Source organism: Taudactylus pleione, unplaced genomic scaffold (genome assembly GCF_031769625.1).
Source record: "Taudactylus pleione unplaced genomic scaffold, aTauple2 ptg001493l, whole genome shotgun sequence".
NCBI lineage: Eukaryota > Metazoa > Chordata > Amphibia > Anura > Myobatrachidae > Taudactylus > Taudactylus pleione.
In genome coordinates, this window is record NW_028285891.1 from 68,169 (window position 1) to 140,257 (window position 72,089).

A 72,089-nucleotide genomic window follows, 5' to 3' on the forward strand; every position below is an offset into this window, starting at 1 on the left:
TGACATCAGCAGTACTACTGTTCTAGATACAACTACTGACACCAGCAGTGCTACTGTTCTAGATACAACCACTGACACCAGCAGTGCTATTTTTCTAAATGTTACTAATTACACCAGCAGTACTATCATTCTAGATACAACTACAGACACCAGCAGTGCTATTGTTCTAGGTACAACTACTGACAACAGCAGTGCTACTGTTCTAGATACAACTACTGACACCAGCAGTGCTACTGTTCTAGGTACAACTACTGACATCAGCAGTGCTACTGTTCTACATACAACTACTGCCACCAGCAGTGTTACTGTTCTAGATACAACTACCTAAACCAGCAGTGCTACTGTTCTAAATGTTACTAATGACATCAGCAGTACTACTGTTCTAGATACAACTACTGAAACCAGCAGTGCTACTGTTCTAGATACAACTACCTATACCAGCAGTGCTACTGTTCTAAATGTTACTAATGACATCAGCAGTACTACTGTTCTAGATACAACTACTGAAACCAGCAGTGCTACTGTTCTAGATACAACTACTGAAACCAGCAGTGCTACTGTTCTAGATACAACTACTGACACCACCAGTGCTGTTGTTCTAAATGTTACTAATGACACCAGCAGTAATATCATTCTAGATACAACTACTGACACCAGCAGTGCTACTGTTCTAGGTACAACTACTGACACCAGCAGTGCTACTGTTCTACATATGACTACTGAAACCAGCAGTGCTTCTGTTCTAGATACAACTACTGACACCAGCAATGCTGCTGTTCTAGATACAACTACTGACTCCAGAAGTGCTACTGTTCTACATACGACTACTGAAACCAGCAGTGCTATTGTTCTAGATAGAACTACTGCCACCAGCAGTGCTACTGTTCTAGATACAACTACTGACACCAGCAATGCTACTGTTCTAGGTACAACTACTGACACCAGCAGTGCTACTGTTCTGCATACAACTACTGACACCAGCAGTGCTACTATTCTATATACAACTACTGCCACCAGCAGTGTTACTGTTCTAGATACAACTACCTACACCAGCAGTGCTACTGTTCTAAATGTTACTAATGACATCAGCAGTACTACTGTTCTAGATACAACTACTGAAACCAGCAGTGCTACTGTTCTAGATACAACCACAGACACCAGCAGTGCTATTCAAAATGTTACAAATGACACCAGCAGTACTATCATTCTAGATACAACTACTGACACCAGCAGTGCTATTGTTCTAGGTACACCTACTGACACCACCAGTGCTGTTGTTCTAAATGTTACTAATGACACCAGCAGTAATATCATTCTAGATACAACTACTGACACCAGCAGTGCTACTGTTCTAGATACAACTACTGACACCACCAGTGCTGTTGTTCTAAATGTTACTAATGACACCAGCAGTAATATCATTCTAGATACAACTACTGACACCAGCAGTGCTACTGTTCTAGGTACAACTACTGACACCAGCAGTGCTACTGTTCTACATATGACTACTGAAACCAGCAGTGCTTCTGTTCTAGATACAACTACTGACACCAGCAATGCTGCTGTTCTAGATACAACTACTGACTCCAGAAGTGCTACTGTTCTACATACGACTACTGAAACCAGCAGTGCTATTGTTCTAGATAGAACTACTGCCACCAGCAGTGCTACTGTTCTAGATACAACTACTGACACCAGCAATGCTACTGTTCTAGGTACAACTACTGACACCAGCAGTGCTACTGTTCTGCATACAACTACTGACACCAGCAGTGCTACTATTCTATATACAACTACTGCCACCAGCAGTGTTACTGTTCTAGATACAACTACCTACACCAGCAGTGCTACTGTTCTAAATGTTACTAATGACATCAGCAGTACTACTGTTCTAGATACAACTACTGAAACCAGCAGTGCTACTGTTCTAGATACAACCACAGACACCAGCAGTGCTATTCAAAATGTTACAAATGACACCAGCAGTACTATCATTCTAGATACAACTACTGACACCAGCAGTGCTATTGTTCTAGGTACACCTACTGACATCAGCAGTGCTACTCTTCTACATACAACTGCTAACACCAGCAGTGCTACTGTTCTATATACAACTACTGACACCAGCAGTGCTACTGTTCTATATACAACTACTGACACCAGCAGTGCTATTGTTCTACATACAACTACTGACACCAATACGATTACTCCAGCAACTGGGACAAGCGCTACCAATGACATCAGCACTAGTTTCGCTATCGATAGTCATGTAACGACTTCATTATCACCGGAGACCAACATGGTTACTGATATAATTTTTTCATTAGGAACTTCTGCTAGTAGCACACCTGGATACACTGTCATATATATGACTGAAACCCCTGTTATTAGTACAACTGAACCCAATACTTTTACTGTATCCAATGCCATTTTTTCTACACCTCCTGTACCTACCAGTTTATTATCTTATACTACAACGAGCACAACCACCAGCCCTGTAACGGAGACCGAAATCACCACTTTTTCAGTGACAAATGCAAAGACAAGCCCAGCTGCAAGTACTGTAGTAAGTACTACACCCACCTCAAGTGGTCACCTCGAAACGAATACTATGACAACCATACCTACTCCAGCAGCAGTTACTACAACACAAACAACTACAAGTACTACACCAACCTCAAGTGGCCACCTCGAAACTTATACTACGACAACCATACCTACTCCAGCAGCAATTACTACAACACAAACAACTACAAATACTATACCAACCTCAAGTGGTCACCTCGAAATTAATACTACAACAACCATACCTACTCCAGCTGCAGTTACTACAACACAAACAACTACAAGTACTACACCCACCTCAAGTGGTCACCTCGAAACTAATACTACGACAACCATACCTACTCCAGCAGCAGTTGCTACAACACAAACAACTACAAGTACTACACCAACCTCAAGTGGTCACCTCGAAACTAATACTACGACAACCATACCTACTCCAGCAGCAGTTACTACAACACAAACAACTACAAGTACTACACCCACCTCAAGTGGCCACCTCGGAACTAATACTACAACAACCATACCTACTCCAGCAGCAGTTACTACAACACAAACAACTACAAATACTATACCCACCTCAAGTGGCCACCTCGGAACTAATACTACGACAACCATACCTACTCCAGCAGCAGTTACTACAACACAAACAACTACAAGTACTATACCAACCTCAAGTGGTCACCTCGGAACTAATACTACGACAACCATACCTACTCCAGCAACAGTTGCTACAACACAAACAACTACAAGTACTACACCAACCTCAAGTGGTCACGTCGAAACTAATACTACGACAACCATACCTACTCCAGCAGCAGTTACTACAACACAAAGAACTACAAGTACTACACCAACCTCAAGTGGCCTCCTCGGAACTAATACTACGACAACCATACCTACTCCAGCAGCAGTTACTACAACACAAACAACTACAAATACTATACCAACCTCAAGTGGTCACCTCGAAACTAATACTACGACAACCATACCTACTCCAGCTGCAGTTACTACAACACAAACAACTACAATTACTACACCCACCTCAAGTGGTCACCTCGAAACTAATACTACGGCAACCATACCTACTCCAGCAGCAGTTACTACAACACAAACAACTACAAATACTACACCAACCTCAAGTGGTCACCCCGAAACTAATACTACAACAACCATACCTACTCCAGCTGCAGTTACTACAACACAAACAAATACAAGTACTACACCCACCTCAAGTGGTCACCTCGAAACTAATACTACGACAACCATACCTACTCCAGCAGCAGTTACTACAACACAAACAACTACAAATACTATACCAACCTCAAGTGGTCACCTCGAAACTAATACTACGACAACCATACCTACTCCAGCAGCAGTTGCTACAACACAAACAACTACAAGTACTACACCCACCTCAAGTGGTCACCTCGAAACTAACACTACGGCAACCATACCCACTCCAGCAGCAGTTACTACAACACAAACAACTACAAGTACTACACCCACCTCAAGTGGCCACCTCGGAACTAATACTACGACAACCATACCTACTCCAGCAGCAGTTACTACAGCACAAACAACTACAAGTACTACACCAACCTCAAGTGGTCACCTCGAAACTAATACTACGACAACCATACCTACTCCAGCAACAGTTACTACAACACAAACAACTACAAATACTACACCAACCTCAAGTGGCCACCTCGAAACTAACACTACAAAGAGCACAACTATAATTGGCGCAAACAGCTCTACAACTAGCGCAACTAAAGTCATTGTATCCAGTAGTCAGCCTACGTCTACAGGTTCTGGGAAAACTACAACAGTTGGTAAGTTTTGTGTATTCTACTGGCTGTTACATTAGTAAAATAATAATCAGCAGTATTGGGAATTAGTTTTATAGAGTTTAGTTTCAGTAAACCAAATGGTTTATTTATGATAAAGAGAAAAGCGCTATGTAACAACCCCCTTGGCTGGCTATAGCCCTTACCGGTCACCTCCGGCAATATCTTTTACATGCAAAACATGGAGGGGACGTCCTGTTATCTCATTATCTCAGGAGTCTGGCAACAAGAAAACAATCTTTATTTAATGAAATATGGCCCTCATTCAGAGGCGGTCGCTCGGGAGCGATCGGTCGCACCCAAAGTGATCGAGAATATGCAAAACGAGCGCTCAATCGCAACGCACATCGTAAGCGCGGAAACACCCACAACAATGAAAGCACACCTCCTATCTCTATGGCCTAATTCAGAGTCGGTCGCAGGCGGCAACCTACGTCAGCACGATTAACACCTGTTACATTGTTAATTGCCTACAGACATCGGTTGAGGCAGATACCATCGCCTGCATTCGCTATGCTTAGGGTAGACCCTGGGTTACCTTTAGCACTGCGAGCAGTAGCGTCGTTATTGCAACGAGGTGACGTGTGTGTGTGATGACTCGCTCAGTAATATATGCACGCCCTTAAAATGCCCTTTTTTAAGGTCAGCCACGCCTGCGTTCACACCACCACACCCCCGTTCACAAGCACCTTCCCCTGTAACCACCCACAAACGCCACGAAATGTCAATCACAGCTACGACCTCGTAGTGACTAATGAGCAAGAGGATTGTGGTCGGAAAGACAGGCTTGCGCACGCGCACTGCCATGTGGACGCATGCGCAGTTGAAAAGACATCGCTCGCTACGTCCAATCGCTCCGTGCGACCGCCTCTGAATGAGGTCCTAAATCTTTTCCACTTGAATTAATGACATTGGGTTTGTGTACTACTCTGATGTTAGAAGATCGGCGCATGCACTGGATCAGTACTGCGCATGCGCCTGGTCTTCTACTGCGAGATCTCTCGCAGTTCCCCAAATCCGCAGCCTGATTGACAGGCTGCGGTCATTTTTGGTGCGGGGAACGCACCGTTTTTCTGGGAGTGGCAATGCAAGGGCCTGCGTCTTCCGATGCAAACTTCCTGGCCTCGGCATCGGAGCTGCGAGGGGCAATCTGAGTAACCTCGGGGTCACTCAGATGGCCGATGGTCTCGCAGTAGATCCGATGCTGAGTCTTAGGACGCAGCAGTTGGATCTGCAATGCTGCCAGGCGCCTCCTGCTGCATTCGCACATTAGTTGCGCAGTAAGTCTGAATCAAGCCCATAGTGCGTCATGTTTTTTGCTTTTCACCTATATTTGAAATTTTCTGAATTTAAAAAGTGTCACTGGAAGGTCAAGCCTGGGCTCCCAGTGCGCGGCGCATGCTGCCAGCCCAACATCGGGAGGGAGCATGGGGGGCAGAATTCGATCATCACGCGCCAGGCTCTGGTGAAGCTTTAATGGTAAATTGCTGCAGTAGAGAAATTTACAGTGACGGAATTAGTATGAAATACCGCTGGCCGCATGGCTGGCGGTTCGATTCCCATCAGCGGCAGCCCGACAAGAGCAGAGTCTCGAGCAGCGGAAGCCCGACAGCGTTGGAAATTCCGATTGTCCTCAGGTAAGTATATACTAACCTCCCTAACCCTAATCCTCCTTAGGGGTGCCTAACCCTAACTTCCCCCCCAAGTGCCTAACCCTAATCCCCCCTCTAAGTGCCTAACCCTAACCACCCCCTTCCCCGCTGCCTAAATCTAAGTCCCCCGGGGGGGTGCCTAACCCTAAGTCCCCCCCGGGGGTGCCTAACCCTAACCCTCCTTCCCCCTAGCCTAAACCTAACCCTCCCGGGGGGGTGCCTAACCCTAAGTCCCCCCAGGGAGCCCTAAACCTAACCCGCCCCCCCGCGGCTGTCCGCTCGCGGCGCCCGGCATCACTACGATCGTGATGCCCGGTGCCGGTCTCCCGGCGTCGGGGAAATGCGGGCGTCTACATCTAGATGCCCGGCATTTCACCCTTGGAGGGATATGGCAGTCGGGAAGCCGGCTGCCGGTATTTAGGCAGTCGGCTTCCCGATTACATACCACAGTGACGTCTGTCAGCCAGAAGGATGGTGCAGGAAGTCCTGAGATGTCGCCCTCAGTGTCCTCCAAGGGAAGGGCACCTAAATCTAGCTCCCTAGCCAGTCTGTAATAGATCCCAGGCCTATTGGGCTCATTAGTAGCTATCAGAGCCAGATTGCTGTATGTTGGATCTGTAAGTGCCTACAGAGGGGGAACCTACTAGAGCAGGGGTTCCCAACCACGGTCCTCAAGGCACACTAACAGTCCAGGTTTTAGGGATAGACATACTTGAGCACAAGTGACTTAGGGCCTGATTCAGACCCACTCGCGAGCGGCTGTCCGCTCGCAAGTGGGTCGATGTTCTTCACTGAGCATGCGCACGACGGAGGGTGCTCCGTCGTGCACATGCGCCAGACGCGACGAGCGAAGGAAAGTCCTTCGCTCGTTGTGTCTGATCAAAGGGGGCGTGCTGTCGATGTTGATTGACAGCACGCCCCCTTTGGTGGGCGTGCCGGGGGCGTGCCTCCCTGACGGGGGCGTTCCTACGGGAACGCCTCCCGTCAGAAGCCGGCCCACTGACATCACTAGTGATGTCAGTGGGAGTGATTTTGGCTCTGATAGAGCCAAAATCACTCCGGAGCTTGTGGTTGAAAACCTCAACCGCAGGCTCCGGCTCGCAGTTTCGATGGTCGCGATGGTCAAGACCATCGCGGCCATCAAAATGCACGCTCGTATAGGCTGTGGGTGGTGACCCACAGCTATACGAGCGTCCAGGAGGACGCTCCATTTTCATGGAGGGCGGCCCTCATTCAGAGCGTGCGCTCTGCTCAGAGCGTACGGCTCTGAATGAGGGCCTTAATTAGTACCTCAGTTATTTTGATTTAACCATCTCAGCACAATCATGGATATCACTAAAACCAGGACTGTTAGTGTGCCTTGAGGATCGAGATTGGGAATCACTGTACTAGAGTCTTGTAATGATGCCCCACAATGAATAAAATATGATTAAACTGAAACAAATATAACAAAATATATGTTATTCCTCAAAGAGAAGGAAGAAAAGGGCCATGTGATAGATGTGAGGGGGATGTAACAGAATTGAAAATATCCTTTCTCACATCTAGGTTTTAAGACGTCCGTATTTCTTCACTTTCCCTTCAGGATAGGTGTGCGTCCACAATAGGAAGCTCTCCCGTAATTAATAGTTCCTCAGAAATAATATGTACAAAAATATACCATAGTGTAATTCTTAACAATTTATTTTCACAAAACAAACAAATACAATTGCCCACGTACCAGAAGGGGCCTTCAGACCAAGGCGGGATAAAAAGTCATATGAACAGTGGGCCTGATTCAGAGCCGCTCGCTCTGACAGAGCGCTCGCTCTGAATCAGGGCCAGGTTGGGGTTTTTTTGGAGCGGCCTTTTGGCCGCTCGCATAGCTGTGGGTGACCACCCACAGCTATTGCAAGCGGCCATGATGATGGGCTTGCGACGAGACCCTTGTGGTAGGGTCCCTAACGGAACTGGAAGCTCTCCACTGACACCACTCGTGATGTCAATGGGGCCGCCCCCAAACGGCAAGCCACGTTTGGTCAGCCACCCTCCCCAGCCCGCCCACCAAAGGGGGCGAGCTGTCACAACATCGACAGCTCGCCCCCTTTGGTGCGAGACCCGGAGCGACGGATTGACCAGTGCTAGCTGGGTCTCGCGCATACTCACAACGGAGCCGGCTCCGTCGTGCGCATGCGCTGTGGGCCACCATCGACCTGGTTGCGAGCGCTCAGCGCTTGCGACTGGGTCTGAATCAGGCCCCGTGATCCTGTAATCCGAATAGGAGCAGTTGTCACACGAAGTCTCACCTTCTCTATCTGAGTACCCCTGCGGTCCAGGTCCTCACCAGTCACCCTAACGCGTTTCGGCTCTCAGCCTTCCTCAAAGTGTGACTGGTAAAAGATTTCCTGGCTTAAATAGCCCTACTGTTGAGCCCACCCCTTCAAATAATTAGGTGACTGGCATATACAATAAACTAAAAAGGGAAAGTGAAGAAATACGGACATCTTAAAACCTAGATGTGAGTAAGGATATTTTCAATTCTGTTACATCCCCCCACATCTATCACATGGCCCTTTTCTTCCTTCTCATTGAGGAATAACATAAAAGAGGATCAACACCAGAAAGCAAAAAAACAATTTATGGTGATTTTAAATTCACGGACTTTAATAAAAGAGTCCTGGTACCCCAAAGGACTTGCGCTTGGTATATTGCTTATTTGTCTAGATTATTTATGTGGTGGGGATCAAATTTTTACTGAGCCGCATTTTCGTTATTGTGTAGCGCGGAGTTTATATATTTTCTTATAACAAAATATATCAATGTAACCATAACTCCTGTCTCCCTGGCAGCTGATAAATGTCCTCTCAGGTGGGGCTCATTGGCTCTGTGTACAGCGCTGCGCAACTGTATCAGGCTCACCATATCATTTCTCTTGTGGTTCTCTTCTGCTTTAGCGATGTACCTGCTATGGGGGCACTGTGGTGTATGCTTTATTTATCAGTCACCAGTTGGCATTACCCTATACCCTTCAATAGGTATAGGGCATACTTGCCAATTTTCTGGCTGCCCCCAACAGGGATATGGGGTAGGTGGGCGGTGCGTGGGCATGGCGGCGTGAATGTGTCATCATGGCTCCGCCACAATGCTGAGATCACCCTTATTCTAAATCAGGAGGCGGGGCAACGATGTCACGTTCTTGTGCGAATGGCATCATCGGCTAAGGGGCTGATTCTGAGTCTCTGGCACTGCCATAGTCGGACGCGGAGAAGTGATTATTTACCTCTGCACATGCGTATTTGTCACACAGCGCATTAGTGCAGATAGTGTGCGAATCGGTTGCAATCGTGGGGCGTGAGAAATGCAGCGGGCGTTCCTGGGCGTGACAGGGAAGTGGCTTAGTGCACACACGGAGATGCTCTGTCTTATGGGTCGTGTTATGGGGGTGTTATGGGGGTGTTATGGGCGTGTAATGGGGTGTTATGGGGGTGTTATGGGCGTGTTATGGGGGTGTTATGGGGAAGTTATGGGCGTGTTATGGGCGTGTTATGCGGGTGTTATGGGCGTGTTATGGGCGTATTACGGGGGTGTTATGGGCGTGTTATGGGCATGTTATGGGCGTGTTATGGGAGTATTATGGGGGTGTTATGGGCGTGTTATGGACGTGTTATGGGCGTGTTATGGGGGTGTTATGGGCGTATTATGGGGGTGTTATGGGCGTGTTATGGGTGTATTATGGGGGTGTTATGGGCATGTTATGGGCGTGTTATGGGCATGTTATGGGCGTATTATGGGGATGTTATGGGCGTGTTATGGGCGTGTTATGGGCGTGTTATGGGGGTGTTATGAGCGTGCTATGGGGGTGTTATGGGCGTGTTATGGGCGTATTATGGGCGTGTTATGGGGGTGTTACAGGAGTGTTATGGGCGTGTTATGGGGATGTTATGGGCGTATTATGGGGATGTTATGGGCGTGTTATGGGCGTGTTATGGGCGTGTTATGGGGGTGATATGGGGGTGTTATGAGCGTGCTATGGGGGTGTTATGGGGGTGTTATGGGGGTGCTATGGGTCGTGTTATGGGCGTGTTATGGGAGTGTTATGAGCGTGTTATGGGGATGTTATGAGCGTGTTATGGGGGTGTTATGGGCGTGTTATGGGGGTGTTATGGGCGTGTTATGGGAGTGTTATGGGCGTGTTATGGGGATGTTATGAGCGTGTTATGGGGGTGTTATGGGCGTGTTATGGGGGTGTTATGAGCGTGTTATGGGGGTGTTATGGGCGTGTTATGTGGGTGTTATGGGGGTGCTATGGGTCGTGTTATGGGTCGTGTTATGGGCGTGTTATGGGAGTGTTATGAGCGTGTTATGGGGGTGTTATGGGGGTGTTATGGGCGTATTATGGGGGTGTTATGGGGGTGTTATGGGCGTGTTATGGGCGTATTATGGGGTGTTATGGGCGTGTTATGGGCATATTATGGGGGTGTTATGGGGGTGTTATGGGCGTATTATGGGCGTGTTATGGGGATGTTATGGGCGTATTATGGGGATGTTATGGGCGTGTTATGGGCGTGTTATGGGCGTGTTATGGGGGTGTTATGGGGGTGTTATGAGCGTGCTATGGGGGTGTTATGGGGGTGCTATTGGTCGTGTTATGGGCATGTTATGGGAGTGTTATGAGCGTGTTATGGGGATGTTATGAGCGTGTTATGGGGGTGTTATGGGCGTGTTATGGGCGTGTTATGGGGGTGTTATGGGCGTGTTATGGGGGTGTTATGAGCGTGTTATGGGGGTGTTATGGGCGTGTTATGGGGGTGCTATGGGTCGTGTTATGGGCGTGTTATGGGAGTGTTATGAGCGTGTTATGGGGGTGTTATGGGGGTGTTATGGGCGTATTATGGGGGTGTTATGGGGGTGTTATGGGCGTGTTATGGGCGTGTTATGGGCGTATTATGGGGGTGTTATGGGCGTGTTATGGGCGTGTTATGGGGGTGTTTTGGGGGTGTTATGGGCGTATTATGGGGGTGTTATGGGGGTGTTATGGGGATGTTATGGGAGTATTATGGGGGTGTTACGAGCATGTTATGGGGGTGTTATGGGCGTGTTATGGGCGTGTTATGGGGGGTGTTATGGGGGTGTTATGGGCGTATTATGGGGGTGTTATGGGCATGTTATGGGCGTGTTATGGGGGTGTTATGGGGGTGTTATGGGCGTATTATGGGCGTGTTATGGGAGTGTTATGGGCGTATTATGGGGTGTTATGGGCGTGTTATGGGGGTGTTATGGGGGTGTTATGGGCGTGTTACGGGAATGTTATGGGGGTGTTATGGGGGTGTTATGAGGGTGTTATGGAGGTGTTATGGGCGTGTTATGGGGGTGTTTTGCGGATGTGTCGGTGACAGTGGTTGCGTACACAGCGCCTGATTCAGCGAGGAGCGCCATTCTGCTTATACAGTGCACAACGCAGTTGCTAATATCAGTGGTGACATGTAAATGTTTGCATTCGCATTGCAATCACAACCTAATATTAGGACGCACACTTCCCCTACCTCACATCCGTATACTTGGACAAGATAGCGAAACAATCGGTGACATCGAATAACATCGGGCTCATACGCACAGGTAAGGCAGGTCACCACCCACAAATGGCACTTCCTGTCAATCACTCTGCCATGGGTCTGCGTAGCCTCTGCGATCGCAGTCCCGATCGCAGTGGCTAGTTCGCACATGTGCACTGCGATGCATATGTAATCAGCCGACTGCGTATGTATAAGCAATTGCGTTCCTTACTGAACCAGGCCACCAGACACTCAGATGCTCACACAGGAGGCCATGCATTGGCTGTGCACCGGGTTGAGGGACACACAGTGCCCCCCGCCCAAACGTGCATCGCCGCTGCAAAAAATGTTTTTTTTTCGCCGAAGGGGACATGGCCGCGCCACCCCCCATTGGGCCACGCCCCCTGTCAACTGGGCCAGGCGCGGCTGTCGGCGGCCCTGCTCCCAGGTCGCATGCGACGTCGTCAGTTTTGATGTGCTGCAAATCAAACGTGATATCGCATAGTTTGGATGTTTACCCAGGATCCATTATGTCAGCCATCGGTCAGTGTGTACCCAGAATTAGGAGCAGGGATTTGGCTGGGGCTTCATGAGCACCTCGCACTGATAAATACAGGACAAGCTGCTTTCAGCATCAGCCAATATCCGTAACAAGAAGAGTAGCTGCCGGCAGGTATCCATCGTCCACACTACACGCTGCGTCAGCTGTTTATAAAAGTGCGAAGGTCACCGATCTACATTATGGCCAGGTGCACGAGCTCCAGGATAGGGAGGAGAGGAGAACTGATACATATGTACAGAATTAATATACAGCATTTGTCTGAGACACTCTAAAAATATATATTTTTTTAATTATGTCCTCTTTTTATATTGTATCACAGGAATCTCCGTACTTAAAGTTAAAGTGAAAAGCTCATTAACAGAGAATGAAGTGATTGCTGCACTGATAGAAAAGGTAAGTCACTGCACTGATGTAATAGTGTGAGGTGCATGGTCCTGATGTGCCCCGTATGTACAGGAATGCATTCACTACCTCCCAGCATATGGTAGTGTGATAGAGGGACTTTGGGGTCATAGCCTAGCAGGAAAGAGGTGTAGCCTCACATCATGCCCCCATTTCCCTCACTCTTGGGATGTGCCTAGTGCTCTTCGAGCAGCTGGGATGCCCCCAGATTCACTCCCCTCGTATGTGCTGCTCTACTATGTAGTGCTACCCCTACCCACTTTACACTGCAGGTGGTTGGGACAATTGGAGAAATATACACCCTAAGCCTGAGAGACATGCACCCTAGGCCTGAGAGACATACACCCTAGCCTGAGAGACATACACCCTAGGTCTGAGAGATATACACCCTAGGCCTGAGAGACATACATCCTAGGCCTGAGAGACATACACCCTAAGCCTGAGAGACATGCACCCTAGGCCTGAGAGACATACACCCTAGGTCTGAGAGACATACATCCTAGGCCTGAGAGACATACACCCTAGGTCTGAGAGATATACACCCTAGGCCTAAGAGACATACACCCTAGGCCTGAGAGACATACACCCTAGGCCTGAGAGACACACATCCTAGGCCTGAGAGACATGCACCCTAGGCCTGAGAGACATGCACCCTAGACCTGAGAGACATACACCCTAGGCCTGAGAGACATACACCCTAGGTCTGAGAGATATACACCTTAGGCCTGAGAGACATACATCCTAGGCCTGAGAGACATACACCCTAGGCCTGAGAGACATACTGTACACCCTAGACCTGAGAGACATACTGTACACCCTTACACCTTAGACCTCTGTGCCCTAGGTCGGCACCCCTGAGCACATAACATCATGAGATCACACAGGGAGCACTGGGAACAGGATGATGGAGCCGAGCACGTCCTAATCCCCTGCGAGGTAGAAGAATTGCATGGGGCCTCTCCAGCGTGCCATCCTTGTTGCAACCATGCTGCCCCCCCAGCCTTACTCCCTGGGTGGTGGTACCGCTGCACACTTCCAGTGCTGGAGTAAACCCTGTGGAGGTCCCTAGACAATGGAAATCTCAGGGACCCCCCCTCACAAATTATCTCCTAATATGTTTTTAATTTTACCAACCAACAATTTTAATAAACCGTGCGTAGGTTCTTTATACACACTGGCAGCTGACAGAAGATGAGCAAACCATAATGTACAGTAACTCTGATGCCTATGGTTCATGTACTGTAAGTTGTTAATGGTTACATTTATACAGTATTTTCTCTATAGAGTCTTTCATGTAAAGTTTTCGGTTCTTTGAGTTGATTAATTTTTTTCACATTTTTGGAGACGATTTAAAAAAAACTTGATTGAAATTTTCTTTCAAGATCAAATCAATATTATTAAGATCCGCAGTTGTGGGGCCCCTACCGGGCGCGGGGCCCATGGGCCGGTGCCTGCTCTGCCTATTTGGTAATCCGGCACTACACACACCTCATTGTGGCCCTGGATAAGAGCAGCATTTCCTGTTTGGTGGGAGACCGGTTATGCAGGCTGCTGTTCCGCATGTGTAACGGGGCCGTACACCTTAATGAATAGGCAGCCAAGTAGTGACAGCATCTTAGGCAAAGTGTGAATGAAGCAGTGTTATCATCTTTGCGCATAATGTTTAATGATTAATGTTTTATGTTACACAGGTGTGCTCGCTACTGAATCCACAGTTTATCGTTAATATTCGGGCTAGGTGGGGAGAGAACACGACAGCCGCAGCCTGCAATCCAATGACATATTGATTCCTAAAGCAACACGGAAAACAAGAATCGTCTCTGTTTCTGTACTGTTAGATATTTGCATGAACATGAAGGTTCTTATTTCTTTCTTGGGCTTAACAATATCCTCAAGTTATGGATCAGCGATGGTTCTCCCCAACGATTGTAGGTCCTCGGCTCCTGACCCATACCCATGACTTAGCGGGTGCTGCCAGGAGAAGGGTGAATGACTGGGTGTCAGGAGAGGAATAAGGCTGTTTACTAATGAGATCATTTCCAGGCTCACAAACGTGATGCAAAGTGTCTCCAGTACTATAGTTGAGTATATTCAATAAAAACGTGGCATACAAAGACGCTTGTGCATGTGGTCTGTGTGCAAATCACCAGAGGAGCCTGGGAGCAGCAGAAGTGTCATTACTCACTGCGGGTCATGCTGATCACTGGCCGCAGAAGCACCTCCTGTAACAAACACTACCTGTATAACAAGGGGATGGCCGTGATGCAACGTCTGCCATCCACATACTGCATACATCTACAGCGTGGTCCCGTCACATTATGGTGTGTATTACATCTCTTTGGTTGTGTGCGCAGTACGTGCCACTCTAGACAATTGTGCCAACTTGCAGGACACTCCACTGGAGAGCGGTAGCTGACGGAGATCAGCAATATCTGCATATAAGTCCCTGTATCCTCTACAGGAGCGAGACCCCCCTGGGATTTACCTTACACAGAGGGTTCAGAGTAAAGGCGCGCCTTTTTCCCAGGATTCATTCAAACAACTAAGGAGCCATTTCTACCAAATCAGCAATTACACTAGTTGGTTGATTGTAATTGCCCCCGGTAACCGGTCCTCTTCTGTGCCGTTGCTGTGGCATGTGCGTGCATGTCACAGCTAATGTGCACGTCACATGCAGTGGGAGCTGGGGCTCATGCCATACTCATTAGGTGTGACATGAGCGTGCCACAGCCACGATTGAGTCATCGCACAAACAAACGTGATGAGCTAACTTTGATCAGGGTACGACTTTATAAGAAGAGATCTCAAGCAAAATGTATATATCTCATAGCATAATACTGTTTTTTTGTTTATTGAAAGTAAATTAAAAAAACTTGACCAAAACGCATATCTCACACAAAAGATAGTGGAAGCCAGGTAAGTTGGTGTAACGATCGGTTCCTCCTCCTGCCACGATGAGGTGTACCAAAGCAGTAGCAGCTGCAACCACAAGGTTCACCGTGAATGCAGCTCACTGACACGTTTCATCCTGGATAGGACTTTTCTGAAGAGGTCTGTCTTTTTGCTCTCATACACCCTGAGGAAAGAGTGCGCAGTCCCGCTGAAACGTCAGTGAAATATGCATTGGTGGTGTGTGATGCACTTTCTATATACTGAATAAGAAGCCTATTTTTACCACATAAGTCCCTGAGTGCCGTCTGCTATGGCGATGGTTTGTTTGTAGGAATCTGTTTAGGCATGACTAGGACGCTGGAGCATTGACATTAATTGAAGGGAGTGCTGAGATAGATTTGGATATATATATTTTATGAGTGGACAAGGAAGTTTCCTCGTGTCTCTTTTGTGTTGAACCCCAGTAATACATCTCTATATTACTTTATGTGAATTTTACTTGGAATATATCTAATAAAATTACATATATATATATTAGGGGTGTGCACCGGCCACTTTTCATGTTTTGTGTTTTGGATCTGGATCTTTCTTCGTGTTTTGGATCTGGATTGGTTTTGCCAAAACCACCCTTCCGTGTTTTGGGTTCTGGGTTTTGTGTTTTGGATCTGTATTTTTTTGAAAAAAAGCATAAAAACAGCTAAAATCACAGAATTTGTAGGTTTTTCTGCTCCTATGCTATTATTAACCTCAATAACCATAATTTCCACTCATTTCCAGTCTATTCTGAACACCTCACACCTCACAATAGTGTTTTTATGTCCAAAAGCTTGCACCGAGGTAGCTGGATGACTATGCTAAGCGACACGAGTGGGCGGCACAAACACGTGACCCATCTAGGCGTCATACTGCAGTGGCAGACAGGATGGCAGTTTGAAAAACTAGGCCCCAAACTGTACATAATGCAAAGAAAAAAAAGAGATGCAAGATGGAATTGTCCTTGAGCCCTCCCACCCACCCTTATGTTGTATAAACAGGACATGCGCACTTTAACAAACCAAACATTTCAGCGCCAGGGTCTGCCATACAACTGTGGCTGAAATGATTGGTTCGTTTGGGCCCCCACAAAACAAGCTGGCAAATAATCTGTCCCTGCACAAACTGGCTCTACGGAGGCAAGATGTCATCCTCATCCTCCTCATCCACCGATTCCTCACCCTCTTCAGTGTGTACATCCTCATCCTCACAAAGTATTAACTCGTCCCCACTTGAATCCACCACCACAGGTCCCTCTGTACCTTCTGGAGGCTGGTCTCCCTGGAAGAGCTGATAATTCATTTTGATGAACATCATCTTCTCCACATTCTGTGGAAGCAACCTCCTACGCCTACAAGGTTCCCGGCTGCACTAAACACTCTTTCGGAGTACACACTGGAGGGGGGGCAACTCAGGTAAAATAGAGCCAGTTTGTACAGGGGCCTCCAAATTGCCTCTTTTTCCTGCCAGTACAGGTATGGACTGTCTGCCATGCCTACTTGGATGCTGTCACCGATGTAATCCTCCACCATTCTGTCAATGGTGACAGTATCATATGCAGTGACAGTAGACATGTCAGAAATTGTTGCCAGGTCCTTCAGTCCGGACTAGATGTCCAAACTTGGTCCTGCCTGCCCTGCATCACCACCAGCGGGTTGCTTAGGATACCTAAGTTTTTTCCTGGCAGCCCCAGTTGCGGGAGAAAATGAAGAAGGAGCTGTTGACGTGTCACGTTCCGCTTCAGCTGACAGTGTGTTCACCAGCAGGTCTTTGCACCTCTGCAGGCTTGTGTCGGCCGGAAAGAGAGACACCACATAGGCTTTAAACCTAGGATCGAGCACGGTGGCCAAAATGTAGTGGTCTGATTTCAACAGATTGACCACCCTGGAATCCTGGCAAAGCGAATGAAGGGCTTCATCCACAAGTCCCACATGCCGAGCGGAATCGCTCCGTCTTAGCTCCTCCTTTACTTTCTCCAGCTGCTTCTGCAAAAGCCTGATGAGGGGAATGACCTAACTCAAGCTGGCAGTATCTGAACTGACTTCACGTGTGGCAAGTTCGAAGGGCTGGAGAACCTTGCACAACATGGAAATCATTCTCCACTTCGCTTGAGTCAGGTGCATACCCCCTCCTTTGCCTATGTCATAGGTGGATGTATAGGCTTGTATGGCCTTTTGCTGCTCCTCCATCCTCTGAAGCATATATAGGGTTGAGTTCCACCACGTCACAACCTCTTGCTTCAGGTGATGGCGGGGCAGGTTCAAGAGTGTTTGCTGGTGCTCCAGTCTTCGGCACGCAGTCGCTGAATGGCGAAAGTGGCCAGAAATTTTTCAGGCCACCCAAAGCGTCTCCTGCACGCCCCTGTCGCTTTTCAGAAAATTCTGCACCACCAAGTTTATTGTGTGAGCAAAACATGGGACATGCTGGAATTTGCCCAGATGTAATGCCCGCACAATATTGGTGGTGTTGTCAGATATCACAAATCCCAAGGAGAGTCTAAGTGGGGTAAGCCACTGGGCGATGATTTTCCTCAGTTTCTCTAAGAGGTTGTCGGCGGTGTGCCTCTTACTGAAACCGGTGATACACAGCGTAGCCTGCCTTGGAACGAGCTGGCGTTTCTGAGATGCTGCTACTGGTGACGCTGGTGCTGTTGCTGCGTAAGGAGATACATCTACCCAGTGGGCTGTCACAGTCATATAGTCCTTAGTCTGCCCTGTTCCACTTGTCCACATGTCCGTGGTTAAGTGGACATTGTGTACAACTGCATTTTTCAGGACACTGAGGACACTTTTTCTGACGTTTCTGTACAGTCTCGGTATCGCCTGCCTAGTGAAGTGGAATCTAGACGGGATTTGGAACCGGGGACACACTACCTCCATCAATTGTCTAAATCCCACTGCACTAATGGCGGATACCGGACGCACGTCTAACACCAACATAGCAGTCAAGGCCTCAGTTATACGTTTTGCTTCAGGATAACTGCTGTCGTACTTCATCCTCCTCGCTAAGGACTGTTGGAGGGTCAATTGTTTAGTAAAAGTAGAGGTGTTCCTACTTCCTCTCTGGGATGATGAACGACTCCCAGCAGCAGCAACAGCAGCAGCGGCAGCAGTAGGCGTAGCAATGCAGGATCCTCCAGAGGAATCCCGGATAGGAGAGTCAGTCATGCCAGTGACATGGCCTGCAGGACTACTTCCGATCCTGACTAAGGAGGAAATTGACGAGGAGGGAGTTGACGGTGTGGTTTGCAGGCGCTTGGATACAACAGGACAATGGGATTTAGGTGTCCCTGGACTGCTTACGGTCTTAGCCAAAGTTTCTGAACTTGACAGTAACTTTTTATGAACGCGCTGCAGGTGCCTTATAAGGGAGGATGTTCCTAGGTGGTTGACGTCCCTACCCTACTTATTTCACCTTTACATATGGTACATATGGCAAGACAGTTGTTGTCTGGATTTGGATAGAAATATTGCCAGACCAAAGAGGTGGAATGTTTGGTCTTCTGCCCAGGCATGACCGTGATGGGCTTTTTCATCCCACGGACAACAACTGTCTCCCCCGGAGCCTGATTTAAACAAACCACATCACCATCAGAATCTTCCTCGCCAACTTCCTCCTCAGCGCCAGCTACACCAGTATCCTCATCCTGTTGTACTTCAACAGTGACATCTTCAATTTGCATATCAGCAAGTGGACTGTGGGTGCTCCTTTCAGCACTTGCAGGGGGCGTGCAAATGGTGGAAAGAGCCACCTCTGGGATGGTCAGGCATCGTAACCACCACCACACTTGGACTCTCCTTGGGGATTTGTGATATCTTCTTAGAAAGCACAGTTCTTCGCTGTGCTTTTGCCAGCTTAACTCTTTTGATTTTTTTAGTGGGAGGAGGGCTTCCATCGTCATGTGAAGCTGAACCACTAGTCATGAACATACTAGGGATCGACCTTAGCCGTTCCTTGCCACTCCGTGTCGTAAATGGCATATTGGCAAGTTTACGTTTCTCTTCAGCTGATTTAAATGTTTTTTTCAAGGTCATTTTCCTGAACTTTGTCATTTGGGATTGTATGTGCTCTCTATTATGACATTGGGCATCGCCCTTGGCAGACGACGTTGATGGCATGTTATCGTCTATGTCATGACTAGTGGCAGCAGCTTCAGCACTAGGAGGAAGTGGTTCTTGATCTTTCTCTATTTTATTTTTATCGGAGAAAGTTTGGTCCTCCATTTATGTTATATCGATTTGATATATACGTGCGGCTAAACACAGAAAATATTTTTTTATTTTTGCTGGAGAGTAGTGCACTTTGTGGGTTACACCAGCCTTTAAGAAATGAGCCAGCCGGCTCTTTACTTATGGGACACAGGCGCACGCTTGGCGCTGCTCCTTTGTTGATGCACGTGCGGCTACTGCGCACACAATTCACAAACACAGAAAATATATATTTTTTTGGTTTGGAGTGTACTTTGGGGGTTACAGCACCCTTTAACGGTCAAGCCAGCCGGCCCTTTACTTATGACACAGGCGCACGCTTGGCACTACTTTGTTGATGCACGTGCGGCTACTGCGCACACAATTCACAAACACAGAAAATATATATTTTTTTGGTTTGGACTGGAGTGTACTTTGGGGGTTACAGCACCCTTTAACGGTCAAGCCAGCTGGACCTTTACTTATGACACAGGCGCACGCTTGGCACTACTTTGTTGATGCACGTGCGGCTACTGCGCACACAATTCACAAACACAGAAAATAATTTTTTTTTTGGTTTGGACTGGAGTGTACTTTGGGGGTTACAGCACCCTTTAACGGTCAAGCCAGCCGGCCCTTTACTTATGACACAGGCGCACGCTTGGCACTACTTTGTTGATGCACGTGCGGCTACTGCGCACACAATTCACAAACACAAAAAATATTATTTTTTAGCACTTGGGGGGAGCACCCCTGATGGACAGAGCACCCCTGAACAACACTACAGCACCCCTTTAGGACTGGGACACTGCACAGGACTTTGGAGTGGACACAGTCCCTATGGAGAACTGACTGCACAACTCAGTCCAGCCAGCCCCTATGGACTTTGAAGTAGTGGACACAGCCCCTATTAACAACAGCAGCACAGCACAACACAGCCAGCCCCTATGGACTTTGAAGTAGTGGACAACAGCAGCACAGCGCAGCACAGCACAACACTACTCTGCACTACACTACACTACACTACACTACACAGCCCAGCCAGCCTCCCACCCTCCCTCTTCACTGTCCACAGCCGAGTGAGAAAATGGCGCCGACGCGGGTACCTTATATAGGATCCAAAACCCGCGAGACCCGGAAGGCGGGATGATGACGTTTTGCCTCGATTTCAGATCCGAGTCAGGCGGGAAAAGTCGAGCCTGACTCGGATCTGACTCGGATCGGGGGGGCTCGGGGGGTTCGGATTTCAGAAATCCGAACCCGCTCACCCCTAATATATATATATATATATATATATATATATGGAGTAGATATAAATATATCGTAGGTGAAACTAGAAATTTAGTACCGGGTGGTCCAAGTTCCGCCATAAATTGTGTTACTGTGGGGCCTATTCATCATCACTTCATACCTAGTAACAGATCCATTCATTAACTGCTGTATGTCTCCACAGTCCCTATACTATAGGAACGTAGCAGTGGCGCATCTATAATGGGTGCAGAGTAGGGGTGAGCGGGTTCGGATTTCTGAAATCCGAACCCCCCCGAGCCCCCCCGATCTGAGTCCGATCCGAATCAGGCTCGACTTTTCCCGCCTGACTCGGATCTGAAATCGAGGCAAAACGTCATCATCCCGCCTTCCGAGTCTCGCGGGTTTTGGATCCTATATAAGGTACCCGCGTCGGCGCCATTTTCTCACTCGGCTGTGGACAGTGAAGAGGGAGGGTGGGAGTTAGGGCTGTGTAGTGTAGTGTAGTGTAGTGCAGAGTAGTGTTGTGCTGTGCTGTGCTGCGCTGTGCTGCTATTGTCCACTACTTCAAAGTCCATAGGGGCTGGCTGTGTTGTGCTGTGCTGCTGTTGTTAATAGGGGCTGTGTCCACTACTTCAAAGTCCATAGGGGCTGGCTGGACTGTGTTGTGCAGTCAGTTCTCCATAGGGGCTGTGTCCACTCCAAAGTCCTGTGCAGTGTCCCAGTCCTAAAGGGGTGCTGTAGTGTTGTCCAGGGGGTGCTCTGTCCATCAGGGGTGCTCCCCCCAAGTGCTAAAAAAATAATATATTTTCTGTGTTTGTGAATTGTGTGCGCAGTAGCCGCACGTGCATCAACAAAGTAGTGCCAAGCGTGCGCCTGTGTCATAAGTAAAGGGCCGGCTGGCTTGACCGTTAAGGGTGCTGTAACCCCTGAAAGTACACTCCAGTCCAAACCAAAAAAAAAATAATTTTCTGTGTTTGTGAATTGTGTGCGCAGTAGCCGCACGTGCATCAACAAAGTAGTGCCAAGCGTGCGCCTGTGTCATAAGTAAAGGGCCGGCTGGCTTGACAGTTAAGGGTGCTGTAACCCCCGAAAATACACTCCAGTCCAAACCAAAAAAAAAATTATTTTCTGTGTTTGTGAATTGTGTGCGCAGTAGCCGCATGTGCATCAACAAAGTAGTGCCAAGCGTGCGCCTGTGTCATAAGTAAAGGGCCGGCTGGCTTGACCGTTAAAGGGTGCTGTAACCCCCAAAGTACACTCCAGTCCAAACCAAAAAAAAAATTATTTTCTGTGTTTGTGAATTGTGTGTGCAGTAGCCGCACGTGCATCAACAAAGTAGTGCCAAGCATGCGCCTGTGTCATAAGTAAAGGGTCGGCTGGCTTGACCGTTAAGGGTGCTGTAACCCCCGAAAGTACACTCCAGTCCAAACCAAAAAAAAAATTATTTTCTGTGTTTGTGAATTGTGTGCGCAGTAGCCGCACGTGCATCAACAAAGTAGTGCCAAGCGTGCGCCTGTGTCATAAGTAAAGGGCCAGCTGGCTTGACCGTTAAGGGTGCTGTAACCCCCGAAAGTACACTCCAGTCCAAACCAAAAAAAAAATAATTTTCTGTGTTTGTGAATTGTGTGCGCAGTAGCCGCACGTGCATCAACAAAGTAGTGTCAAGCGTGCGCCTGTGTCATAAGTAAAGGGCCGGCTGGCTTGACCGTTAAAGGGTGCTGTAACCCCCAAAGTACACTCCAGTCCAAACCAAAAAAAAAATTATTTTCTGTGTTTGTGAATTGTGTGCGCAGTAGCCGCACGTGCATCAACAAAGTAGTGCCAAGCGTGCGCCTGTGTCATAAGTAAAGGGCCGGCTGGCTTGACCATTAAAGGGTGCTGTAACCCCCAAAGTACACTCCAGTCCAAACCAAAAAAAAAATTATTTTCTGTGTTTGTGAATTGTGTGCGCAGTACCCGCACGTGCATCAACAAAGTAGTGCCAAGCGTGCGCCTGTGTCATAAGTAAAGGGCCGGCTGGCTTGACCGTTAAAGGGTGCTGTAACCCCCAAAGTACACTCCAAACCAAAAAAATATATATTTTCTGTGTTTGTGACTTGTGTGCACTGTGGCTGCACGTGCAACAACAAAGGAGCAGCGCCAAGCGTGCGCCTGTGTCCCATAAGTAAAGAGCCGGCTGGCTCATTTCTTAAAGGGTGGTGTAACCCACAAAGTGCACTACTCTCCAGCAAAAATAAAAAAATATTTTCTGTGTTTGTGTGCGCTTTAGCCGCACGTATATATATCAATATAACATAAATGGAGGACCAAACTTTCTCCGATAAAAATAAAATAGGGAAAGATCAAGAACCACTTCCTCCTAGTGCTGTTGCTGCTGCTGGGAGTTGTTCATCATCCCAGAGAGGAAGTAGGAACATCACTACTTTTACTAAACAATTGACCCTCCAACAGTCCCTAGCGATGAGGATGAAGTACGACAGCAGTCATCCTGAAGCAAAACGTATAACTGAGGCCTTGACTGCTATGTTGGTGTTAGACGTGCGTCCGGTATCCGACATTAGTGCAGTGGGATTTAGACAATTGATGGAGGTAGTGTGTCCTCGGTTCCAAATCCCGTCTAGATTCCACCTGCATCCTCAAAGCAGCAGCGACAAGCGTGCGTCTGTCTGTTAAAGGGTGGTGACACCCTCAAAGTGTGCTACACAAACAATAAAAATATTCTTCTTCTTTTTTCTGTCTATGTGAATTGTGTGGGCTGTAGCCGCACCTGCATCCTTAAAGCAGCAGCGACAAGCGTGCGTCTGTCTGTTAAAGGGTGGTGACACCCTCAAAGTGTTCTACACAAACAATTAAAATATTGTTCTTTTTTTTTCGGTCTTTGTGAAATGTGTGGGCTGTAGCCGCACCTGCATCCTTAAAGCAGCAGCGACAAGCGTGCGTCTGTCTGTTAAAGGGTGGTGTAACTCTCAAAGTGCTCCAAAAAATAAAAAACTATTTTTTTAATGTGTTTGTGACTTGTGTGCGATGTAGCCGCACTTGCATCCTCAAAGCAGCAGCGACAAGCGTGCGTCTGTCTGTTAAAGGGTGGTGACACCCTCAAAGTGTGCTACACAAACAATAAAAATATTCTTCTTTTTTCTGTCTTTGTGAATTGTGTGGGCTGTAGCCGCACCTGCATCCTTAAAGCAGCAGCGACAAGCGTGCGTGTCTGTTAAAGGGTGGTGACACCCTCAAAGTGTGCTACACAAACAATTAAAATATTGTTCTTTTTTTTTCGGTCTTTGTGAAATGTGTGAGCTGTAGCCGCACCTGCATCCTTAAAGCAGCAGCGACAAGCGTGCGTCTGTCTGTTAAAGGGTGGTGACACCCTCAAAGTGTGCTACACAAACAATAAAAATATTGTTCTTTTTTCTGTCTTTGTGAATTGTGTGGGCTGTAGCCGCACCTGCATCCTTAAAGCAGCAGCGACAAGCGTGCGTCTGTCTGTTAAAGGGTGGTGACACCCTCAAAGTGTGCTACACAAACAATTAAAATATTGTTCTTTTTTTTTGGTCTTTGTGAAATGTGTGGGCTGTAGCCGCACCTGCATCCTTAAAGCAGCAGCGACAAGCGTGCGTCTGTCTGTTAAAGGGTGGTGACACCCTCAAAGTGTGCTACACAAACAATAAAAATATTCTTCTTCTTTTTTCTGTCTATGTGAATTGTGTGGGCTGTAGCCGCACCTGCATCCTTAAAGCAGCAGCGACAAGCGTGCGTCTGTCTGTTAAAGGGTGGTGACACCCTCAAAGTGTGCTACACAAACAATAAAAATATTCTTCTTTTTTCTGTCTATGTGAATTGTGTGGGCTGTAGCCGCACCTGCATCCTTAAAGCAGCAGCGACAAGCGTGCGTCTGTCTGTTAAAGGGTGGTGACACCTCAAAGTGTTCTACACAAACAATTAAAATATTGTTCTTTTCTTTCGGTCTTTGTGAAATGTGTGGGCTGTAGCCGCACCTGCATCCTTAAAGCAGCAGCGACAAGCGTGCGTCTGTCTGTTAAAGGGTGGTGTAACTCTCAAAGTGCTCCAAAAAATAAAAAACTATTTTTTTAATGTGTTTGTGACTTGTGTGCGATGTAGCCGCACTTGCATCCTCAAAGCAGCAGCGACAAGCGTGCGTCTGTCTGTTAAAGGGTGGTGACACCCTCAAAGTGTGCTACACAAACAATAAAAATATTCTTCTTTTTTCTGTCTTTGTGAATTGTGTGGGCTGTAGCCGCACCTGCATCCTTAAAGCAGCAGCGACAAGCGTGCATCTGTCTGTTAAAGGGTGGTGACACCCTCAAAGTGTGCTACACAAACAATTAAAATATTGTTCTTTTTTTTTCGGTCTTTGTGAAATGTGTGGGCTGTAGCCGCACCTGCATCCTTAAAGCAGCAGCGACAAGCGTGCGTCTGTCTGTTAAAGGGTGGTGACACCCTCAAAGTGTGCTACACAAACAATAAAAATATTCTTCTTTTTTCTGTCTTTGTGAATTGTGTGGGCTGTAGCCGCACTTGCATCCTCAAAGCAGCAGCGACAAGCGTGCGTCTGTCTGTTAAAGGGTGGTGTAACCCTCAAAGTGTGCTCCACAAACAATAAAAATATTCTTTTTTTTTTTCTGTCTTTGTGAATTGTGTGGGCTGTAGCCGCACTTGAATCCTCAAAGCAGCAGCGACAAGCGTGCGTCTGTCTGTTAAAGGATTACATCGGTGACAGTATCCAAGTAGGCATGTCAGACAGTCCGTACCTGTACTGGCAGGAAAAAGAGGCAATTTGGAGGTCCCTGTACAAACTGGCTCTATTTTACCTGAGTTGCCCCCCCTCCAGTGTGTACTCCGAAAGAGTGTTTAGTGCAGCCGGGAACCTTGTCAGCGAAAGGCGTAGGAGGTTGCTTCCACAAAATGTGGAGAAGATGATGTTCATAAAATGAATTATCAACTCTTCCAGGGAGACCAGCCTCCAGAACGTACAGAGGGACCTGTGGTTCCAGCAGGGACGAATTAATACTCTGTGAGGATGAGGATGTACACACTGAAGAGGGTGAGGAATCGGTGGATGCGGAGGATGAGGATGACATCTTGCCTCCGTAGAGCCAGTTTGTGCAGGGACAGATAAATTGCCAGCTTGTTTTGTGGGGGCCCAAACGAACCAATCATTTCAGCCACAGTTGTGTGGCAGACCCTGGCGCTGAAATGATTGGTTTGTTAAAGTGTGCATGTCCTGTTTATACAACATAAGGGTGGGTGGGAGGGCCCAAGGACAATTCCATCTTGCACTTCTTTTTTTTCTTTGCATTATGTACAGTTTGGGGCCTAGTTTTTCAATGCCATCCTGTCTGCCACTGCAGTTTCACGCCTAGATGGGTCACGTGTTTGTGCCGCCCACTCGTGTCGCTTAGCATAGTCATCCAGCTACCTCGGTGCAACCTTTTGGACATAAAAACACTATTGTGAGGTGTGAGGTATTCAGAATAGACTGGAAATGAGTGGAAATTAAGGTTATTGAGGTTAATAATAGCATAGGAGCAGAAAAACCTACAAATTCTGTGATTTTAGCTGTTTTTATGCTTTTTTAAAAAAAAATACAGATCCAAAACACAAAACCCAGAACCCAAAACACGGAAGGGTGGTTTTGGCAAAACCAATCCAGATCCAAAACACGAAGAAAGATCCAGATCCAAAACCAAAACACAAAACACGAAAAGTGGCCGGTGCACACCCCTAGTGCAGAGTGTCCAGGGGGGCTACACCCTGCACCCATTACATCAACACTTACCTATCCAGAGCCTACGTTGGCATCAGCAGTGCTGCACAAATCACCATTTTCCTGTCATTTTGCGCATTTGCAGTAGGATAACCATCAGGAAGATGGCTCAGGCACCATTTTCCCGGAGACCTGTGCATGCGCAGTTGACTTTGGCAATGCACTAGAGTCTACTAGTGCTCCAAGTCTATTGTGCTCAGCACGCTGCCAGGATGAGAGGTGGCCCCGGATGGAGACTGCACACAGGCCCCTTCCTCTCCTAAGACGCCCTGGGACGTAGTGAATATCCCATTTAGCAGGCAGGGGTGTATCTAGGGATTCAAGCGCCCCTGGCAATGTAATGTACTGGCACCCTCCTTATGCAGTGCCTCCAGTAGTAATCCCCCAGTAGTAATCCCCCCTATGCTGCATTGCCCCCAGTAGTAGCCCCCCTATACAGCGCCCAAAGTAGTAATCCCCCCTATGCTGCATTGCCCCCATTAGTAGTCCCCTATACAGTGCCCCCAGTAATAGTATCCAGTAGTAGCCCCCCCTATACAGTGCCCCAGTAATAGTACCCAGTAGTAGTCCCCCCTATACAGTGCCTCCAGTAATATTACTCAGTAGTAGTCCCCCCTATACAGTGCCCCCAGTAATAGTACCCAGTAGTAGTCCCCCCTATACAGTAGTAAGCTCCCAGTAGTAGTCCCTTATACAGTGCCCCCAGTTGTAGACCCCCTATACAGTGCCCCCAGTAGTGGCCACCCCTATACAGTGCTCCCAGTAGTGGCCACCCCCCATAAATTGCCCCCAGTAGTGGCCACCCCAATACAGTAGCAGACACCCCCTATTTCAGTGCCCCTCCCTGTAGTGCCAGGCTTACACACACACACACACAAAGCACAAAAAAAAAGTCAACTTACCTGGTCCCCACTCCTGACGTGACCGCCGCTGTCCGAGTCCCGTCCCGCTCTTCTCCTGCATGGGAGAGATATAATGACATATGACGTCTCTCCTGTCACATGCTGCGGGGGGAGCCGGAACACGGAGCTCATGAGTGAGCTCCAGCCGGCTCCCTCCGCGGACGACGCAGCAGCTAATGAGAGTCTGTATGACTCTCATTAGCTGGCTGCTATTACAAACACACAGCTGCCGCTGGCGGCTGTCTGTTTGTAAACTGTGTAGGGCAGATCGCTCTCACTGCGCTCTGCCCTACACTTGTGGGGCCGAGGGACTTGTCCACCCCTTGGCTACTGGTGGCACTGCCGGGCGGCACCCCCCCCTTTGGTCGGCGCCCCTGGCGAGTGCCATCCTGGCCAATGGGTAGATACGCCCCTGTTATCAGGTTCTAAAAAAGCATTTTTTCTCAGAACTTGTGTGTGAAACTGTATGCCATCCTGAGATGTCAAACAAGCCCCCGAAGATCTTCCCAAGCTGCCGTTTACACGGTCCTGGGGCCCCCTAGGTGTCAGACAACTATCCAGCAGACTGAGGGGACTGAGCTTTCCGTCATCTTGGGGGTGCCTGTAGGCCGACTCCATACAGGGCAGTGCCCGCTGGAAGCCGGCTGTGAATGAGGGTCCCACAGGCTTGATGACAGTGCAATCACCATAGATGGCGCACGGAGGACAGGTCTGGGAGACACGTCTCAGGGTGTGGGAGGGGGCTTGACCCTGTGCTACTGGACAGTACCACTGGCTGGGTTCCATGGTGCACAGAACCGGGTCAGAACCAGGCTCAAAGGTCAAACAACCCACACCTGCTGCAGACACCTCAGACACCCCACAGTTGGAAGCTCTGAGCTCAACTCCCTAAGGGCTCTTGGAGCAGGTTCTGGGCTTAAAATTTAGAGGTGGCTTGGGGCTACCAGGGGAACCTGAGATTCCCTAGCCCCCTGGGAACTGGAGTCTGAAGATAGCCTGTGAATATTAGGGTTAAGTTAGAGTCATGGTTAGGGTTAGGCACTAGGGGACAGTTAGGGTTAGGCACTTGGGGAGGGTTAGGGTTAGACTGCGGGAGGTGATGGTTAGGTTTAGGCACTAGGGGGAGAGTTAGATTACATAAAAATTGTGTCAACCATTTGTGTCAGCCATTTGAACCTGTTGACCTTTTAACTCTGTCGACAGTTTGCACTGTCAATATATTGACAGTTGACGCTTTCTCCCTGACGACATATTGCATGTCGATCATTTATGTGTTGACCAAATGATTGTCAACCTTTTATACTACACACCAAAAAAGCACTGCCTTTAGCCAAAGCTTAACATGGTGGCAGCTAAGTGCGGGATGTACCTAGAAATAGTAATGCTCTCCCGATAAGAGCTGTCTTTTGGATGCACCCGGACAGAGGGACTTCTGGATTTAGCACACAGAAGTCCCTCTGGCGTCGTTCTGTGCATGCAGTGAGTGATCCGATTGGATCCCTCTAAGGGTAAGCGTCCCGGTAAGAAGCCCAGTCCGGTGCTTAGTGAACATGGAAAATGCAGTAAAACCCCCATTTCTGGGGTTTTAAAACATTTTCAGCTTTAGTGCATCCCGGCCCCAGTGTGATAATTAATAACATTAGGGAGCTGGAACACACAGCAACCAAACACATTCACAATTTAGGGGCCCATTTATCAACAAGTTTTGTCATACGCAGCGAGTTTTAAAACTAATTGTGTCGTAACTCTCGGACGGATTATGGACGCAACCCGTATTCAGGGAATTTGCTAGAACTATTCCTGAGGCGCGGAGTGTAATGTGCCGGCGGTATTCACCAGGGACCCTCACAAGAAGGTATGGACTTGGCTGCGTCCGACACACAGGTTGCGGCCCTCAGGTTAGGTTTCCCTATACAGGTGCTGGTGAACTTTAGTTGGAGTGCAGGAGGCTTTAGCGTAGTCGACAAGCCGGGTCAGAACCAAACAAACGAGACGGGACCAGGGAGCAGGCGTAAATGGGTCACAGGGAATAGCCGAGGTCAGAACCAGATATCAACGCAGAACCAGGGGTCAGGCAGAAACGGAGTCAGGAACAAGCCAAGGTCAGAACCAATAGTTAGGATATGCACAGGAACGCTGGAGTATGGTAATGGAGCCTATACTCTGCAGTGCTCCCAGGAACTTCCATATATAGGTCAGAGTTCAAAACCAGCCCCAATTAGCACTTCCTAATTTTGTGCCTGCCCCTTTAAATCCTCTAGCAGAGCGGCGCGCGCGCTCCTATGGAAGCCGTGGCCGCCTGCACACAGCCGCCGGGGAAGGAGAAGAACAGCTGACAGCGGGCGCCAGGGATCTCCCGCCATGCTGTCCCACGCCAGCCCGTACCCCAGCGTCGCCGGGCCAAGTAAGAGGGACCTGGATTCGGCAGCGCTGTGACACATTGTGTATGATAATGGTGCTCCAGCCAATCAGCTCCCAACAGACATCTGTTTGAAAAATTACAGCTGATTGGGTTGAGCCCCATGTATCATACGCAGCGAGGTTTATCACACTCTGGGCCTGATTCAGACCCGCTCGTGAGCGCTGAGCGCTCGCAAGCGGGTCGATGGTGCCCTAGTGTGCATGCGCACAACGGAGGGAGCTCCGTCGTGCACATGCGCGAGACCCGAATAGCGACAGCCAAGCCGTCGCTATGGGTCTCGCACCAAAGGGGGCGTGCTGTCGATGGTGAGTGACAGCACACCCCCTTTGGTGGGCGTGCTGGGGGCATTGCTGCCCAGACGGAGGCGTTCCCATGGGAACGCCTCCCGTCTTGGGCCGGCCCCACTGACATCACTAGTGATGTCAGTGGGAGTGCTTTTGGCTCTGATAGCGCCAAAAGCACTCCTGGGCTTGCGGCAGCGAGACCCTACCGCAGGATCTCATCGCAAGCCCGATGGTCGCGATGGTCTTGACCATCGCGACCATCTTTTTGGCCGCTCGCATAAGCTGTGGGTGGTCACCCACAGCTATGCGAGCGGCCAGGAGGCCGCTCCAATTTTAGGTAGGAGGGCCCTGATTCAGAGCGAGCGCTCTTGTCAGAGCGTCCAGCTCTGAATCAGGCCCTCTGTGTATGACAAAACTCCTTGATAAATGTACGAGTAATATGACAGACTGGTTGCTCTGAGCGGCATATTCTCATAGTGTTTTATTATAGGCGAAAAGATAACAAATAATGAATAAAACAGGCCGGTTATTCCTGTGTCCACTTCTAAAGAAAGGTTCATCTTTATGAATTATGGTAAGAGCCTTTATAATGACACTTCCGTCGATGGGAGGCGGGGCCTGACATTGAGCTGTCACTAAGCCCCACCCCTCGTGGTAAATCGCAGTGAATAGCACAGATTTACATAGGGGCGGGGCCAAATGACGCAGAAACACATCATTAAGCTCTGTCCACATACTCGGGGACCCCCAATCTCCGTTTAAATTCTCCCCACTTCACTAGGAAGTGGGCAGCAATGCAGGAGAAGTGCCTACTCTGCTGGGAGTGCAGAGGGTTACCCGAAAAATCGTGACCCTCCTGTAATTTCCGGGAGATTACGCATGTATGGTATAGATTAGTGGAGCACTAACCACATAGCGGTTAAGCCAGAGGTTCCCAAACTGCGACATTACAGTCCACATTTTAAGGATGTCCATGCTTGAGCACAGATGACTTAATTAGTACCTCAGTCAAATTGATTTAACCATCTGGATTCAAGAATGGATATCATTAATACCTGGACTGTAATGGCGGAGTTTGGGAACCTCTGGCTTTGCAAGAAGTTTTACATGCCTTAGGAAAGACTCCTGTGTGGCGCAACTTAGGACACATCTGTATAGACAGTCACACATAATCACTTACTATGTACAGAATGGATGCTGTATATATCACCTTCTGCTGCAAAACTGGCTACCCTCCAACATGACCCCTCCCATCAGGTACTCAATGCTCTGCTCCTGGACTTCCCCCTAATGTATGATTGCTGTCACCTGTAGTGCTCACACATTATGCCACCTGTAGTCAGGGCCAGTTCTCCCGTTATGCATGGTACGGAGCTGCGTAAGGCGCCACATAGCGAAGGGCGCCTCAGCTGCGTACCATGCGGGCCGCGGTGCAGCTGTGTCACTGTGACACGGCTGCACCGCGTGTGTAGCGCTGACCGGACGGAGTTCGGTCAGCGCTACACAGCACAAACACACAGCCCCCGGAGCCGGCAGCTGTGTGTTTGCTTTAGCAGCTGATGAGAGTCAGACAGACTCTCATCGGCTGCTGCTCCCACTGCCAGAGCCGGACATCTTCCGGCTCCCGCAGTGGGTAATGGGAGTGACGCGTCTGGGGGCACTACAAGGGGGGGGAAATACTACTGGGGGCACTACAAGGGGGGAATACTACTGGGGGCACTACAAGGGGGGCTACTACTGGGGGCACTACAAGAGTGGGGCTACTACTGGGGGCACTATATAATGGGCACTGCATAGGGGGGTACCACTACTGGGGGCACTGCATGGGGGGGGGAGTACTACTGGGGCACTATATAAGGGGCTTACTACTGGGGGCACAAGGTGCACTGTATTGGGGGGACCACTACCGGGGGCACTGTAAAAGGGGCACTGCATAGGGGGGGGCGCCAAAAAAAATACTCGCTTACCAAAAAATTTGGGCTAGGGCCGGCCCTGCCTGTAGTGCTCACACATTATGTCACCTGTTTTGCCCACACATTCTGCCACCTGTATTGCCCACACAGTATGCCACCTGTATTGCCCACACATTATGCCACCTGTATTGCTCACATTATGCCACCTGTATTGCTCACACGTTATGCCACCTGTATTGCCCACACATTATACCACCTGTATTGCTCACACATTATGCCACCTGTAGTGCCCACACATTATGCCACTTGTATTGCTCACACATTATGCCATCTGTAGTGCCCACACATTATGCCACCTGTATTGCTCACACATTATATCACATGTATTGCCCACACATTATGCCACTTTTTTAGATAATATAACATTATGCCACACGCAGTAAAGCCCTGTATAACACATTATGCCACATGCAGTAATGCCCGGTATAATACATTGTGCCACACACAGTAATTACCTTTATAACACATTATCCCCAATTCAAATTACACCACACAGTAGTCCCTTATGTTATGACACAAAGTGGTGCCCATTTTACATAATGCCAAAATTAGTGTACCTTATACACAAGGCCCACAGTAGTAGTGCCCCTAATACAATGCCCACAGTAGTAGTGCCCCTTATACAATGCCCACAGCAGTGGTGCCCCTTACACAATGGCCCCAGTAGTGGTACCCCCCATGCAGTGCACCCATTAGTAGTACCCCCAGTGGTAATGCCCCCAGTAGTAATGCCCCCTATAGTAGTTCCCCCAGTAGTAAAGCTCCACAGTAGTAATCCCCCAATTAGTAATGCCCCCTATAGTAGTGCCCACAGTAGTAATGCCCCCAATAGTAGTGCCCCCAGTAGTAATGTCCCTTATAGTAGTGCTCCCATTAGTAGAGCCCCCATTAGTAATGCTCTCCAGTAGTAATCCCCCCATAAGTAATGCCCCCTATTGTAGTGCCCCCATTAGTAATGCTCCCCCGTAGTACTAGCCCCCTATAGTAGTGCCCACTGTAGTAAAGTCCCCAGTAGTAATGCCCCCAGAAATAATGCCCCCTGTAGTTGTGCCCACTAGTAGTAATGCCCCTTATAGTCATTCCCCAGTAGTAATGCCCCCCAGTAGTAATGCCCCTATAATCGTGCCCCCAGTGCTTCCAACTGAAAAAAAAAAACACAATACTTACGTTTAGCCCCGCTCCTGCTTCCACCCGGTCTGACCGCGGCTCCTCGGATCTATGGGAGAAACGTCATGACATCATGACGTCCCTCCCATAGTGCTCTCTCTGCCGGAAGCCGGAGCTCAGGAGTGAGCTACGGCTTTCGGCTGCCTCTGCAGGGACGGAGCCGGGTGCCTGCTGATAACAAATATCAGTGGGCACCCGGCAAATGCAGCCTCCCGGCGGCGGCGTCTGGGGGGGGGTTTGGGACCAGCGCTCTCTAGGTGTCGGCACTCCGGGTGACGGCCCTGGTAGCCCGCACCTAGAAACGTCACTGCCTGTAGTGCCCACAAAGTGTACTCACCAGAAGACACAGCATCCTCAGGCAGCCGGCAGAGCGGCAGTCACAGCCTCACAATGAGTCACACCCATGAGGCTGCTGCTGGGCCAGAGGAGCATGTGATGGGCTCATCCAATCAGAACTCAGCACACGCTCCTCTGATCCCTCTGCAGAGACTACTAGGATGTATTGCCCAGTAGTGCACTGCAGTGTTTAGTCACTCTGCCAGCACTATGCTCCCGCCCCCTGCGTGTAGCTTCCGGCCGTGTCAGTCACATCCTTAATGACTGCCCAGCAAGCAGCTGCACCGCACCTCATACTTGCCTACTTTTGGAAAAGCATTTACAGAGATTGTGAAAGCAACACCTATATGAATTCCTAATAATCTATACACCATAAATGTCGCTATTTAGCGTTGTAAGTCGCACAAGAAATAATTGCTTTCCAGACTATGAGTGTGGTTCCAAAGCACAAAAAGATATTATTCATATAAAAAGCATATAGTTACACGCTGTGATCTAAATACAATTAGCGCAAAAGATTATACATAAACAAGGTATAGTCGATACATACACAAGCGCACCGGTCCCAGTTACAGTCATCAATCCTGAGGTCTGTGGACATCCATGAGAATGGCTACTAACTGGGACCGGGACACAGGTTATATACCCTAACAGATCATGATAACAACAATGTAGACAGACAAACATAATTCCATTGGTTTTTGCTCTTGGTCTTTGTAGTACGCTGTAGTTCATAGGACAGTTCACTAGGGGTATGTCCCAATTCTCCAGATTACATTGTCGTTCTTTAATTGATTTAAACTAGATAGAGACACTACATTACAGTGTACACATTTTAACCAATAATTTCCTATATTCCATAACCATCGAACACAAGATGCGACTCCCTCGCTGATAGATTCAGATATCTGGAAATAAACAGTGTGTCAGTTTAGTACCAAACTTGCCATGTCTACCATGTGTATACCATAAATATAAAATACATACATTTTACATACATTTTACATCATAATTAATAACTTTAATATAAACCATAATGTGCAAGTACCTTTTATGAGTGCGTGTATATATTTATGATTATATGTAAGTACGCGTTGTACCAATATATTAATATATATATATATATATATATATACATTAGGGGTGAGCGGGTTCGGATTTCTGAAATCCGAACCCCCCCCGAGCCCCCCCGATCCGAGGCAGATCCGAGTCAGGCTCGACTTTTCCCGCCTGACTCGGATCTGAAATCGAGGCAAAACGTCATCATCCCGCCTTCCGGGTCTCGCGGGTTTTGGATCCTATAAAAGGTACCCGCGTCGGCGCCATTTTCTAACTCGGCTGTGGACAGTGAAGAGGGAGGGTGGGAGTTAGGGCTGGCTGGGCTGTGTAGTGTAGTGTAGTGCAGAGTAGTGTTGTGCTGTGCTGCTGTTGTCCATAGGGGCTGTGTCCACTACTTCAAAGTCCATAGGGGCTGGCTGTGCTGTGCTGTGCTGCTGTTGGTAATAGGGGCTGTGTCCACTACTTCAAAGTCCATAGGGGCTGGCTGGACTGTGTTGTGCAGTCAGTTGTCCATAGGGGCTGTGTCCACTCCAAAGTCCTGTGCAGTGTCCCAGTCCTAAAGGGGTGCTGTAGTGTTGTCTAGGGGGTGCTCTGTTCGTCAGGGGTGCTCCCCCCAAGTGCTAAAAAAAATATATTTTTTCTGTGTTTGTGAATTGTGTGCGCAGTAGCTGCACGTGCATCAACAAAGTAGTGCCAAGCGTGCGCCTGTGGGCCAGCTGGCTTGACCGTTAAAGGGTGCTGTAACCCCCAAAGTACACTCCAAACCAAATAAAAAAATATTTTCTGTGTTTGTGAATTGTGTGCGCAGTAGCCGCACGTGCATCAACAAAGTAGTGCCAAGCGTGCGTCTGTGTCATAAGTAAAGGGCCGGCTGGCTTGACCATTAAAGGGTGCTGTAATCCCCAAAGTACACTCCAAACAAAATAAAAAAATATTTTCTGTGTTTGTGAATTGTGTGCGCAGTAGCCGCACGTGCATCAACAAAGTAGTGCCAAGCGTGCGCCTGTGTCATAAGTAAAGGGCCGGCTGGCTTGACCGTTAAAGGGTGCTGTAACCCCCAAAGTACACTCCAAACAAAATCAAAAAATATTTTCTGTGTTTGTGAATTGTGTGCGCAGTAGCCGCACGTGCATCAACAAAGTAGTGCCAAGCGTGCGGCTGTGTCATAAGTAAAGGGCCGGCTGGCTTGACCGTTAAAGGGTGCTGTAACCCCCAAAGTACACTCCAAACAAAATAAAAATATATTTTCTGTGTTTGTGAATTGTGTGCGCAGTAGCCGCATGTGCATCAACAAAGTAGTGCCAAGCGTGCGCCTGTGTCCCATAAATAAAGGGCCGGCTGGACTGACCGCTAAAGGGTGCTGTAACCCACAAAGGGCACCGCAAACAAAATAAAAAAAATGTTTCTGTGTTTGTGAATTGTGTGCACTGTGGCTGCACGTGCATCAACAAAGGAGCAGCGCCAAGCGTGCGCCTGTGTTCCATAAGTAAAGGGCCGGCTGGCTCATTTCTTAAAGGGTGGTGTAACCCACAAAGTGCACTAGTCTCCAACAAAAATAAAAAATTATTTTCTGTGTTTGTGTGCGCCTTAGCCGCACGTATATATTAGGGGTGAGCGGGTTCGGATTTCTGAAATCCAAACCCCCCCGAGCCCCCCCGATCCGAGTCAGATCCGAGTGAGGCTCGACTTTTCCCGCCTGACTCGGATCTGAAATCGAGGCAAAACGTCATCATCCCGCCTTCCGAGTCTCGTGGGTTTTGGATCCTATATAAGGTACCTGCGTCGGCGCCATTTTCTCACTCGGCTGTGGACAATGAAGAGGGAGGGTGGGAGTTAGGGCTGGCTGGGCTGTGTAGTGTAGTGCAGAGTAGTGTTGTGCTGTGCTGTGCTGCTGTTGTCCACTACTTCAAAGTCCATAGGGGCTGGCTGTGTTGTGCTGTGCTGCTGTTGCTAATAGGGGCTGTGTCCACTACTTCAAAGTACATAGGGGCTGGCTGGACTGTGTTGTGCAGTCAGTTCTCCATAGGGGCTATGTCCACTCCAAAGTCCTGTGCAGTGTCCCAGTCCTAAAGGGGTGCTGTAGTGTTGTCCAGGGGGGTGCTCTGTCCATCAGGGGTGCTCCCCCCAAGTGCTAAAAAAATAATATTTTTTGTGTTTGTGAATTGTGTGCGCAGTAGCTGCACGTGCATCAACAAAGTAGTGCCAAGCGTGCGCCTGTGTCATAAGTAAAGGGCCGGCTGGCTTGACCGTTAAAGGGTGCTGTAACCCCCAAAGTACACTCCAGTCCAAACCAAAAAAAAAATAGTTTTCTGTGTTTGTGAATTGTGTGCGCAGTAGCCGCACGTGCATCAACAAAGTAGTGCCAAGCGTGCGCCTGTGTCATAAGTAAAGGGCCGGCTGGCTTGACCGTTAAAGGGTGCTGTAACCCCCAAAGTACACTCCAGTCAAAACCAAAAAAAAAATTATTTTCTGTGTTTGTGAATTGTGTGCGCAGTAGCCGCACGTGCATCAACAAAGTAGTGCCAAGCGTGCGCCTGTGTCATAAGTAAAGGGCCGGCTGGCTTGACAGTTAAAGGGTGCTGTACCCCCCAAAGTACACTCCAGTCCAAACCAAAAAAAAAATATTTTCTGTGTTTGTGAATTGTGTGCGCAGTAGCCGCACGTGCATCAACAAAGTAGTGCCAAGCGTGCGCCTGTGTCATAAGTAAAGGGCCGGCTGGCTTGACCGTTAAAGGGTGCTGTAACCCCCAAAGAACACTCCAGTCCAAACCAAAAAAATATATATTTTCTGTGTTTGTGAATTGTGTGCGCAGTAGCCGCACGTGCATCAACAAAGTAGTGCCAAGCGTGCGCCTGTGTCATAAGTAAAGGGCCAGCTGGCTTGACCGTTAAAGGGTGCTGTAACCCCCAAAGTACACTCCAGTCCAAACCAAAAAAAAAAATATTTTCTGTGTTTGTGAATTGTGTGCGCAGTAGCCGCACGTGCATCAACAAAGTAGTGCCAAGCGTGCGCCTGTGTCATAAGTAAAGGGCCGGCTGGCTTGACCGTTAAAGGGTGCTGTAACCCCCAAAGTACACTCCAGTCCAAACCAAAAAAAAAATTTTTTCTGTGTTTGTGAATTGTGTGCGCAGTAGCCGCACGTGCATCAACAAAGTAGTGCCAAGCGTGCGCCTGTTTCATAAGTAAAGGGCCGGCTGGCTTGACCGTTAAAGGGTGCTGTAACCCCCAAAGAACACTCCAGTCCAAACCAAAAAAATATATATTTTCTGTGTTTGTGAATTGTGTGCGCAGTAGCCGCACGTGCATCAACAAAGTAGTGCCAAGCGTGCGCCTGTGTCATAAGTAAAGGGCCGGCTGGCTTGACCGTTAAAGGGTGCTGTAACCCCCAAAGTACACTCCAGTCCAAACCAAAAAAATATATATTTTCTGTGTTTGTGAATTGTGTGCGCAGTAGCCGCACGTGCATCAACAAAGTAGTGCCAAGCATGCGCCTGTGTCATAAGTAAAGGGCCGGCTGGCTTGACCGTTAAAGGGTGCTGTAACCCCCAAAGTACACTCCAGTCCAAACCAAATAAAAATTATTTTCTGTGTTTGTGAATTGTGTGCGCAGTAGCAGCACGTGCATCAACAAAGTAGTGCCAAGCGTGCGCCTGTGTCATAAGTAAAGGGCCGGCTGGCTTGACCGATAAAGGGTGCTGTAACCCCCAAAGTACACTCCAGTCCAAACCAAAAAAAAAAATATTTTCTGTGTTTGTGAATTGTGTGCGCAGTAGCCGCACGTGCATCAACAAAGTAGTGCCAAGCGTGCGCCTGTGTCATAAGTAAAGGGCCAGCTGGCATGACCGTTAAAGGGTGCTGTAACCCCCAAAGTACACTCCAGTCCCAACCAAAAAAAAATTATTTTCTGTGTTTGTGAATTGTGTGCGCAGTAGCCGCACGTGCATCAACAAAGTAGTGCCATGTGTGCGCCTGTGTCATAAGTAAAGGGCCGGCTGGCTTGACCGTTAAAGGGTGCTGTAACCCCCAAAGTACACTCCAGTCCAAACCAAAAAAAAATTATTTTCTGTGTTTGTGAATTGTGTGCGCAGTAGCCGCACGTGCATCAACAAAGTAGTGCCAAGCGTGCGCCTGTGTCATAAGTAAAGGGCCGGCTGGCTTGACCGTTAAAGGGTGCTGTAACCCCCAAAGAACACTCCAGTCCAAACCAAAAATATATATATTTTCTGTGTTTGTGAATTGTGCGCGCAGTAGCCGCACGTGCATCAACAAAGTAGTGCCAAGCGTGCGCCTGTGTCATAAGTAAAGGGCCGGCTGGCTTGACCGTTAAAGGGTGCTGTAACCCCCAAAGTACACTCCAGTCCAAACCAAAAAAATATATATTTTCTGTGTTTGTGAATTGTGTGCGCAGTAGCCGCACGTGCATCAACAAAGTAGTGCCAAGCGTGCGCCTGTGTCATAAGTAAAGGGCCAGCTGGCTTGACCGTTAAAGGGTGCTGTAACCCCCAAAGTACACTCCAGTCCAAACCAAAAAAAAATTATTTTCTGTGTTTGTGAATTGTGTGCGCAGTAGCCGCACGTGCATCAACAAAGTAGTGCCAAGCGTGCGCCTGTGTCATAAGTAAAGGGCCGGCTGGCTTGACCGTTAAAGGGTGCTGTAACCCCCAAAGAACACTCCAGTCCAAACCAAAAAAATATATATTTTCTGTGTTTGTGAATTGTGTGCGCAGTAGCCGCACGTGCATCAACAAAGTAGTGCCAAGCGTGCGCCTGTGTCATAAGTAAAGGGCCGGCTGGCTTGACCGTTAAAGGGTGCTGTAACCCCCAAAGTACACTCCAGTCCAAACCAAAAAAAAAAATATTTTCTGTGTTTGTGAATTGTGTGCACTGTGGCTGCACGTGCATCAACAAAGGAGAAGCGCCAAGCGTGCGCCTGTGTCCCATAAGTAAAGAGCCGGCTGGCTCATTTCTTAAAGGGTGGTGTAACCCACAAAGTGCACTACTCTCCAGCAAAAATAAAAAAATATTTTCTGTGTTTGTGTGCGCTTTAGCCGCACGTATATATCAATATAACATAAATGGAGGACCAAACTTTCTCAGATAAAAATAAAATAGGGAAAGATCAAGAACCACTTCCTCCTAGTGCTGTTGCTGCTGCTGGGAGTTGTTCATCTTCCCAGAGAGGAAGTAGGAACATCACTACTTTTACTAAACATTTGACACTCCAACAGTCCCTAGCGATGAGGATGAAGTACGACAGCAGTCATCCTGAAGCAAAACGTATAACTGAGGCCTTGACTGCTATGTTGGTGTTAGACGTGCGTCCGGTATCCGCCTTTAGTGCAGTGGGATTTAGACAATTGGTGGAGGTAGTGTGTCCCCGGTTCCAAATCCCGTCTAGAGTCCACCTGCATCCTCAAAGCAGCAGCGACAAGCGTGCGTCTGTCTGTTAAAGGGTGGTGACACCCTCAAAGTGTGCTACACAAACAATAAAAATATTCTTCTTCTTTTTTCTGTCTTTGTGAATTGTGTGGGCTGTAGCCGACAAGCGTGTGTCTGTCTGTTAAAGGATTACATCGGTGACAGCATCCAAGTAGGCATGTCAGACAGTCCGTACCTGTACTGGCAGGAAAAAGAAGCAATTTGGAGGTCCCTGTACAAACTGGCTCTATTTTACCTGAGTTGCCCCCCCTCCAGTGTGTACTCCGAAAGAGTGTTTAGTGCAGCCGGGAACCTTGTCAGCAAAAAGCGTAGGAGGTTGCTTCCACAAAATGTGGAGAAGATGATGTTCATAAAATGAATTATCAACTCTTCCAGGGAGACCAGCCTCCAGAACGTACAGAGGGACCTGTGGTTGTGGATTCCAGCGGGGACGAATTAATACTCTGTGAGGATGAGGATGTACACAACACTGAAGAGGGTGAGGAATCGGTGGATGAGGAGGATGAGGACGACATCTTGCCTCCGTAGAGCCAGTTTGTGCAGGGACAGATTAATTGCCAGCTTGTTTTGTGGGGGCCCAAACGAACCAATCATTTCAGCCACAGTCGTGTGGCAGACCCTGGCGCTGAAATGTTTGGTTTGTTAAAGTGTGCATGTCCTGTTTATACAACATAAGTGGGTGCGAGGGCCCAAGGACAATTCCATCTTGCACCTCTTTTTTTTCTTTGCATTATGTATAGTTTGGGGCCTAGTTTTTCAAACTGCCATCCTGTCTGCCACTGCAGTGCCACTCCTAGATGGACCACGTGTTTGTGCCGCCCACTCGGATCTCTTAGCATAGTCATCCAGCTACCTCGATGCAACCTTTTGGACATAAAAACACTATTGTGAGGTGTGAGGTGTTCAGAATAGACTGGAAATTAGTGGAAATTAAGGTTATTGAGGTTAATAATAGCATAGGAGCAGAAAAACCCACAAATTCTGTGATTTTAGCTGTTTCTATGCTTTTTTTAAAGAAAAATACAGATCCAAAACAGAAAACCCAGAACCCAAAACACGGAAGGGTGGTTTTGGCAAAACCAATCCATATCCAAAACACGAAGAAAGATCCAGATCCAAAACCAAAACACAAAACACGAAAAGTGGCCGGTGCACACCCCTACACACAATACAATATGTATGACACATATAATGGGTTACTGTGATCGCTGGTCCTGTATATGCTGGAGTTATGGCACACAGTACACTATGTATGACACATATAAAGGGTTACTGTGATCACTGGTCCTGTATATGCTGGAATTATGACACACAATACACTATATATGGCACATATAATGGGTTACTGTGATCGCTGGTTCTGTATATGCTGGAATTATGACAAACAATACACTATGTATGACACATATAATTGGTTACTGTTATCACTGGTCCTGTATATGCTGGAAATATGACACACAATACACATTGTATGACACATATAATGGGTTACTGTGATCGCTGGTCCTGTATATGCTGGAAATATGACACACAATACACTATGTATGACACATATAATGGGTTACTGTGATCTCTGGTCCTCTATATGCAGGAATTATGACACACAATACACTATGTATGAGACATGTAATGGGTTACTGTGATCTCTGGTCCTGTTTATGCTGAAATTATGACACACAATACACTTTGTATGACACATATAATGGGTTACTGTGATCGCTGGTCCTGTATATGCTGGAAGTATGACCCATAATACACTATGTATGACACATATAATGGGTTACTGTGATCGCTGGTCCTGTATATGCTGGGATTATTACACACAATACACTATGTATGACACATATAATGGGTTACTGTGATCGCTGGTCCTGTATATACTGGAATTATGACACACAATACACTATGTATGACACATATAATTGGTTACTGTGATCACTGCTCCTGTATATGCTGGAAATATGACACACAATACACTATGTATGACACATATAATGGCATACTGTGATCGCTGGTCCTGTATATGCTGGAAATATGACACACAATACACTATGTATGACACATATAATGGGTTACTGTGATCGCTGGTCCTGTATATGCTGGAAATATGACACACAATACACTATGTATGACACATATAATGGGTTACTGTGATCGCTGGTCCTCTATATGCTGGAATTATGACACACAATACACTATGTATGATACATATAATGGGTTACTGTGATCTCTGGTCCTCTATATGCTGGAATTATGACACACAATACACTATGTATGGCACATATAATGGGTTACTGTGATCTCTGGTCCTGTTTATGCTGGAATTATGACACACAATACACTTTGTATGACACATATAATGGGTTACTGTGATCGCTGGTCCTGTATATGCTGGAATTATGACACAGAATACACTATGTATGACACATATAATGGGTTACTGTGATCGCTGGTCCTGTATATGCTGGGATTATTACACACACTACACTATGTATGACACATATAATGGGTTACTGTGATCGCTGTTCCTGTATATACTGCAATTATGACACACAATACACTATGTATGACCCAAATAATGGGTTACTGTGATCACTGGTCCTGTATATGCTGGAAATATGACACACAATACACTATGTATGACACATATAATGGCTTACTGTGATCGCTGGTTCTGTATATGCTGGAATTATGACACACAATACACTATGTATGACACATATAATGGGTTACTGTGATCGCTGGTCCTGTATACACTGGAATTATGACACACAGTACACTTTGTATGACACATATAATGGGTTACTGTGATCGCTGGTCCTGTATATGCTGGAATTATGACACAAAATACACTATGTATGACACATATAATGGGTTACTGTGATCACTGGTCCTGTATATGCTGGAATTATGACACACAATACACTATGTATGACACATCTAATAGGTTACTGTGATCACTGGTCCTGTATATGCTGGAATTATGACACACAATACACTATGTATGACACATATAATGGCTTACTGTGATCACTGGTCCTGTATATGCTGGAATTATTACACACAATACATTATGTATGACACATATTATGGGTTACTGTGATCACTGGTCCTGTATATGCTGGAATTATGACACACAATACACTTTGTATGACACATATAATGGGTTACTGTGATCACTGGTCCTGTATATGCTGGAATTATTATACACAATACACTATGTATGACACATATAATGGGTTACTGTGATCACTGGTCCTGTATATGCTGGAATTATGACACACAATACACTATGTATGACACATATAATGGGTTACTGTGATCACTGGTCCTGTATATGCTGGAATTATTACACACAATACATTATGTATGACACATATAATGGGTTACTGTGATCACTGGTCCTGTATATGCTGGAATTATGACACACAATACACTATGTATGACACATATAAAGGGTTACTGTTATCACTGGTCCTGTATATGCTGGAATTATGACACACAATACAGTATGTATGACACATATAATGGGTTACTGTGATCGCTGGTCCTGTATATGCTGGAATTATGACACAAAATACACTATGTATGGCACATATAATGGGTTACTGTGATCACTGGTCCTGTATATGCTGGAATTATGACACACAATACACTATGTATGGCACATATACTAGGTTACTGTGATCGCTGGTCCTGTATATGCTGGAATTATGACACAAAATACACTATGTATGGCACATATAATGGATTACTGTGATCACTGGTCCTGTATATGCTGGAATTATGACACACAATACACTATGTATGGCACATATAATGGGTTACTGTGATCGCTGGTCCTGTATATGCTGGAATTATAACACACAGTACACTATGTATGACACATATAATGGGTTACTGTGATCACTGGTCCTGTATATGCTGAAATTATAACACACAGTACACTATGTATGACCCAAATAATGGGTTACTGTGATCACTGGTCCTGTATATGCTGGAAATATGACACACAATACACTATGTATGACACATATAATGGCTTACTGTGATCGCTGGTTCTGTATATGCTGGAATTATGACACACAATACACTATGTATGACACATATAATGGGTTACTGTGATCGCTGGTCCTGTATACACTGGAATTATGACACACAGTACACTTTGTATGACACATATAATGGGTTACTGTGATCGCTGGTCCTGTATATGCTGGAATTATGACACAAAATACACTATGTATGACACATATAATGGGTTACTGTGATCACTGGTCCTGTATATGCTGGAATTATGACACACAATACACTATGTATGACACATCTAATAGGTTACTGTGATCACTGGTCCTGTATATGCTGGAATTATGACACACAATACACTATGTATGACACATATAATGGCTTACTGTGATCACTGGTCCTGTATATGCTGGAATTATTACACACAATACATTATGTATGACACATATTATGGGTTACTGTGATCACTGGTCCTGTATATGCTGGAATTATGACACACAATACACTTTGTATGACACATATAATGGGTTACTGTGATCACTGGTCCTGTATATGCTGGAATTATTATACACAATACACTATGTATGACACATATAATGGGTTACTGTGATCACTGGTCCTGTATATGCTGGAATTATGACACACAATACACTATGTATGACACATATAATGGGTTACTGTGATCACTGGTCCTGTATATGCTGGAATTATTACACACAATACATTATGTATGACACATATAATGGGTTACTGTGATCACTGGTCCTGTATATGCTGGAATTATGACACACAATACACTATGTATGACACATATAAAGGGTTACTGTTATCACTGGTCCTGTATATGCTGGAATTATGACACACAATACAGTATGTATGACACATATAATGGGTTACTGTGATCGCTGGTCCTGTATATGCTGGAATTATGACACAAAATACACTATGTATGGCACATATAATGGGTTACTGTGATCACTGGTCCTGTATATGCTGGAATTATGACACACAATACACTATGTATGGCACATATACTAGGTTACTGTGATCGCTGGTCCTGTATATGCTGGAATTATGACACAAAATACACTATGTATGGCACATATAATGGATTACTGTGATCACTGGTCCTGTATATGCTGGAATTATGACACACAATACACTATGTATGGCACATATAATGGGTTACTGTGATCGCTGGTCCTGTATATGCTGGAATTATAACACACAGTACACTATGTATGACACATATAATGGGTTACTGTGATAACTGGTCCTGTATATGCTGGAATTATGACACACAATACACTATGTATGACACATATAATGGGTTACTGTGCTCACTGGTCCTGTATATGCTGGTATTATTACACACAATACACTATGTATGACACATATAATGGTTACTGTGATCACTGGTCCTGTATATGCTGAAATTATAACACACAGTACACTATGTATGACACATATAATGGGTTACTGTGATAACTGGTCCTGTATATGCTGGAATTATGACACACAATACACTATGTATGACACATATAATGGGTTACTGTGATCACTGGTCCTGTATATGCTGGAATTATTACACACAATACACAATGTATGACACATATAATGGGTTACTGTGATCACTGGTCCTGTATTTGCTGGAATTATGACACACAATACACTATGTATGACACATATAATGGCTTACTGTGATCGCTGGTTCTGTATATGCTGGAATTATGACACACAATACACTATGTATGACACATATAATGGGTTACTGTGATCGCTGGTCCTGTATACACTGGAATTATGACACACAGTACACTTTGTATGACACATATAATGGGTTACTGTGATCGCTGGTCCTGTATATGCTGGAATTATGACACACAATACACTATGTATGACACATATAATGGGTTACTGTGATCACTGGTCCTGTATATGCTGGAATTATAACACACAATACACTATGTATGACACATATAATAGGTTACTGTGATCACTGGTCCTGTATATGCTGGAATTATGACACACAATACACTATGTATGACACATATAATGGCTTACTGTGATCACTGGTCCTGTATATGCTGGAATTATTACACACAATACATTATGTATGACACATATAATGGGTTACTGTGATCACTGGTCCTGTATATGCTGGAATTATGACACACAATACACTATGTATGACACATATAAAGGGTTACTGTTATCACTGGTCCTGTATATGCTGGAATTATGACACACAATACAGTATGTATGACACATATAATGGGTTACTGTGATCGCTGGTCCTGTATATGCTGGAATTATGACACAAAATACACTATGTATGGCACATATAATGGGTTACTGTGATCACTGGTCCTGTATATGCTGGAATTATGACACACAATACACTATGTATGGCACATATACTAGGTTACTGTGATCGCTGGTCCTGTATATGCTGGAATTATGACACAAAATACACTATGTATGGCACATATAATGGATTACTGTGATCACTGGTCCTGTATATGCTGGAATTATGACACACAATACACTATGTATGGCACATATAATGGGTTACTGTGATCGCTGGTCCTGTATATGCTGGAATTATAACACACAGTACACTATGTATGACACATATAATGGGTTACTGTGATCGCTGGTCCTGTATATGCTGGAATTATGACACAAAATACACTATGTATGGCACATATAATGGGTTACTGTGATCACTGGTCCTGTATATGCTGGAATTATGACACACAATACACTATGTATGGCACATATACTAGGTTACTGTGATCGCTGGTCCTGTATATGCTGGAATTATGACACAAAATACACTATGTATGGCACATATAATGGGTTACTGTGATCACTGGTCCTGTATATGCTGGAATTATGACACACAATACACTATGTATGGCACATATAATGGGTTACTGTGATCGCTGGTCCTGTATATGCTGGAATTATGACACAAAATACACTATGTATGACGCATATAATGGCTTACTGTGATCACTCGTCCTGTATATGCTGGAATTATGACACACAATACACTTTGTAAGACACATATAATGGGTTACTGTGATCGCTGGTCCTGTATATGCTGGAATTATGACACACAATACACTATGTATGACACATATAATGGGTTACTGTGATCACTGGTCCTGTATATGCTGGAATTATGACACACAATACAGTATGTATGACACATATAATGGGTTACTGTGATCGCTGGTCCTGTATATGCTGGAATTATGACACAAAATACACTATGTATGACGCATATAATGGCTTACTGTGATCACTGGTCCTGTATATGCTGGAATTATGACACACAATACACTATGTATGGCACATATAATAGATTACTGTGATCACTGGTCCTGTATATGCTGGATTTATGACACACAATACACTATGTATGACACATATAATGGGTTACTGTGATCACTGGTCCTGTATATGCTGGAATTATGACACACAATACACTATGTATGACACATATAATGGGTTACTGTGATCACTGGTCCTGTATATGCTGGAATTATGACACACAATACACTATGTATGACACATATAATGGGTTACTGTGATCACTGGTCCTGTATATGCTGGAATTATTACACACAATACACTATGTATGACACATATAATGGGTTACTGTGATCACTGGTCCTGTATATGCTGGAATTATGACACACAATACACTATGTATGACACATATAATGGGTTACTGTGATCACTGGTCCTGTATATGCTGGAATTATGACACACAATACACTATGTATGACACATATAATGGCTTACTGTGATCACTGGTCCTGTATATGCTGGAATTATGACACACAATACACTATGTATGACACATATAATGGGTTACTGTGATCACTGGTCCTGTATATGCTGGAATTATGACACACAATACACTATGTATGGCACATATAATAGATTACTGTGATCACTGGTCCTGTATATGCTGGAATTATGACACAGAAAACACTATGTATGGCACATATAATGGGTTACTGTGATCACTGGTCCTGTATATGCTGGTATTATTACACACAATACACTATGTATGACACATATAATGGGTTACTGTGATCACTGGTCCTGTATATGCTGGAATTATGACACACAATACACTATGTATGACACATATAATGGGTTACTGTGATCACTGGTCCTGTATATGCTGGAATTATTACACACAATACACTATGTATGACACATATAATGGGTTACTGTGATCACTGGTCCTGTATATGCTGGAATTATGACACACAATACACTATGTATGACACATATAATGGGTTACTGTGATCACTGGTCCTGTATATGCTGGAATTATGACACACAATACACTATGTATGACACATATAATGGGTTACTGTGATCACTGGTCCTGTATATGCTGGAATTATGACACACAATACACTATGTATGGCACATATAATAGATTACTGTGATCACTGGTCCTGTATATGCTGGAATTATGACACAGAAAACACTATGTATGGCACATATAATGGGTTACTGTGATCACTGGTCCTGTATATGCTGGTATTATTACACACAATACACTATGTATGACACATATAATGGGTTACTGTGATCACTGGTCCTGTATATGCTGGAATTATGACACACAATACACTATGTATGACACATATAATGGGTTACTGTGATCACTGGTCCTGTATATGCTGGAATTATTACACACAATACACTATGTATGACACATATAATGGGTTACTGTGATCACTGGTCCTGTATATGCTGGAATTATGACACACAATACACTATGTATGACACATATAATGGGTTACTGTGATCACTGGTCCTGTATATGCTGGAATTATGACACACAATACACTATGTATGACACATATAATGGCTTACTGTGATCACTGGTCCTGTATATGCTGGAATTATGACACACAATACACTATGTATGACACATATAATGGGTTACTGTGATCACTGGCCCTGTATATGCTGGAATTATGACACACAATACACTATGTATGACACATATAATGGGTTACTGTGATCACTGGTCCTGTATATGCTGGAATTATGACACACAAAACACTATGTATGGCACATATAATGGGTTACTGTGATCACTGGTCCTGTATATGCTGGTATTATTACACACAATACACTATGTATGACACATATAATGGTTACTGTGATCACTGGTACTCCATATGCTGGAATTATAACACACAGTACACTATGTATGACACATATAATGGGTTACTGTGATCACTGGTCCTGTATATGCTGGAATTATGACACACAATACACTATGTATGACACATATAATGGGTTACTGTGATCACTGGTCCTGTATATGCTGGAATTATTACACACAATACACTATGTATGACACATATAATGGGTTACTGTAATCACTGGTCCAGTATATGCTGGAATTATGACATACAATACACTATGTATGGCACATATAATGGGTTACTGTGATCGCTGGTCCTGTATATGCTGGGATTATGACACACAATACACTATGTATGACACATATAATGGGTTACTGTGATCGCTGGTCCTGTATATGCTGGAATTATGACACACAATACACTATGTATGACACATATAATGGCTTACTGTGATCACTGGTCCTGTATATGCTGGAATTATTACACACAATACACTATGTATGACACATATACTGTGATAACTGGTCCTGTATATGCTGGAATTATGACACACAATACACTATGTATGACACATATAATGGGTTACTGTGATCACTGGTCCTATATATGCTGGGATTATGACACACAATACACTATGTATGACACATATAATGGGTTACTGTGATCACTGGTCCTGTATATGCTGGAATTATTATACACAATACAGTATGTATGACACATATAATGGGTTACTGTGATCACTGGTCCTGTATATGCTGGAATTATTACACACAATACACTATGTATGACACATATAATGGGTTACTGTGATCACTGGTCCTGTATATGCTGGAATTATGACACACAAAACACTATGTATGGCACATATAATGGGTTTCTGTGATCACTGGTCCTGTATATGCTGGTATTATTACACACAATACACTATGTATGACACATATAATGGTTACTGTGATCACTGGTCCTGTATATGCTGGAATTATAACACACAGTACACTATGTATGACACATATAATGGGTTACTGTGATCACTGGTCCTGTATATGCTGGAATTATGACACACAATACACTATGTATGACACATATAATGGCTTACTGTGATCACTGGTCCTGTATATGCTGGAATTATTACACACAATACACTATATATGACACATATTATGGGTTACTGTGATCACTGGTCCTGTATATGCTGGAATTATGACACACAATACACTATGTATGACACATATAAAGGGTTACTGTGATCACTGGTCCTGTATATGCTGGAATTATGACACACAATACACTTTGTATGACACATATAATGGGTTACTGTGATCACTGGTCCTGTATATGCTGGAATTATAACACACAATACACTATGTATGACACATATAATGGGTTACTGTGATCACTGGTCCCGTATATGCTGGAATTATTACACACAATACATTATGTATGACACATATAATGGGTTACTGTGATCACTGGTCCTGTATATGCTGGAACTATGACACACAATACACTATGTATGACACATATAATGGGTTACTGTGATCACTGGTCCTGTATATGCTGGAATTATTATACACAATACACTATGTATGACACATATAATGGGTTACTGTGATCGCTGGTCCTGTATATGCTGGAATTAAAACACACAGTACACTATGTATGACACATATAATGGGTTACTGTGATCACTGGTCCTGTATATGCTGGAATTATAACACACAATACACTATGTATGACACATATAATGGGTTACTGTGATCACTGGTCCTGTATATGCTGGAATTATGACACACAATACACTATGTATGACACATATAATAGGTTACTGTGATCACTGGTCCTGTATATGCTGGAATTATGACACACAATGCACTATATATGACACATATAATGGCTTACTGTGATCACTGGTCCTGTATATGCTGGAATTATTACACACAATACATTATGTATGACACATATTATGGGTTACTGTGATCACTGGTCCTGTATATGCTGGAATTATGACACACAATACACTATGTATGACACATATAATGGGTTACTGTGATCACTGGTCCTGTATATGCTGGAATTATGACACACAATACACTATGTATGACACATATAATGGGTTACTGTGATCACTGGTCCTGTATATGCTGGAATTATTATACACAATACACTATGTATGACACATATAATGGGTTACTGTGATCACTGGTCCTGTATATGCTGGAATTATGACACACAATACACTATCTATGACCATATAATTGGTTACTGTGATCACTGGTCCTGTATATGCTGGAAAATATTACACACAATACATTATGTATGACACATATAATGGGTTACTGTGATCACTGGTCCTGTATATGCTGGGATTATGACACACAATACACTATGTTTGACACATATAATGGGTTACTGTGATCACTGGTCCAGTATATGCTGGAATTATTATACACAATACAGTATGTATGACACATATAATGGGTTACTGAGATCGCTGGTCCTGTATATGCTGGAATTATGACACAAAATACACTATGTATAGCACATATAATGGGTTACTGTGATCACTGGTCCTGTATATGCTGGAATTATTATACACAATACACTATGTATGACACATATAATGGGTTACTGTGATCACTGGTCCTGTATATGCTGGAATTATGACACACAATACACTATGTATGACACTTATAATGGGTTACTGTGATCACTGGTCCTGTATATGCTGGAATTATTACACACAATACATTATGTATGACACATATAATGGGTTACTGTGATCACTGGTCATGTATATGCTGGAATTATGACACACAATACACTATGTATGACACATATAATGGGTTACTGTGATCACTGGTCCTGTATATGCTGGGATTATGACACACAATACACTATGTATGACACATATAATGGGTTACTGTGATCACTGGTCCTGTATATGCTGGAATTATTATACACAATACAGTATGTATGACACATATAATGGCTTACTGTGATCGCTGGTCCTGTATATGCTGGAATTATGACACAAAATACACTATGTATGACGCATATAATGGCTTACTGTGATCACTGGTCCTGTATATGCTGGAATTATGACACACAATACATTATGTATGACACATATAATTGCTTAGTGTGATCGCTGGTCCTGCTGGAATTATGACACACAATACACTATGTATGACACATATAATGGGTTACTGTGATCGCTGGTCCTCTATATGCTGGAATTATGACACATAATACACTATGTATGACACATATAATGGCTTTCTGTGATCGCTGGTCCTGCTGGAATTATGACACACAATACACTATGTATGACACATATAATGGGTTACTGTGATCGCTGGTCCTCTATATGCTGGAATTATGACACATAATACACTGTGTATGACACATATAATGGGTTACTGTGATCACTGGTCCTCCATATGCTGGAATTATGACACACAATACACTATGTATGACACATAATGGCTTACTGTGATCGCTGGTCCTCTATATGCTGGAATTATGACACACAATACACTATGTATGACACATATAATGGGTTACTGTGATCACTGGTTCTGTATATGCTGGAATTATGACACACAATACACTATGTATGACACATATAATGGGTTACTGTGATCACTGGTCCTGTATAGGCTGGAATTATGACACACAATACACGTTGTATGACACATATAATGGGTTACTGTGATCCCTGGTCCTGTATATGCTGGAATTATTTTACACAATACAGTATGTATGACACATATAATGGGTTACTGTGATCACTGGTCCTGTATATGCTGGAATTATGACACACAATACACTATGTATGACACATATAAAGGGTTACTGTGATCACTGGTCCTGTATATGCTGGAATTATTACACACAATACATTATGTATGACACATATAATGGGTTACTGTGATCACTGGTCCTGTATATGCTGGGATTATGACACACAATACACTATGTATGACACATATAATGGGTTACTGTGATCACTGGTCCTGTATATGCTGGGATTATGACACACAATACACTATGTATGACACATATAATGGGTTACTGTGATCACTGGTCCTGTATATGCTGGAATTATTATACACAATACAGTATGTATGACACATATAATGGGTTACTGAGATCGCTGGTCCTGTATATACTGGAATTGTGACACAAAATACACTATGTATGGCACATATAATGGGTTACTGTGATCACTGGTCCTGTATCTGCTGGAATTATGACACACAATACACTATGTATGGCACATATACTGGGTTACTGTGATCGCTGGTCCTGTTTATGCTGGAATTATGACACAAAATACACTATGTATGGCACATATAATGGGTTACTGTGATCACTGGTCCTGTATATGCTGGTATTATTACACACAATACACTATGTATGACACATATAATGGTTACTGTGATCACTGGTCCTGTATATGCTGGAATTATAACACACAGTACACTATGTATGACACATATAATGGGTTACTGTGATCACTGGACCTGTATATGCTGGAATTATAACACACAGTACACTATGTATGACACATATAATGGGTTACTGTGATCACTGGTTCTGTATATGCTGGAATTATGGCACACAATACACTATGTAAGACACATATAATGGGTTACTGTGATCACTGGTCCTGTATATGCTGGAATTATTACACAGAATACACTATTTATGACGCATGTAATGGCTTACTGTGATCACTGGTCCTGTATATGCTGGAATTATGACACACAATACACTATGTATGACACATATAATAGGTTACTGTGATCACTGGTCCTGTATATGCTGGAATTATGACACACAATACACTATGTATGACACATATAATGGGTTACTGTGATCACTGGTCCTGTAAATGCTGGAATTATGACACACAATACATTATGTATGACACATATTATGGGTTACTGTGATCACTGGTCCTGTATATGCTGGAATTATGACACACAATACACTATGTATGACACATATAATGGGTTACTGTGATCACTGGTCCTGTATGTGCTGGAATTATGACACACAATACACTTTGTATGACACATATAATGGGTTACTGTGATCACTGGTCCTGTATATGCTGGAATTATTACACACAATACACTATGTATGACACATATAATGGGTTACTGTGATCACTGGTCCTGTATATGCTGGAATTATGACACACAATACACTATGTATGACACATATAATGGGTTACTGTGATCACTGGTCCTGTATATGCTGGAATTATGACACACAATACACTTTGTATGACACATATAATGGGTTACTGTGATCACTGGTCCTGTATATGCTGGGATTATAACACACAATACACTATGTATGACACATATAATGGGTTACTGTGATCACTGGTCCTGTATATGCTGGAATTATGACACACAATACACTATGTATGACACATATAATAGGTTACTGTGATCACTGGTCCTGTATATGCTGGAATTATGACACACAATGCACTATATATGACACATATAATGGCTTACTGTGATCACTGGTCCTGTATATGCTGGAATTATTACACACAATACATTATGTATGACACATATTATGGGTTACTGTGATCACTGGTCCTGTATATGCTGGAATTATGACACACAATACACTATGTATGACACATATAATGGGTTACTGTGATCACTGGTCCTGTATATGCTGGAATTATGACACACAATACACTATGTATGACACATATAATGAGTTACTGTGATCACTGGTCCTGTATATGCTGGAATTATTATACACAATACACTATGTATGACACATATAATGGGTTACTGTGATCACTGGTCCTGTATATGCTGGAATTATGACACACAATACACTATGTATGACACATATAATTGGTTACTGTGATCACTGGTCCTGTATATGCTGGAATTATTACACACAATACATTATGTATGACACATATAATGGGTTACTGTGATCACTGGTCCTGTATATGCTGGGATTATGACACACAATACACTATGTATGACACATATAATGGGTTACTGTGATCACTGGTCCTGTATATACTGGGATTATGACACACAATACACTATGTTTGACACATATAATGGGTTACTGTGATCACTGGTCCAGTATATGCTGGAATTATTATACACAATACAGTATGTATGACACATATAATGGGTTACTGAGATCGCTGGTCCTGTATATGCTGGAATTATGACACAAAATACACTATGTATAGCACATATAATGGGTTACTGTGATCACTGGTCCTGTATATGCTGGAATTATTATACACAATACACTATGTATGACACATATAATGGGTTACCTTGATCACTGGTCCTGTATATGCTGGAATTATGACACACAATACACTATGTATGACACTTATAATGGGTTACTGTGATCACTGGTCCTGTATATGCTGGTATTATGACACACAATACACTATGTATGACACATATAATGGGTTACTGTGATCACTGGTCCTGTATATGCTGGAATTATGACACACAATACACTATGTATGACACATATAATGGGTTACTGTGATCACTGGTCCTGTATATGCTGGAATTATTACACACAATACACTATGTATGACACATATAATGGGTTACTGTGATCACTGGTCCTGTATATGCTGGAATTATGACACAGAAAACACTATGTATGGCACATATAATGGGTTACTGTGATCACTGGTCCTGTATATGCTGGTATTATTACACACAATACACTATGTATGACACATATAATGGGTTACTGTGATCACTGGTCCTGTATATGCTGGAATTATGACACACAATACACTATGTATGACACATATAATGGGTTACTGTGATCACTGGTCCTGTATATGCTGGAATTATTACACACAATACACTATGTATTACACATATAATGGGTTACTGTGATCACTGGTCCTGTATATGCTGGAATTATGACACACAATACACTATGTATGACACATATAATGGGTTACTGTGATCACTGGTCCTGTATATGCTGGAATTATGACACACAATACACTATGTATGACACATATAATGGCTTACTGTGATCACTGGTCCTGTATATGCTGGAATTATGACACACAATACACTATGTATGACACATATAATGGGTTACTGTGATCACTGGCCCTGTATATGCTGGAATTATGACACACAATACACTATGTATGACACATATAATGGGTTACTGTGATCACTGGTCCTGTATATGCTGGAATTATGACACACAATACACTATGTATGGCACATATAATAGATTACTGTGATCACTGGTCCTGTATATGCTGGAATTATGACACACAAAACACTATGTATGGCACATATAATGGGTTACTGTGATCACTGGTCCTGTATATGCTGGTATTATTACACACAATACACTATGTATGACACATATAATGGTTACTGTGATCACTGGTACTCCATATGCTGGAATTATAACACACAGTACACTATGTATGACACATATAATGGGTTACTGTGATCACTGGTCCTGTATATGCTGGAATTATGACACACAATACACTATGTATGACACATATAATGGGTTACTGTGATCACTGGTCCTGTATATGCTGGAATTATTACACACAATACACTATGTATGACACATATAATGGGTTACTGTAATCACTGGTCCAGTATATGCTGGAATTATGACACACAATACACTATGTATGACACATATAATGGCTTACTGTGATAACTGGTCCTGTATATGCTGGAATTATTACACACAATACACTATGTATGACACATATACTGTGATCACTGGTCCTGTATATGCTGGAATTATGACACACAATACACTATGTATGACACATATAATGGGTTACTGTGATCACTGGTCCTATATATGCTGGGATTATGACACACAATACACTATGTATGACACATATAATGGGTTACTGTGATCACTGGTCCTGTATATGCTGGAATTATTATACACAATACAGTATGTATGACACATATAATGGGTTACTGTGATCACTGGTCCTGTATATGCTGGAATTATTACACACAATACACTATGTATGACACATATAATGGGTTACTGTGATCACTGGTCCTGTATATGCTGGAATTATGACACACAAAACACTATGTATGGCACATATAATGGGTTTCTGTGATCACTGGTCCTGTATATGCTGGTATTATTACACACAATACACTATGTATGACACATATAATGGTTACTGTGATCACTGGTCCTGTATATGCTGGAATTATAACACACAGTACACTATGTATGACACATATAATGGGTTACTGTGATCACTGGTCCTGTATATGCTGGAATTATGACACACAATATACTATGTATGACACATATAATGGCTTACTGTGATCACTGGTCCTGTATATGCTGGAATTATTACACACAATACACTATATATGACACATATTATGGGTTACTGTGATCACTGGTCCTGTATATGCTGGAATTATGACACACAATACACTATGTATGACACATATAAAGGGTTACTGTGATCACTGGTCCTGTATATGCTGGAATTATGACACACAATACACTTTGTATGACACATATAATGGGTTACTGTGATCACTGGTCCTGTATATGCTGGAATTATAACACACAATACACTATGTATGACACATATAATGGGTTACTGTGATCACTGGTCCCGTATATGCTGGAATTATTACACACAATACATTATGTATGACACATATAATGGGTTACTGTGATCACTGGTCCTGTATATGCTGGAACTATGGCACACAATACACTTTGTATGACACATGTAATGGGTTACTGTGATCACTGGTCCTATATATGCTGGGATTATGACACACAATACACTATGTATGACACATATAATGGGTTACTGTGATCACTGGTCCTGTATATGCTGGAATTATTATACACAATACACTATGTATGACACATATAATGGGTTACTGTGATCGCTGGTCCTGTATATGCTGGAATTAAAACACACAGTACACTATGTATGACACATATAATGGGTTACTGTGATCACTGGTCCTGTATATGCTGGAATTATAACACACAATACACTATGTATGACACATATAATGGGTTACTGTGATCACTGGTCCTGTATATGCTGGAATTATGACACACAATACACTATGTATGACACATATAATAGGTTACTGTGATCACTGGTCCTGTATATGCTGGAATTATGACACACAATGCACTATATATGACACATATAATGGCTTACTGTGATCACTGGTCCTGTATATGCTGGAATTATTACACACAATACATTATGTATGACACATATTATGGGTTACTGTGATCACTGGTCCTGTATATGCTGGAATTATGACACACAATACACTATGTATGACACATATAATGGGTTACTGTGATCACTGGTCCTGTATATGCTGGAATTATGACACACAATACACTATGTATGACACATATAATGGGTTACTGTGATCACTGGTCCTGTATATGCTGGAATTATTATACACAATACACTATGTATGACACATATAATGGGTTACTGTGATCACTGGTCCTGTATATGCTGGAATTATGACACACAATACACTATCTATGACACATATAATTGGTTACTGTGATCACTGGTCCTGTATATGCTGGAATTATTACACACAATACATTATGTATGACACATATAATGGGTTACTGTGATCACTGGTCCTGTATATGCTTGGATTATGACACACAATACACTATGTATGACACATATAATGGGTTACTGTGATCACTGGTCCTGTATATGCTGGGATTATGACACACAATACACTATGTTTGACACATATAATGGGTTACTGTGATCACTGGTCCAGTATATGCTGGAATTATTATACACAATACAGTATGTATGACACATATAATGGGTTACTGAGATCGCTGGTCCTGTATATGCTGGAATTATGACACAAAATACACTATGTATAGCACATATAATGGGTTACTGTGATCACTGGTCCTGTATATGCTGGAATTATTATACACAATACACTATGTATGACACATATAATGGGTTACTGTGATCCCTGGTCCTGTATATGCTGGAATTATGACACACAATACACTATGTATGACACTTATAATGGGTTACTGTGATCACTGGTCCTGTATATGCTGGAATTATTACACACAATACATTATGTATGACACATATAATGGGTTACTGTGATCACTGGTCATGTATATGCTGGAATTATGACACACAATACACTATGTATGACACATATAATGGGTTACTGTGATCACTGGTCCTGTATATGCTGGGATTATGACACACAATACACTATGTATGACACATATAATGGGTTACTGTGATCACTGGTCCTGTATATGCTGGAATTATTATACACAATACAGTATGTATGACACATATAATGGCTTACTGTGATCGCTGGTCCTGTATATGCTGGAATTATGACACAAAATACACTATGTATGACGCATATAATGGCTTACTGTGATCACTGGTCCTGTATATGCTGGAATTATGACACACAATACATTATGTATGACACATATAATTGCTTAGTGTGATCGCTGGTCCTGCTGGAATTATGACACACAATACACTATGTATGACACATATAATGGGTTACTGTGATCGCTGGTCCTCTATATGCTGGAATTATGACACATAATACACTATGTATGACACATATAATGGCTTTCTGTGATCGCTGGTCCTGCTGGAATTATGACACACAATACACTATGTATGACACATATAATGGGTTACTGTGATCGCTGGTCCTCTATATGCTGGAATTATGACACATAATACACTGTGTATGACACATATAATGGGTTACTGTGATCACTGGTCCTCCATATGCTGGAATTATGACACACAATACACTATGTATGACACATAATGGCTTACTGTGATCGCTGGTCCTCTATATGCTGGAATTATGACACACAATACACTATGTATGACACATATAATGGGTTACTGTGATCACTGGTTCTGTATATGCTGGAATTATGACACACAATACACTATGTATGACACATATAATGGGTTACTGTGATCACTGGTCCTGTATAGGCTGGAATTATGACACACAATACACGTTGTATGACACATATAATGGGTTACTGTGATCCCTGGTCCTGTATATGCTGGAATTATTTTACACAATACAGTATGTATGACACATATAATGGGTTACTGTGATCACTGGTCCTGTATATGCTGGAATTATGACACACAATACACTATGTATGACACATATAAAGGGTTACTGTGATCACTGGTCCTGTATATGCTGGAATTATTACACACAATACATTATGTATGACACATATAATGGGTTACTGTGATCACTGGTCCTGTATATGCTGGGATTATGACACACAATACACTATGTATGACACATATAATGGGTTACTGTGATCACTGGTCCTGTATATGCTGGGATTATGACACACAATACACTATGTATGACACATATAATGGGTTACTGTGATCACTGGTCCTGTATATGCTGGAATTATTATACACAATACAGTATGTATGACACATATAATGGGTTACTGAGATCGCTGGTCCTGTATATACTGGAATTGTGACACAAAATACACTATGTATGGCACATATAATGGGTTACTGTGATCACTGGTCCTGTATATGCTGGAATTATGACACACAATACACTATGTATGGCACATATACTGGGTTACTGTGATCGCTGGTCCTGTTTATGCTGGAATTATGACACAAAATACACTATGTATGGCACATATAATGGGTTACTGTGATCACTGGTCCTGTATATGCTGGTATTATTACACACAATACACTATGTATGACACATATAATGGTTACTGTGATCACTGGTCCTGTATATGCTGAAATTATAACACACAGTACACTATGTATGACACATATAATGGGTTACTGTGATCACTGGACCTGTATATGCTGGAATTATAACACACAGTACACTATGTATGACACATATAATGGGTTACTGTGATCACTGGTTCTGTATATGCTGGAATTATGGCACACAATACACTATGTAAGACACATATAATGGGTTACTGTGATCACTGGTCCTGTATATGCTGGAATTATTACACAGAATACACTATTTATGACGCATGTAATGGCTTACTGTGATCACTGGTCCTGTATATGCTGGAATTATGACACACAATACACTATGTATGACACATATAATAGGTTACTGTGATCACTGGTCCTGTATATGCTGGAATTATGACACACAATACACTATGTATGACACATATAATGGGTTACTGTGATCACTGGTCCTGTAAATGCTGGAATTATGACACACAATACATTATGTATGACACATATTATGGGTTACTGTGATCACTGGTCCTGTATATGCTGGAATTATGACACACAATACACTATGTATGACACATATAATGGGTTACTGTGATCACTGGTCCTGTATGTGCTGGAATTATGACACACAATACACTTTGTATGACACATATAATGGGTTACTGTGATCACTGGTCCTGTATATGCTGGAATTATTACACACAATACACTATGTATGACACATATAATGGGTTACTGTGATCACTGGTCCTGTATATGCTGGAATTATGGCACACAATACACTATGTATGACACATATAATGGGTTACTGTGATCACTGGTCCTGTATATGCTGGAATTATGACACACAATACACTTTGTATGACACATATAATGGGTTACTGTGATCACTGGTCCTGTATATGCTGGGATTATAACACACAATACACTATGTATGACACATATAATGGGTTACTGTGATCACTGGTCCTGTATATGCTGGAATTATGACACACAATACACTATGTATGACACATATAATAGGTTACTGTGATCACTGGTCCTGTATATGCTGGAATTATGACACACAATGCACTATATATGACACATATAATGGCTTACTGTGATCACTGGTCCTGTATATGCTGGAATTATTACACACAATACATTATGTACGACACATATTATGGGTTACTGTGATCACTGGTCCTGTATATGCTGGAATTATGACACACAATACACTATGTATGACACATATAATGGGTTACTGTGATCACTGGTCCTGTATATGCTGGAATTATGACACACAATACACTATGTATGACACATATAATGAGTTACTGTGATCACTGGTCCTGTATATGCTGGAATTATTATACACAATACACTATGTATGACACATATAATGGGTTACTGTGATCACTGGTCCTGTATATGCTGGAATTATGACACACAATACACTATGTATGACACATATAATTGGTTACTGTGATCACTGGTCCTGTATATGCTGGAATTATTACACACAATACATTATGTATGACACATATAATGGATTACTGTGATCACTGGTCCTGTATATGCTGGGATTATGACACACAATACACTATGTATGACACATATAATGGGTTACTGTGATCACTGGTCCTGTATATGCTGGGATTATGACACACAATACACTATGTTTGACACATATAATGGGTTACTGTGATCACTGGTCCAGTATATGCTGGAATTATTATACACAATACAGTATGTATGACACATATAATGGGTTACTGAGATCGCTGGACCTGTATATGCTGGAATTATGACACAAAATACACTATGTATAGCACATATAATGGGTTACTGTGATCACTGGTCCTGTATATGCTGGAATTATTATACACAATACACTATGTATGACACATATAATGGGTTACCTTGATCACTGGTCCTGTATATGCTGGAATTATGACACACAATACACTATGTATGACACTTATAATGGGTTACTGTGATCACTGGTCCTGTATATGCTGGAATTATTACACACAATACATTATGTATGACACATATAATGGGTTACTGTGATCACTGGTCATGTATATGCTGGAATTATGACACACAATACACTATGTATGACACATATAATGGGTTACTGTGATCACTGGTCCTGTATATGCTGGGATTATGACACACAATACACTATGTATGACACATATAATGGGTTACTGTGATCACTGGTCCTGTATATGCTGGAATTATTATACACAATACAGTATGTATGACACATATAATGGCTTACTGTGATCGCTGGTCCTGTATATGCTGGAATTATGACACAAAATACACTATGTATGACACATATAATGGCTTACTGTGATCACTGGTCCTGTATATGCTGGAATTATGACACACAATACATTATGTATGACACATATAATTGCTTAGTGTGATCGCTGGTCCTGCTGGAAGTATGACACACAATACACTATGTATGACACATATAATGGGTTACTGTGATCGCTGGTCCTCTATATGCTGGAATTATGACACATAATACACTATGTATGACACATATAATGGCTTTCTGTGATCGCTGGTCCTGCTGGAATTATGACACACAATACACTATGTATGACACATATAATGGGTTACTGTGATCGCTGGTCCTCTATATGCTGGAATTATGACACATAATACACTGAGTATGACACATATAATGGGTTACTGTGATCACTGGTCCTCCATATGCTGGAAATTATGACACACAATACACTATGTATGACACATAATGGCTTACTGTGATCGCTGGTCCTCTATATGCTGGAATTATGACACACAATACACTATGTATGACACATATAATGGGTTACTGTGATCACTGGTTCTGTATATGCTGGAATTATGACACACAATACACTATGTATGACACATATAATGGGTTACTGTGATCACTGGTCCTGTATAGGCTGGAATTATGACACACAATACACGTTGTATGACACATATAATGGGTCACTGTGATCCCTGGTCCTGTATATGCTGGAATTATTATACACAATACAGTATGTATGACACATATAATGGGTTACTGTGATCACTGGTCCTGTATATGCTGGAATTATGACACACAATACACTATGTATGACACATATAAAGGGTTACTGTGATCACTGGTCCTGTATATGCTGGAATTATTACACACAATACATTATGTATGACACATATAATGGGTTACTGTGATCACTGGTCCTGTATATGCTGGGATTATGACACACAATACACTATGTATGACACATATAATGGGTTACTGTGATCACTGGTCCTGTATATGCTGGGATTATGACACAATACACTATGTATGACCACATATAATGGGTTACTGTGATCACTGGTCCCTGTATATGCTGGAATTATTATACACAATACAGTATGTATGACACATATAATGGGTTACTGAGATCGCTGGTCCTGTATAGTACTGGAATTGTGACACAAAATACACTATGTATGGCACATATAATGGGTTACTGTGATCACTGGTCCTGTATATGCTGGAATTATGACACACAATACACTATGTATGGCACATATACTGGGGTTACTGTGATCGCTGGTCCTGTATATGCTGGAATTATGACACAAAAATACACTATGTATGGCACATATAATGGGTTACTGTGATCACTGGTCCTGTATATGCTGGTATTATTACACACAATACACTATGTATGACACATATAATGGTTACTGTGATCACAGGTCCTGTATATGCTGGAATTATAACACACAGTAACACTATGTATGACACATATAATGGGTTACTGTGATCACTGGACCTGTATATGATGGAATTATAACACACAGTACACTATGTATGACACATATAATGGGTTACTGTGATCACTGGTTCTGTTATATGCTGGAATTATGGCACACAATACACTATGTAAGACACATATAATGGGTTACTGTGATCACTGGTCCTGTATATGCTGGAATTATTACACAGAATACACTATGTATGACGCATGTAATGGGCTTACTGTGATCACTGGTCCTGTATATGCTGGAATTATGACACACAATACACTATGTATGACACATATAATAGGTTACTGTGATCACTGGTCCTGTATATGCTGGAATTATGACACACAATACACTATGTATGACACATATAATGGGGTTACTGTGATCACTGGTCCTGTAAATGCTGGAATTATGACACACAATACATTATGTATTGACACATATTATGGGTTACTGTGATCACTGGTCCTGTATATGCTGGAATTATGACACACAATACACTATGTATGACACATATAATGGGTTACTGTGATCACTGGTCCTGTATGTGCTGGAATTATGACACACAATACACTTTGTATGACACATATAATGGGTTACTGTGATCACTGGTCCTGTATATGCTGGAATTATGACACACAATACACTATGTATGACACATATAATGGGTTACTGTGATCACTGGTCCTGTATATGCTGGAATTACGACACACAATACACTATGTATGACACATATAATGGTTTACTCTGATCACTGGTCCTGTATATGTTGGGATTATGACACACAATACACTATGTATGACACATATAATGGGTTACTGTGATCACTGGTCCTGTATATGCTGGGATTATGACACACAATACACTATGTATGACACATATAATGGGTTACTGTGATCACTGGTCCTGTATATGCTGGAATTATTATACACAATACAGTATGTATGACACATATAATGGGTTACTGAGATCGCTGGTCCTGTATATACTGGAATTGTGACACAAAATACACTATGTATGACACATATAATGGGTTACTGTGATCACTGGTCCTGTATATGCTGGGGAATTATGACACACAATAAACTATGTATGGCACATATACTGGGTTACTGTGATCGCTGGTCCTGTTTATGCTGGAATTATGACACAAAATACACTATGTATGGCACATATAATGGGTTACTGTGATCACTGGTCCTGTATATGCTGGTATTATTACACACAATACACTATGTATGACACATATAATGGTTACTGTGATCACTGGTCCTGTATATGCTGGAATTATAACACACAGTACACTATGTATGACACATATAATGGGTTACTGTGATCACTGGACCTGTATATGCTGGAATTATAACACACAGTACACTATGTATGACACATATAATGGGTTACTGTGATCACTGGTTCTGTATATGCTGGAATTATGGCACACAATACACTATGTAAGACACATATAATGGGTTACTGTGATCACTGGTCCTGTATATGCTGGAATTATTACACAGAATACACTATGTATGACGCATGTAATGGCTTACTGTGATCACTGGTCCTGTATATGCTGGAATTATGACACACAATACACTATGTATGACACATATAATAGGTTACTGTGATCACTGGTCCTGTATATGCTGGAATTATGACACACAATACACTATGTATGACACATATAATGGTTACTGTGATCACTGGTCCTGTAAATGCTGGAATTATGACACACAATACATTATGTATGACACATATTATGGGTTACTGTGATCACTGGTCCTGTATATGCTGGAATTATGACACACAATACACTATGTATGACACATATAATGGGTTACTGTGATCACTGGTCCTGTATGTGCTGGAATTATGACACACAATACACTTTGTATGACACATATAATGGGTTACTGTGATCACTGGTCCTGTATATGCTGGAATTATTATACACAATACACTATGTATGACACATATAATGGGTTACTGTGATCACTGGTCCTGTATATGATGGAATTATGACACACAATACACTATGTATGACACATATAATGGGTTACTGTGATCACTGGTCCTGTATATGCTGGAATTATGACACACAATACACTTTGTATGACACATATAATGGGTTACTGTGATCACTGGTCCTGTATATGCTGGGATTATAACACACAATACACTATGTATGACACATATAATGGGTTACTGTGATCACTGGTCCTGTATATGCTGGAATTATGACACACAATACACTATGTATGACACATATAATAGGTTACTGTGATCACTGGTCCTGTATATGCTGGAATTATGACACACAATGCACTATATATGACACATATAATGGCTTACTGTGATCACTGGTCCTGTATATGCTGGAATTATTACACACAATACATTATGTATGACACATATTATGGGTTACTGTGATCACTGGTCCTGTATATGCTGGAATTATGACACACAATACACTATGTATGACACATATAATGGGTTACTGTGATCACTGGTCCTGTATATGCTGGAATTATGACACACAATACACTATGTATGACACATATAATGAGTTACTGTGATCACTGGTCCTGTATATGCTGGAATTATTATACACAATACACTATGTATGACACATATAATGGGTTACTGTGATCACTGGTCCTGTATATGCTGGAATTATGACACACAATACACTATGTATGACACATATAATTGGTTACTGTGATCACTGGTCCTGTATATGCTGGAATTATTACACACAATACATTATGTATGACACATATAATGGGTTACTGTGATCACTGGTCCTGTATATGCTGGGATTATGACACACAATACACTATGTATGACACATATAATGGGTTACTGTGATCACTGGTCCTGTATATGCTGGAATTATTATACACAATACAGTATGTATGACACATATAATGGGTTACGGAGATCGCTGGTCCTGTATATGCTGGAATTATGACACAAAATACACTATGTATAGCACATATAATGGGTTACTGTGATCACTGGTCCTGTATATGCTGGAATTATTATACACAATACACTATGTATGACACATATAATGGGTTACCTTGATCACTGGTCCTGTATATGCTGGAATTATGACACACAATACACTATGTATGACACTTATAATGGGTTACTGTGATCACTGGTCCTGTATATGCTGGAATTATTACACACAATACATTATGTATGACACATATAATGGGTTACTGTGATCACTGGTCATGTATATGCTGGAATTATGACACACAATACACTATGTATGACACATATAATGGGTTACTGTGATCACTGGTCCTGTATATGCTGGGATTATGACACACAATACACTATGTATGACACATATAATGGGTTACTGTGATCACTGGTCCTGTATATGCTGGAATTATTATACACAATACAGTATGTATGACACATATAATGGCTTACTGTGATCGCTGGTCCTGTACATGCTGGAATTATGACACAAAATACACTATGTATGACGCATATAATGGCTTACTGTGATCACTGGTCCTGTATATGCTGGAATTATGACACACAATACATTATGTATGACACATATAATTGCTTAGTGTGATCGCGGGTCCTGCTGGAAGTATGACACACAATACACTATGTATGACACATATAATGGGTTACTGTGATCGCTGGTCCTCTATATGCTGGAATTATGACACATAATACACTATGTATGACACATATAATGGCTTTCTGTGATCGCTGGTCCTGCTGGAATTATGACACACAATACACTATGTATGACACATATAATGGGTTACTGTGATCGCTGGTCCTCTATATGCTGGAATTATGACACATAATACACTGTGTATGACACATATAATGGGTTACTGTGATCACTGGTCCTCCATATGCTGGAATTATGACACACAATACACTATGTATGACACATAATGGCTTACTGTGATCGCTGGTCCTCTATATGCTGGAATTATGACACACAATACACTATGTATGACACATATAATGGGTTACTGTGATCACTGGTTCTGTATATGCTGGAATTATGACACACAATACACTATGTATGACACATATAATGGGTTACTGTGATCACTGGTCCTGTATAGGCTGGAATTATGACACACAATACACGTTGTATGACACATATAATGGGTTACTGTGATCCCTGGTCCTGTATATGCTGGAATTATTATACACAATACAGTATGTATGACACATATAATGGGTTACTGTGATCACTGGTCCTGTATATGCTGGAATTATGACACACAATACACTATGTATGACACATATAAAGGGTTACTGTGATCACTGGTCCTGTATATGCTGGAATTATTACACACAATACATTATGTATGACACATATAATGGGTTACTGTGATCACTGGTCCTGTATATGCTGGGATTATGACACACAATACACTATGTATGACACATATAATGGGTTACTGTGATCACTGGTCCTGTATATGCTGGGATTATGACACACAATACACTATGTATGACACATATAATGGGTTACTGTGATCACTGGTCCTGTATATGCTGGAATTATTATACACAATACAGTATGTATGACACATATAATGGGTTACTGAGATCGCTGGTCCTGTATATACTGGAATTGTGACACAAAATACACTATGTATGGCACATATAATGGGTTACTGTGATCACTGGTCCTGTATATGCTGGAATTATGACACACAATACACTATGTATGGCACATATACTGGGTTACTGTGATCGCTGGTCCTGTATATGCTGGAATTATGACACAAAATACACTATGTATGGCACATATAATGGGTTACTGTGATCACTGGTCCTGTATATGCTGGTATTATTACACACAATACACTATGTATGACACATATAATGGTTACTGTGATCACTGGTCCTGTATATGCTGGAATTATAACACACAGTACACTATGTATGACACATATAATGGGTTACTGTGATCACTGGACCTGTATATGCTGGAATTATAACACACAGTACACTATGTATGACACATATAATGGGTTACTGTGATCACTGGTTCTGTATATGCTGGAATTATGGCACACAATACACTATGTAAGACACATATAATGGGTTACTGTGATCACTGGTCCTGTATATGCTGGAATTATTACACAGAATACACTATGTATGACGCATGTAATGGCTTACTGTGATCACTGGTCCTGTATATGCTGGAATTATGACACACAATACACTATGTATGACACATATAATAGGTTACTGTGATCACTGGTCCTGTATATGCTGGAATTATGACACACAATACACTATGTATGACACATATAATGGGTTACTGTGATCACTGGTCCTGTAAATGCTGGAATTATGACACACAATACATTATGTATGACACATATTATGGGTTACTGTGATCACTGGTCCTGTATATGCTGGAATTATGACACACAATACACTATGTATGACACATATAATGGGTTACTGTGATCACTGGTCCTGTATGTGCTGGAATTATGACACACAATACACTTTGTATGACACATATAATGGGTTACTGTGATCACTGGTCCTGTATATGCTGGAATTATTATACACAATACACTATGTATGACACATATAATGGGTTACTGTGATCACTGGTCCTGTATATGCTGGAATTATGACACACAATACACTATGTATGACACATATAATGGTTTACTCTGATCACTGGTCCTGTATATGCTGGAATTATGACACACAATACACTTTGTATGACACATATAATGGGTTACTGTGATCACTGGTCCTGTATATGCAGGGATTATGACACACAATACACTATGTATGACACATATAATGGGTTACTGTGATCACTGGTCCTGTATATGCTGGAATTATTATACACAATACAGTATGTGTGACACATATAATGGGTTACTGTGATCACTGGTCCTGTATATGCTGGAATTATGACACAAAATACACTATGTATGATGCATATAATGGCTTACTGTGATCACTGGTCCTGTATATGCTGGAATTATGACACACAATACATTATGTATGACACATATAATGGCTTACTGTGATCGCCGGTCCTGCTGGAATTATGACACACAATACACTATGTATGACACATATAATGGGTTACTGTGATCGCTGGTCCTCTATATGCTGGAATTATGACACATAATACACTATGTATGACACATATAATGGGTTACTGTGATCGCTGGTCCTGCTGGAATTATGACACACAATACACTATGTATGACACATATAATGGATTACTGTGATCGCTGGTCCTCTATATGCTGGAATTATGACACATAATACACTATGTATGACACATATAATGGGTTACTGTGATCACTGGTCCTCCATATGCTGGAATTATGACACACAATACACTATGTATGACACATAATGGCTTACTGTGATCGCTGGTCCTCTATATGCTGGAATTATGACACAAAATACACTATGTATGACACATATAATGGGTTACTGTGATCACTGGTCCTCTATATGCTGGAATTATGACACACAATACACTATGTATGACACATATAATGGGTTACTGTGATCGCTGGTCCTGTATATGCTGGAATTATGACACACAATACAATATGTATGACACATATAATGGGTTACTGAGGTCGCTGGTCCTCTATATGCTGGAATTATGACACACAATACACTAAGTATGACACATATAATGGGTTACTGTGATCTCTGGTCCTCTATATGCAGGAATTATGACACACAATACACTTTGTATGACACATATAATGGGTTACTGTGATCGCTGCTCCTCTATTTACTGGAATTATGACACACAATACACTATGTATGACACATATAATGGTTTACTGTGATCACTGGTCCTGTATATGCTGGAAATATGACACAAAATATACTATGTATGAAACATAATGGCTTACTGTGATCGCTGGTCCTCTATATACTGG

At 43.4% G+C, this 72,089-nt stretch overlaps 1 protein-coding gene across 1 annotated transcript; it reads left to right on the forward strand.

Annotated features, from left to right (window-relative positions):
* The first annotated feature begins 487 nt into the window (after positions 1-487).
* On the forward strand, positions 488-14,673 carry LOC148442498 (uncharacterized). Its single transcript, XM_088463886.1, has 3 exons — positions 488-4,397; positions 12,477-12,550; positions 14,251-14,673. The coding sequence occupies exons 1-3, from the start codon at positions 713-715 to the stop codon at positions 14,344-14,346; spliced, it is 3,855 nt and encodes a 1,284-aa protein (XP_088320012.1). The 5' UTR covers positions 488-712; the 3' UTR covers positions 14,347-14,673.
* Positions 14,674-72,089: the final 57,416 nt, after the last annotated feature.

Excerpts from the sequence above, each read along its gene's own strand:
- LOC148442498 (XM_088463886.1), top strand. The coding sequence starts at position 713 with ATGACTACTGAAACCAGCAGTGCTTCTGTTCTAGATACAACTACTGAC. Across the intron at positions 4,398-12,476 it reads TGGGAAAACTACAACAGTTG|GAATCTCCGTACTTAAAGTT; the intron begins GTAAGTTTTGTG and ends ATTGTATCACAG. Across the intron at positions 12,551-14,250 it reads TTGCTGCACTGATAGAAAAG|GTGTGCTCGCTACTGAATCC; the intron begins GTAAGTCACTGC and ends TATGTTACACAG.